Source organism: Teleopsis dalmanni, chromosome 2 (genome assembly GCF_002237135.1).
Source record: "Teleopsis dalmanni isolate 2A chromosome 2, ASM223713v2, whole genome shotgun sequence".
Lineage (NCBI taxonomy): Eukaryota > Metazoa > Arthropoda > Insecta > Diptera > Diopsidae > Teleopsis > Teleopsis dalmanni.
In genome coordinates this window covers 98,245,399-98,315,618 of record NC_051847.1, presented here as the reverse complement: position 1 = coordinate 98,315,618, position 70,220 = coordinate 98,245,399, and the positions used below count along the sequence as shown (strand labels likewise).

Genomic DNA, 70,220 nt, shown 5'->3' with positions numbered 1-70,220 from the left:
TTAGAGAACTTCTGTACTTGTCGACAAAACGCCTTCATCGTCTCCTCGAGGACCGTTATTTTGCTTTCTAAGAAAAATTAGATAACTTCTACTGTTGTTGCACAGTAAAAAATTGGTTTTTATCTATAAAGATTGGAGTATTTGCCCACATATTTTCCTACACTTTGATCACACGAACTCATAAAAGATTAAAGAGAATGCATGCACAGTTATCCAATGTTGGTATAGCAGACAAGCAGTTGAAAGACTTTAAACAGGTCTCAGTGAAAACAACGAGTGAACGGCTCAACCAAAATCCAAATTATCTAAAAGAATATCCAATAAATTTTTGACTTCCATTGCAATTTAACGCCATTTAACAATAATTACAATAGAATCATTATTCTTCAGTCCTCTGACTTATTTATTTAGGGGATATGTTTGACTATGTATGTAAAAATCAACTAAAAATATTTAAAAATTGATTTAAATTGTAGCAAAAAGATTTCTCATATATTTTTCTAAAATCATTTATGTGAATTACAAAATAGTGTTTTTGGGATTTCTTTATACCAAAAGTCATTCCTTCTTTATAGAGTCTTGTTTTAAAACTAAACAATTTTACATTTTGATAAAAAATAAATTTTTGTTTTTAATAAAATAATGTATTTTATGCATTGTCACTGTTCTCTTATTTGAAACTGGTTTTAATAAGCAATGAGAGAAAATAATGCGTCACAAAGTGCATACAATGTAATTTGCATATTTTCTTACATTTGCTCTTTCTGCATTTTAAGAAGTAATAGCTCTTGCACGCGTACAGTTGCAGACTCATCATCAATAATCCCGGTGGGAAAGCAATGCAGTATATTCAGGGTGTTAAGTTACATATGGTTAGAGTAAATTGTATATGTCAAGAAACTAAAAATGATATCATCTTAATTTTTTGTTTTTTGATGTATTCTCTACTTAAAAATAATAAGTACTAGCTTGTATAAACGAAGAAGTCGATGAAATGATCCTTAATCGGTAAGGTGTATTTTGCACTAACAAAATTTTTCTGAACACAACTGTTTCCATTTTTATTTATTTATAGTTTCCATTTTTGTAAGATGTTCTTTGCTCTAACTTTTGTGTTGATGTTATTGCTGCGATAAAAAACAAAACAGATGTGAAATGAAAGAATTTATTTAATTTTACTATCATAAACACCAAAGTAACATTAATTAGAACCCTTCCATTCTAATAAACTCTTTTTACTATTTTATAAAACGATGACTAAGTAAAACTATTTTTTTCTAACATTTTTGATATAATAAGCATCACACGATTTTTATAAAACATTTCTATATTTATGTATGGGGTAATATTTGGAAAGATTTATAATATATTAATTGTATTAAAAATGTACAATTAACACATTTGTATAAAATATTTATCAACATTATGTTTTCCATAGATTTAAGAACCTCCATTCATTATTTTGTGAACTGCTCGATCAAATTTTCTATATTCCGAAAAAAAAAAGATTTAATTAAGTTCACATTTTTAATTTAATGCACTGACTTTGACATCAACTGTTCTCCCGGAATATGAAAAGGATTACAAATGGCATCTGTATATAAAACATGTAGATTTCTAAACATCTGTAAATATTCATATAAGATTTACAAATAAATAGTAAATGATTTAATTTACCGAGCGCACTTCATTTTCTCGCAATGCTATATTTCCAGAATCAACCACAGCAATAAATTTTATTTTAGAATTCGTAACGAAACCGTAACTACAATACAATATATTTGCATATTTGTACTATTTTAACAACCCATAAATTCATGTCACCCACATTTTATTAGCTTCTGTAGAATATAAAAGTCCCAAGTACAACTCCTTCGAGTCAGATGTTCCCTTGTTGGACGGCTGACATTTTTCTTCCACTACATCAAGTGCTGCATGTACTCTATACTGCAACTCTAGCTCTTTTTCCATGTCCGATGTAGAAAAATATAGTGGAGCATTCTGTAATGTCATAAGTTACATATTTTAAAAATCGATATAAATATGATTAGGTATTTACATCCTTCCCAACTATTGATATACAAATAGCCATTATATATTAATATTACAACGCACAATAAACTTTAATACTTAATGATTGGATATTTTAATGTTAAATAGTATGCAAATAAACTTGTAATAAAATGTGCGATGCTGCCAGACTGTGAAATTTCTCTATACTAGTAGTGTGCCAAATTCATATTAAACTTCACTTTGAAGCACTGGACAACAACATAATTCAAGCAAACTACATTTTGCAGAAAAATAAATAAAATAAAATTGAAAATTAAAATGAATAATGAATTAAAAGCAATGGTAATAAGTATAAACTTATTAGTAACGAATCATCTGGTTTAGTCAATGGTGGAATGACCAGGTCTAAAGCCAGGCCGCTCTGAAAATCGTTCATACACAGTAACAAAAGGTCGTTTTACATGATAATTGACGCAAATAAGCTCATGGTCTCTATCAGCATATCGCGCCTGGCTTGAACAATTTTGCAGGTAAGCTGACTGCGCTTGCTGCTTTGTTGTTCTTAAGGCGCTGTACAGCAACACAAACTTTATTATGACTAGGTGGTGGAATTTCAACACCATTATTTCTTATTGGGAACACCGCAAATTTTCTTTTGGTGTAAAACTAATAAGACTATGTATTAACAGATGTATTTGCTTCTGCGGCCCCCAATCTATACAGTGATCTATACAGCATCTGGTTTGGATAGCCCTGGTATAGAGAATGCTACATGTATGTACGGATCAACTATCCGCTTTGCGTTACAGTGAAACGAGTTGTAATTATACCGCATACATAGTATAATGCATATTTGAATATATACAGTATGATTTGGTAGCACGTTATACTTGGTTTGCATACATGTAACATCTTCTATATCATGCTTTACTTTATTACAAATTATGTTGAAAAGAACGATAACAGTGAATGTTTTGTCATCATATAATTACTATGGTAAGTACAAATAGATAGAATCTTTAAACCAACTTTATTGATATCCAAATTCTGCTCCTATCATTTACATTACTACAAGTTTTTTAAGATGTAAACCACTCACTTATATTGTAGGTCTGTTCCACGAGCTATTCGTAGTGAAACTCATGTAAAACGCAAGTAAAGTACAAACTGAGAACGTAACACAAATAAAATGTCAAATTTCACTCTATACACAGATTTTCATGATACATCTTTGTGAAAAGTTTGGTGAGAATAAATAAACAATATAAAAATTTAAATTCAAACATGAAATAAAATGTACGAGTAAAGTCTGTTTCGCTCTCTCAGGTGATCTCATTTACTCGAAAATTTGCTGGTGGAACGCAGCAGTTTGCTGGTGGATCTTTTTTCTGAATATATAATAAATAATGAATAATATATATTCCACGTACTGAAAAATATGTATAAATGAAATAAATCCATTGCTGTGATTAAGATTAAAATTAATAAAAAATGCATTTGCAATTTAAGAACCATATTTCTTCATTTAAACAAAACACTTTTTAGTTTATTATGAGTTTTTATATATTATTACATATGTACTGTGTACTTTCCGTGTGAACAGTTTGTGTCAGAGAGAAAATATGTTTTATTCGCATGTTACATATGCTTGACTTTTGAGAATAGACCTAATAATTACTTATAGGTTTATAAGCTAATAAAACACTTTTTTATGGATTTTGTTTGAAGATAAAACTGCTGTGTATATGTTGAGTTAACTGTGATAGTGTAAAAGTATTGTCATAGATTTACAGCTGTAAGAATAATCACCGGAAATATTTGTGGTTGACTTTAAACATATGTGAAAACCTGGGTTAATACAATTACTAAAAAAAAACTTCGCAATATTGAGTTCTGAATGGATTAAAATTTTTTTTATTAGTCATACATGTCACACTAAGTTTAACATTAAGTTAAACTTATTATTTGAATGTAAAAAAATAACAGGTATCCTATTGAACTATAAATGTTCAATTTGAATATACACAAATGTTTAACAACCTGTGCGCCCTGTTAGCCAATAGTAGTAGCTTTATCTATTGTCGGCTTATTGGTATAGCAACCTTGCCCACTTTGATTGAGATAAATGAAGATGAAAATTGAGTGAAAATTACATTATACATTTTTTACAGTTTTCGATTAAAGGAACATGATTTTTCTGAACGATAGTAAATAAAAAGTGATAATATAAATGAAAATCGACAGAAATAACTTTGTAAATTGTGTTAACTCGAGAGGGGAAGAGAATTTTTAAAATTTTCTTACAGGAAAGAATGTTGACGACCAAAAATTGTCAAAGAAAAAAAATGCAGGTACATATCCAATTCGTAATTTTTTTTATTTTAAAATTAACGAACTTTGGATTTATGCAATAAATATTTTTATCAATTGTAAAAATTAGTGGATGCATGTTGCATTTATATATTCTCTAACTACTTGTTAAAGGTATCTTTTGTTATTCGAGACGCAGAGGAAAAACAGCATAGAAACGGTGTGAACGCTTTGCAGTTGGATTATAATAATGGGAAATTATACTCAGCTGGACGAGATGCTATTATCCGAGTATGGAATACTAAAACTGAATCTAATGAAAAATACATACAGTCCATGGAACACCATAATGACTGGGTGAACGATATTGTGCTCTGTTGCAATGGACGAAATTGTGAATAAAAATTTGGTTGATTTAAAATAAATTTTTTTAAATAAAATTTTATATTTCTGCCAGTGATCAGTGCAAGTTGCGATACTACCGTGAAGGTGTGGAATGCACAAAAAGGATTTTGTATGTCCACTTTACGCACGCATAGGGACTATGTGCAGGCACTAGCTTATGCAAAAGATCGAGAACAAGTTGCAAGTGCAGGTCTGGATAAAGCGATATTTTTATGGGATGTTAATACGCTTACCGCATTAACTGCTAGTAATAACACCGTAACAAGTATGAATTTAATATATCGTAATCTGGCATTTATATAATTTTTTATCATATTTTTAAGCTTCAAGTCTTACCGGTTCAAAAGATTCAATTTATAGTCTTGCGATGAATCCTTCAGGAACAATTATAGTAAGTGGTTCTACCGAAAATATCTTGCGTATTTGGGATCCTCGTACATGTACTCGAAGCATGAAACTACGTGGGCACACTGAAAATGTCCGCGCACTTGTTGTTTCACCGGATGGCACTCAAATAATTTCAGGAAGCTCAGATGGTACGATCAAAATATGGAATATAGGACAGCAGCGTTGTGTCCAAACAATACATGTTCATAAAGAAGGTGTTTGGTCACTTTTAATGAATGAAAGTTTTCAATATGTAATTTCGGGTAGCCGAGACAGACATATTATTGTTACAGAGCTTCGTAATCCAAGTAACTCGGTCGTAGTATGTGAAGAACAGGCACCAGTTCTAAGTCTATGCTACAATATTGATAAGACAGGTGTATGGGCAACAACATGGAACTCAGATATTCGTTGCTGGAAACTTCCATTCTTTGATAAAACATCTCTTACGTCCAGTGGAGGCATGGATGCAGTATGGTCGTTTTCTGGGAGCGGTACCGAGTTAGCAAACATTAAAGGTTCGTTTTTAAAAAACGGTTTTAGTTTTAAATTTTCTAACACTATTATTAATATGAGCATAGGTGGTGCAGCTATTAAGAAATGCAGCGTGTTAAATGACAAAAGACATATCGTTACTAAAGATACTGAAGATAATGTCGCTATATATGATATTTTACGTATTTTAAAAAAAGAAGATTTGGGTAAAGTAGAGTTCGAAGAAGAAACTAAAAAAAGAAATAAGCAGGTCTATATTCCAAATTGGTTTACTGTTGATCTTAAGACAGGGGTAAGATATTTCATATTCTGAAAAGTATTTCATAAATTAAATTTAAATGATTTATTTATGTATATATATAGATGCCAACTATAGTATTAGGGCAAGATGAGATTGATTGCTTTTCAGCATGGGTTTCAATTGAAGCTGGGCTACCAGAGTGTGCAGAACCAACATCTGAAATTAAGGTTTGTTTTGTTTCCATATTTTTGTAGTGCATTAAGTGAAGCATGGTGCAATTAGATTTGAACCCTATTTAACTGATTTATTATATTATTTCTTTAAGCATATTTTAAAAATATCTTTACAAATCTTGCATTAAATATAAAAATTTTTTACAGATTAATTACGGGAAATTACTTCTTGAGGCTTTATTAGAACATTGGACACCACCGCATAGTTTGCCTCAAAATGAGTTAGAGCCTGATGTGAGAGGAAATGGGTATTTCCAAGTTCCGAAACATACCCCAGTTATATTCAGGTATATATTAAAATAAATATATAAAATTTTCATAAAATAATTCAGTTTTTATAATCATAGTGAAGTAGGTGGACGTACAGTTTGTCGTTTATTAGTTCGTGATGCTGCTGGAGAAAGTGAGAGTACTCTTTTACATGAGACTGTTCCACAGTGGGTAACGGATGTTGTTATAGAGAAAACAATACCAAAATTCTTGAAGATTCCATTTTTCTTGCAACCACATCCACAAATGGTTAAACCAGAGCGTACTAAAAAGGTTATGTATTGCAAATCTGAAAGACTCACTCCACTTTCAATATAAATTTTTCAATATAGGATCGTCTTGTCGCAAATGAATTTATACAATGTCGAAAAGTCTGTGAGCATGTGTTAGAAAAAGTTATTGGATGTGAAAGTACTCCCAGTGGGGGAAATTCGTCACAAAATAGTCAAAGTGATGCAAATTCTGAAGGTTCTCAAGTACCCGCAGAAGATCGTATTGAGTTATGGTGCAATGATGTGGTAAATAATCAGAATTACTGATATTAATGAGTGAAGTTACATTAATTACAAATCTTAAAAATTTTAGGTCGTTGATCCTAATATGGATTTACGTACTGTACGTCATTTCATATGGAAACAGTCAACTGATTTAACGTTCCAGTATAAAACAAAACCAAATTTTAGTTATGACGGCAAATTATGAAAAAGTAATTTGTGAATTCCAAAATTTTTACTCATTCATCGCTACAATGAAATCTCTAGAAATAGTAGAAGATATCTGTGTTTCTTTTTATTTTATTTATTAATCTGTTATTCAAAACTTATTTTACAGTTAAATATGATCTTAAGTATGTGTAATTAGCTATATATAATATTAACAGCCATTATTACATTTGGTTTTAAATAGTGTTAGAAACAAAAAGTGTCTAATTTAAAATTTATGTAAAGTGTATCAGTAGCTTATATTTATTACATTAATGATTGCAATTAATATAAATATTTAAAAATAATTAAATTTTATTAAAATTACAAGAGAAAGATATTTGAGTTTTTCAAACTGAAATACTTGAAAACTTGGAACGAATTAATATTACATATTTATTTTGCGAAAAATGCAAGTTAATACTTCTATGTAATTTTAAAGTGCAACAAATTTTATTAGTAAATTAATCCAATCATGCCAAAAATTATGTATCTGTATTCAAAACTAATATAAATATGAAGTGTATGTGAAACTACAACATATTGATAAACTTATTGTGTAGTATTATGCAGATATGCGTGTTCACAAATAATTAAATATAAAAAAAAAAAACTCGAAGTTTGCTTATAACGAAATATTTTTATTTAACGTTTACTATCTGTGCTCTATCCTGACATATTATTTATACTATTAAAGTAAATAGATTTATTTTGAGTTTGTTTAACAAACATAGAAACTTAAGTCATAAAATAACCAGTAAAGCCGAGCAATGCTACTTATAAATTAAAAGATGTTCCACTAATAGTATCATATTTTTACCAAGAGCACTATTCTTTTTTAATTAAATTTCGTTCAAACTTCGTAAATAAATATAAACTATACTCTATATACATATATCTATTTATAAACTATACTTAATATAAAACATTTCATATTAAATGTGTTTATTATGTGTATGTGTTGTAACATTAAATTCATAAAATATTGATTCTAACATTAAATGTTTACAGTCTTTGTTTTAATAATTACAGTTTCTTATACAAACTAATAGATCGCGCTTTTGCTAGCAGCTCATTAGTAAGTGTTACTGGTAAGCCAAGAGCGCAAATGCTGTCGTTGTTTAATGTAAGTATGTCAGACGATATATTTTTTAATATATTCCATAAACATATTTCTCGCAAACTGCGGACTGGAGAATGAATGTTAACTGCCCTCCGACAATTTAAAGCACCTTGTGGAAAGTTTGGCAATAATTTAACACATGGCGTTGGCCAAAACACATCTTTATGATCCACTTGCATATACTCTCCTGTATCCTTATCTCTAAATACCCAAGGATGTGTTTGAAATGTATCCACTTTAACCTTTTTACCAGGGTTAATAGATGCAAACAATTTTTCAATTCCTCCCGGATCAATCCACAGAATATCTACATTTCTAGTAGTGACATTTACGAACAGAACATAACATTTAATATGAGAAGGACCGGAACGTAAACGGTAGCGACCTTCTTCCATTATTAATGTTACATTTAAAATTTGTTTAAATTGTTATCAAACAGTCAATGACAATAATTAACACCTAATTCAACAACACTTACTGCAGCGATTTCACTGACTTGTGATTTGATAAACAAAAACTCACTGTTGCACTTTTAATAATGTTGCCAGAAGTTTCAAACGTCAAACTTAATTATAAATTTTTGAATCGCAGTATTTTACACAATGGGTCTATGCACGTACATAGTTTAAGTAAAATGTAAATAAAAAGTATATTGTGTTGAATTTTTTCTTCTCTATCGCTCAAAAGATAGTAAGGAGAAAGAGTTTCTAAAAGTTATATCCTGATTTAATTATTTAACAGGGAAACACATATATTGAAGTGCTAAATTTATGTGATAACGGCCTATAAAGAAAAGAATTCATGTGAAAACATATAAATGAAATATAATAAAAAAAGAAGTAATTGCAATACATGTTAATTTAAATAATTACAATATTATGTTTTAAAATGTCAATTTTACAATGCGAATTATTAGTTTAATTATTAAAGAGCCTTAATGTCTCAATATACGATGACATCGTTCTATCATTCTATTGCTTTGAGGATAATAACTCATAGTTCGTAAGTATTTGCAACCGTTTAATTCAGTAAATTTATTGAATAAGAAAGATTTAAATTATCTGCCTTAATTTGCTGTAATATGTAACGATACGCCAAAACGTCACCAGTGGATCAGAAGCGATCCACTGAGTTAACAATGCGTTTGCGATAGTTTTAACGATTTGATCCAGAATTGGAATCGCTTATGGCCATTTGCTGAAACGGTCAATGACGATTGATATATACGTACAGTTGATTGATGGCGGTAGTGAACCGCCGACGTTTACATTTATATGACAAATAGATGAATGATTGTGACGTTGCATTTATGGACTTGATGTGAAGTACATTGCGGGGCCATATCCTAATATCGGCGCTTGTAGAAGACAGAATAATGAGACGAGACAACCCAGATATAGATTCGAAAATATGTATACGGCATTCGTGAGAAATTTTGTCTTATATTGTCGGTAATGACAAGATTTGATTTCGATGAAATTGTTGTTTTATCTGTTTCACCAAATGTAAAAGTAAAAGGCATATGTAAACGCATATGTAACATTAAATATATTTATATATTATAAATTTGTATATTTCTACAAATTTGATATTTCCGAGCATACACCTTGAGGCTGTGTGGGGGCTTAGTTTGCAATCATACAATGGGATATTTTGATGGATTTTAAAACACTTCACCCAGTGGAGTTATTATACCAATTTTTACAATTGCTTTGATGCAAGAACTTAAATAGACCAACACGTACAGCTTTTCATAATGTTTTTTTATTTCCGTTGACAGACTATGTTACTGTACGCGGCAACAATCACAATCAACAACAGAGATATCATTGTTGCATCAGCATTTTTCCCTAGAAAAGATGTAAGATGTCCTCTAGATCTGGAAGAACAGTTAATTGCTTATGCCAAAAGAAACAATAGAAAACTTCTTGATTGTAATTTTATTTTTTTTGGTTTAATTTTCATTTTAAATAAAAGTTTAAGGCAAGCCCATTATAACATAATTAAAATCTATTGCGGAATATATTCGTAAGTGTACATTATAAACTCTTAAAAACTTGAACTCCTGTATATTAGATTTCTCTAAAAGAAATTTTTTGAGGAAAATAAATATGTGTGTGTATAAACGAATACATCCTAAGCATTACTGACGCTGAAAATGCAATAAATTTGTAGTAAATGTTTTAAGTTTTCTGTGATGTATATATGTTATAATTACATATCTATGTATTTCAAAATATGTATCGTTCATATATGCTTGGCCATTCCATTGCATGTACATATTTCGGAAACTTTCCTATGAATGCTGTGACGTTTTCTTCGCGCTTGTGCTCGTAACTTATATAATGAGCAGCAACACCGAGTTCGAAAAGCGGTGTGTTTTCGTCAATTGTACCATTTTTTGCCTAAGAATATAAGTTTTTTTAGTTTTAAAATTATCATGTCTGTTCCACGAGCTACTCGTAGTAACTTTGAGTAACACTGTGTATACACAAGTGCGTTCAAGAGTGTAACATCCCTGTCGAAAATTGAAAATGCTACACAGCTATACTCGAACATTTTTTTAAAGTAAAATTTGTGTTGATATGTGAATCAGCTGTTTTGGTTTGAACTTAAATTTTTGTATTGTTTATTTGCGCGGCATTGGTGTTCTTACCAGACTTTACACAAAGCTGTTTCATGAAAATCTGTGTGTTACGCTCTCAGTTTATATTTTACTTGTGTTTTATTCGAGTTTTACTACGAGTAGGTCGTGAAACAGATTTAATATGTTATCAGTAAGTAAAATGACGCTAACCGTAAGATTTAAATAAAATTTCAAAGGTGATCTATCAATACCATATGAAAAATATATGTGATATGGTGGTTGCCATCGTAAAAGTTTTTCCTTTAAAAATGACCAGTTGGATATAGAAGCATAATCAAAGGGTTGAATAAAAATACTCATATGAGAAGGTCCTTCTAGCTCAAATTCATACCGTAAAGTTAGATCTGTTATATTATATTTTTCAATTAAGCGCAATGAAGGCAGAGGTAAAATTTGTGTTGAGTTATAAGTGGGAAACCACTTTCCATATTTTCGTGCAGCATACATCCGATGATTAAATAAAGGAAGTCCACACATCATGTATCGTTTACAGTCTTCATCAATGCTTTTCATAGAACTTAAATCAATAAAAGCTGAAAGAAATAGAATTACAACAAAATATAATTTTTAATAGAAATATTACTGAAATATTTAATAATAAGTAATTATGCATTTAATTATAATAATGAAAAGTAAATACACTTCATGGGCCGCTCTGCATTTCTATCCTGGAAATCGAAATAATAACCGCTATCATTAAGACTGATATTTCCAGCATAATCATAAAAAATTCGATAAACGTGCTAAAAGTTCATAATAAGAGACTTATTTTTAAAAACATCTTGAAATAAACTTACCAAGAAATTGACTCTGTCAACGTTAGTCTTAGATCTATATGGAAACCCAACTGGTGTTGTAGCAATTATCAGAAATACAAAGTAGACAATGAGTATAAAAGTAACAAGCAATTTAGTTCGTCGAAAAAAATGAAATAAATGTATCTGAAATATAAAACAGTAAGTAAATCAGTTTTCAAGAACTCAGACTGACTTACCAGAAACCCTCCTGCTAATAATGTTCCAAAACAGCAAAGACTACCTATAACAATATCTGGATTTAAAGCAGTGCCATAGCGTCCCATCATGGGTATAAGTGTGAATAAGAATATAACTGTGACATAACTAAAGTACAAAAAAGGCATTATCTGACCAATGAGAACAGTTATAGCCCAAAAATAAGCTATAATAATTAGAACATATACATCATGGAAGTTATAAAAATTATTCTTATTTACCGTGATCATGGAGAGTTGTAATTAAATTCACAACAAGAGAAAAACTATAAAATAATATTGGAATCATAAGGGTGTACGATGTACGAATTCCTAAGGATGTTGTTACCATGCAGCTAATGGAGAGCAGAAAGCTGTGAGAGTGTAGAATCATTTGCAGTTGATACTGCCTCAGCAATGAATGCTTTAAATACACAAAGTTATGTATCAATTATATTATTTTTGAAAGTACTTACGCTATACTTGTAGTGAATATGAAGTAATGTTGGTAATATTAATCCGAATAATGTCGGACATATATATAACCCAATAACCAACCATTTATTGCTAAACCAAGACATAGAATGATTTATGAGGTCTAATGTTGCTGCGGTCAATATTGTTAATATATTTGCAGAGATAAATGCAGTTATTTGGAGAAATACAACAAATGTAAAATAAGAAATAGCACTACTCATAGAAATCGAAACTACAGCTGCCATGCGCCAAATAGAAATTCCTACTAGAATGATGGTCAAGACTGATGTACAAAAATTAATTTTCAGCCCGTCAGTTGCTGAATAATTAATTAGAAAAAAGCCAAGGAAGTCATAAAATATGGTGTGCCCTTTAGCGTATAACTACGGATGTAAATAAAAATTTATAGAAAAAAATTATTTCGGAAATATTTACTCACCGATGGATTATCCAACTCATAAGCATTGCCTAAAGCCCGTATTAATGATATTAGGTTATTGCCCGTATTTTGAATGCTTCCCAACGATATAACATTTGTTCTGTCAAAAGCTGTGTGGTATACATATCCGTTATATGTATGCGCCAAATCCAAGCCTTTAGTTATTTTGAGTTAATATAAAAAATAATAAAAAAATATTGAGAACATAGTTTTACCTGGAATTTTTCCAAAATCCCTAAAAATGCGAAAATCTGTATCTGAGGGCAAAAGATTTGCTTGGAATATTTCCTCAGCCATAGTAGTCGCAAATGGGCGCTTCACATGCTGACTATAGTACTTCAATAACATAATAAATAATAAGTTATTGGTTATGATCAAGTTTTTTGATATTGGTTCACAGAATTGTAATTTATTAATTTGGTGGATAAGAGGCTTCAATAATATTATCTTGTGGTTAAATGATTTAGGGGGAAAAATTGTCTAGTCTACTATCTTAAGAATAAAGCTATACTGATATATGGCATAATGGAAAAAGTTAGTGGCGCCTATAGAACTATAATCATACAAACATTGCACTTGACATGAGTGGAGCAAGTTTACTACTCTTATTTTCTTTAATTGCAATTGATTAATGCACTTGCCTTCTGTATTTCGAAGCAAGTGCATAAACCTCAACTAAATCGTATAATTTACAGAACTACTTATACATTTTCAAGTATTTATTTGAATAGTAAGTAGCAGTTGTAAGAAATTAATTCAATATCATATTCATTATATTTTGCCAAATTGCAGAATGGGTTCGAATAGAAATGAATAACCAACAATATATGTATACGGCCTAATTAAAAAATCGAATATTTCCTAAGACCACTGAAGATGAGTACTTGGCAATACTCGAAAAAGCGTTGTATGGTCAGCCAAACTCCCACAAATTAACTAAATTTTTTGTTGTTGTGTTTTAATTTCTTTTCGAACCCTTCTAACGCTTAAATATTTTCTTTTCGTCATAAATAATTGTTATTTCTAAGCAATTTTAATACAAAAAAAATAATAGTAAAGTCATATTATATAGTAAGTAGCATATTAGTTTCATTCAGCGTTAGCAGTCAAAACGTTAATTCTGTGAAATTTTAGTGGTATTGTTTTCTTTTACCTTTATAAGCCATGGGTGATTTGGACCTGTTTGAAATAATATTTCACGATTCCCACTTCCAGCAGAGTCTAAATTTATAACTGCTCTGAAACGAAATAAATATATTAATTAGTTCTAACTAAAATAAATGATTGGAACTCACTTGCAATATTTGGCCCATTTATGTTGTGTTATAAAACCATGTGAAGCTTGTAAGGGATTTTCCTCTGCTCCGTTGAAAAGAAATATTATTGTATGTCTTAAAGTCTCGCGAGTTGTAGACAGTACTCTTAGCGCCTCTAGCATAGTAACAACCATGACTCCATCATCACCAGATCCTTAATTAGTTAAGTTTAGATATAAAAACTATATAGCAAATGCAAGTCACTAGACCTGGACTTCCTGGTTTGGAATCGAAGTGACTGTTAATTAATAAAGCTGATTCACTAGTGGAATTTTTTGAGGAAAACTTAACTACCACATTTTGTACTCCTTGGTACATGTTTACCATTTGCCAGTGTATATAAGCCCCTGATACAATTTGCTGATCGATCTCCATATTAAAAAGATCCTTATGTAGACTTTCTTTTATATTTATGAGTTTATTGAGGAGTAGTTGTACAGTCAAATTTTCATTCGCATAACTACCCACAACCTTTGGTCCTATTATTTCCAATTCCTTAAGTATATTCATAGCACGTTCTGCAACAAAATCAGTGTCATTTCCTTGGTGATTCATTATAGTTAAACCCTTAGGCACATAATGGAAATTTGGTAAAACTAGACCACAGAATAGAGCTATCCAGAATGAAACAAACACTAAACTGCAGAAACAAGGAAGTTGTTCATGGTGCTTAATATATGTAACATCATTAACTTGTTCTGGATTGCTACTGTCAATGAAAACCTGCAAATATTATCCATTATTAATTAGAATTGTGAATTCAAGCTTTAGCGATTAAAATATTATACTAGTTGATTGTAATTTCCATAAGTTGTGCTCAAATTAAAAAACACAATTGCTGTGGTTTTTTTTTCTCAGAAATCAAAAAAATGTAACAAAAAAATTTGAAACTTTAACAATAAAAGTTTCGTGCAGCTTTGGCTCGTTTGGTTAAGAAGCGAATATAGTAATATTTCCTAATTTGAGAGATTCAAGGTTGTGAGTATGGCAACTGCAGTCCAACAGTTATTATAACCACTTATAAGACAATACTTTGAAATATTTTGTTTTTTTAAATACCTAAGTACATTGTTTTACTATTCTGTAAATATCATCGTATATCTCAATTCTCAGAAGTTGGGTTGATTTTCCATACGCCTTTTTGAAGCAGAAGCAAAACGAATATAAACGGGAAGAATCCTGACAATTCTTAGAGGTGTGGAAAGCAATGTAAACATACATACACTTGCAGTGAAACAACTGTAAACGAAGTGCTGAATAATGGTAAAAAAATTTAATTGAACGTATAGAGCGTTATTGTAAACAGCTCTCGTGCTTTGCGATTATACGTAGTTTGTTGGGACAAATCATAACGGAAGTGGAGTTTTTATGAAGTATGGAAGGACATGTTGAAAAGAGCAAGCAACAGATCTTCAGTGCAACAGACATGTCTTCGCCTCTGAAAGTAGGTGAGATTACGAAAGTGTAACGATCGCCAATAAAAATAATAACGATAACGGACGATGAGATCAACTAACCGGACCTGAGGAGAAAAATATTCAATGAGTATCTAAGCTATAGTTAGAAAGTTTATGATATCAAAATGCAGATCAAAATGCTAATATAAGCACCATTGCGCATGAGAATTTGCCGTCGAAAAAAAAAATTTTGATTATATTAAATTCTCTAACCAAGTTACTGAAAAAGTGTAAGTTGAATTATTTCGTTTGTGGTGAATCTCAAGATCTTGCATTCAATCGAATGATTGGTATGCTTTTCTGTAGATGCTGGGATCAGATGCTTTATTTACTACAGTCGCTTATTAACTCTCACATAAATTTGCCTAAAGTTTTTAGTTGAAACAATTTAATTTTCGACTTTTGTTATAAAATGAAATAAATAAAATAAAAAAAAATATTACACACGTATAACTTTCTGCGTAAAATACTAAACTCATAAAATCGATAAACAACAACAAATTCTATAATCCCTGAAAAAAATTGTGTTTATTTGTGTGATGCCCGTCCATTTGCATTTTGTGCTCTCCCTTTACTTTTGCTCACGAAGTCTCCAAATAATTTCACTGCGAATAATAACCGCAGATCCGGATATTCGAAGACTGTGGATTTACAAATAATCCGATTTTTTTTTCAATTCCGGAGACTTCGTTTACTATTCGATTAATCGGATTCTCCGCATACTTCGTAAAACCGAATACGAATATCACTAGTATTAAGTAAAAGTGGGTAGATTGATTATGTGTGTGCTTTATTTATAAATAAAAATTTTTGTATAAATATTTTTTTTTCTGTTATGTACTATTTTTAATGTAAATAATATTAATTTTGTTTTCGTTTTTTATTATGTATAAATCTTTTTATTAGGCATAAATCACTAAATAACCGTCAATAACGATTTCATAATATAATTTTTTTTTCATAGAAATAAAATTATTTTTCGTTTAGTTTATTGTTGCAAAAATATACATTAATTTATTGATATTTATTATTTATATCTTTATTTCACCTTATTCGGGATAATGCACCGTGACGCTATTTTCCTTAAATTGTTACGAACCCAGTAAATCATAATTTGAAATCTCACATATTGCAAAGATATAAAGTCAACTACATTAAATAAATTTAATTTTTAATTAATTTTAATTTGATTTTTAAACTTTAAATAAATTCATACTCATTTTTCTAACAACTGCTGAATAACAACTTCTTATACTAATAAAAAAATAGCTGCGGGTATTAGGATTTCAGCACAGCAAATAAAGTTCTTAAAATAAGTATCATTGATGTTAACATATATACTCATGTCCAAGTCAACAATTATTGTATGCCATAACAATGTTTTATTATCTAGAAATCAGTAACTGGTATTTAATATTTGGATATGTATGCTACAGAAATCTGAATTTGTAGAGTACTGTAGGCATATGACAATAGAATAATAATAAAAGGATTATACCAGAGCATCAAATCGGAACCGAACCGAAGCCAAAGAAACCGATACTTTTGTCGGAACGAAAACCGAAACCGAACCGATATATTTTATTTTGTCTTGAACCGGAACGGAAAAATTGCGATTCCCTGGATTTTGCCTACAACTGCAAATAAAGTGTTTTTTCAGGCTAATTGGTCAAAATTTTTTATTATTAAAATTGTTTGGTTACAAAATAATTAATATAACTGCAAATGTTTGTTTGTTACATTTCATTTTATTTAATGTTTTATTGAATTCATCTTAACATAAGAAATTTAGAATAAATTTTCAAATCTTGAAGTAAATATAAAAATTTAAAGCCTTGTGACTTGTTTGTAATTTTTTTGAAGATGGAGAGGCAAATACTACATTTTCCTCTTCATCTATATTAGATATGCCTCTCTATTGAATTAACAAAATATATTTTAAATATTAATAATAATGTATTTAAATTGAACTCAGTGGTTTTTTTTCAGACGCAAAGATCTAAATGTAAAAAGTAATTGTCTGGCATGTGGGTTGGGATGCACATTTAGCTTCGTAAGATATTTGCCTACGTATGCTCAGGCAACATCCTTTACTAGCGGGATGTTTAGATCCTTATGGATATTAGAATATTTACATAACACGACGCTCTTGTTATTTTTCGTGTCCTGTTATTTTCTGAACGATTCAATATTTGAAAAGCAAGCTAAGCACCATAAATTAATTTCATAAGTCCATATAGGTTTAATGACACAGTTGTAAAGTAAGAGTTTGTTTTCGAGACAAAATTCACTATTTGGGTTCATAAGCCAATAGAACTAATTAAACTTCAATTTCATTGTGTTCATAGATTACTATTTATGTGTTTGCTGCAAGTCAGTCTTCTCTTAAGGTGGATGCCAAAAAACTACGTCATTTGCTTGCGGTATTGGAATGTTGTTGAGCGTAACTAGTGGACATGTCTGTTTTCTTAGTGCAAACGTTATTTACTTTTATCCTCCATTTGGCCAATCACTCCTCAACAAGACACAGATGAAGTGACAAATTCTGAGCGGCCATTTTGAAGTTTCTATGTACACTAAGCATTGCACTATCGTCTGCAAAAGTTGAGATTTTATGGTTTGAAAAGAGAGGAAGATCGGCTGTATATAGTAAGTATAAAAAGGGCCCAAAAACACTTCCCTGAAGAACACCTGCCATTATTTCAACCTATCTGGAAGTAAAAGAGTTATGTTTTAAACAAAATTTTCTTGAGTTAAGTAAGAAAGAAATAGAGGATGAGTGTTATCAGAGAGTTTTAATTCGATTTTTGTAAATAAGCCTCCATGCCATAACTTATCGAAAGCTTGAGCAACATACAGAAAAATGGTATGTTGCTTATCGAAAGATCCTCGATAAGTGGGGAAGAAGAATTATCGGTCTGTAAGAGGTAGTCTTACCTAGTTCAGGAATCACTTTTATCAGAGAAACTTTTCAATGCGTTGGATAATAGCGAGCAGCAAGAATGCTATTAAATATTATGGTTAAAAATAAAATTACCTTGTCAGGGAGTAATTTTATCATTTTGCCTGTAATATGATCGAGACCTGGTGCCTTCATAGGATTCGAATTTGCTTGAATTGCTTCACTTATTCACTTATTGCTTCACATAAAGACTTAGTTTAATTGAAGCTTTCACCTTTACTGGAATATGAACTCTAAGGTGAAGGTTGACGACTTCTGGATTTGGTTAAAATACTGTTTGAAAACGATCAGATCCCTTTTCTTCGTTAGTTTTAGCTCATGATTCGTCTAGTTTTCGGATGAGAGGATCATTTTGAATAGGTACTTTCAACTATTGAATACTTTCCACAAAGTATATTTGTTGTGTTTATTAGGTCCTATATTCTCTAAATAATACTTCACTGTAAAATTTCTATGATTGTTCAGTGTATCTTAAAGTAGTTTAGAGAATTCATTAAGTCTTTGTTAAACGTTAAGCGTAAAATTAACTTATCAATTTCATTGTGAGAAGCAACTTTCCAACGAGTGGTTTTTCTGTAAGTTGAGGCATCTTTTATCGCAATGGTTATTGTTTTATTCAGTAATTCCACTGCTTTATCAATATTTAAATGATATCTAAGATCTGTGATTTGAGAACTGCGATTCTGCATTATGCTACCATAGGTATACGATTAGCATAATGCGACAAGTTGAAAATTTTTTTGTTTGCTAATCTGATATTCTATATCGTTTCAATTTAATTTCAATGCACTTGATATAATCGGAGAGTGATCTGAGGACAGATCAAACGATGGTACTGCAGTAATATATTTTCTACTCAGTCTTCTAATAACACCAAAGTCAATCAAATCAGTAATTTTTTGTTGATCAGTTGGCCAATACATTGGTTGACCTGAGGAAATAATATCAAGATCATTCTTAAATGTCATGTAAAGTTGTCTGCCTCTTGGTGAGATTAAAGTCGAACACTAAAAAGTGTATTTTGCTTTAAAGTCGCCAACCGCTACTAATTTGGGACCTAGTATATTGAAAAAGTTACGAAATTGGACCGTCACTTTTATTATGAACAATTTTTACACAAATTGAGACAGCTTGCAGGTGTTTTTCACTATATTGCTCTAACTCAAAGTGGTGAATAGTTTTTTTGATTAATACCCTAGTGCCTTCGTGGGCACTGGTGTCATAAAATTTATAACTATTTATCCAGAAACATTTTTTTTGCTTCAAATGAGTTTCTGATAACACTATAATATCTATGTTATTTCTATATAGGAAATCTTGAATTTCTAGTGATTGTTGGCATAAACCGTAAGCATTATAGTGTAACACAGTTATTTTCAATTGCAAATGTGATATTTTAATATTGAAAGTTTGACAACCGGAAACAGTACGGACACAATATATATTCATAATGATATATCATATATACGTATTTTATACTGGATTCACACGAGAGTTTTGTTTATAATTTTAGTTGTCATTTTGCATTGAAAGCAACAATGCTTGACAGCTAAAATTACAATTAAAACTCTTATGTGAATCCAGCATTATCAGATATTTGGTCAAAACTCAGAATAATGAATAATGAATGTCATAAAAAAATGCTTTATTGTGTGATTTTGGGGACTGTGTGGTGAAATTTCGTAAAAGCCTAAACAGCTTTTATATCCTTAACTAAAAATTTTAAAAGCTTATTTATTCTTTAAAGCTTAGTGTAGGGCATTCAAACTTATATGTGTAAAACTGTGTAGTCTCCTGGGAAACTGTGTGACAGTGTGATATGTTTTCTTAATGGATATATAAGAACAATTGACTGACCATATTCAATGGTTAATAATGTTTGAAGGACTATACAGGTAATAGTTACATTAAAATTGATAATTAAATTATTTATTTAATTGCTTTTTCAGAACTGAAAAAAAAAACTCACATACATTTCCTACTTCCAAATATGTTAATAAACTATATGGGTTCGGGGGAAATGTTTGCATTTGACGAAAAATTAGAAAATATTGGAAATATTAACGCATATCAATTGCTTTATATAATGAATGTCATATCAATTAATGAGTATATAAAACGAATGTAATACAAAGAAACTTTTATGTATATCTCTCGTTTCATCTTAAAAGTTAGTAGAATGCCAATATGGTTACCGGTTTAGCCTGAAGTTACAGATATAGTTGTAGAAATATATGAAATGGCTATCAAACGTAAATTATTGAAATAAAAATTCCAATATATTCGCTATATTGGAGATGAATATCATAAAGTGTACGCTAAGTAAATCAAATAATCCAAACAGATAAATAAATGTATATAATTCAAAAAGGAACAAGAAGTATTCTATAAACTCCTTTATCTTGATGCAATAGTAATTAGACAAAATAATAAGTTAAAAATAAATAAATATTAGAATACTTTAAGCATAAGATGGTATATTTATTTTATTTCTATATATCCTTAGCATTTAACTTAGATCACACTTTTAAACTTGATCAGAAATTTGAAATTAAATTAGCGATTTAATTTTTTAGAATGAACATGAAAAAATTCTATTAGATATTCTGTTCAAAAACTACTTTCCAAAACAGATTATTTATTTTTACTAAAAGATGCGAAGAAAATAAAAATCCAACAATAAAATCTATAAAAACTTCAATAAAAATCAATGAAAACAAAAGTAAACACTGAGAAAGCAAGCTTATCTACTGATCATCTTAGCGATCAATCTTACAACAATTTTCATCCAATATTATTGCGGGACTTTTTAATCCCCCTTGTTGTACATTATAGATAATAAAAATAGAATCCTTACCAACAATTTGGATTTCGGAAAAGCCATTTAACAATTTATCAAGTACACCGACTGGTATTCATAATTGAATCTTTAACGAAGACGAAAAAGTGTGCTTAAACATATTTCGGGTTGTACTTCTAAAATCTGGAAGATCGTTTTGTGACGTCATGAAAATGTTTAATTTGATTTAAGAAAAATAAACACTGGTGTGTTACAAGGTAAGGTCTTCGAAATCATACACCACACTGCTTTTCTGGCATTGGAAAAATAATTGTACCGGCAACGAGTACTCGTAAGTTTCAGAAGCACTTGAGTCCGTAATAACGTGGACAAAAGAGTGTTTCCCGTAGTTACTCATCAGCAGGCACTCGACAATGTTAATACGAAACAAACTCCTAATATACAAACAAATTCTAAGGCCCATTTGGACATTTGATATACAGATGCAGACCTGTGCTAGTGAAATATTATTATAATAATTCAGCGCTTTTTAAAATAAAGTCTTATGATTGATAGTTAATTCTTAACATAACATTAGCAATTGTGACCTTCAATGTTAGTATAAAATTGCTTGCTAATATTTCTGGTGTTGTTTTTTACTAGCTGTAATTATATAAACAAATGTGTTTAATATTAAGATTCGAAAAGCAAAGCAGAACTACACATGATATTTGTATTAGTGTGATGTATATATAATAATATAGTGTTTGCAAAGTGTCACGTAAAAGCTGTAACACAGAAAAAGATGTCCAGTTTTGTAGTACTACTAGTAACACTTTTACAAATAAGACTAAGATTCTTGATGAAACAAGTTTCTAGGTACATTAAGTAATGTCGCTCTAATATTTAATATACTTAAATTAAGTTATATCAGACTGACACGATGAATTCATAAATGCCGTTTTGTTCTAATGAAAAAGGTGATACGAATTTATTTAATGCATATTATGTAGGTTTTTAACGGAGTATTGACTCTTTAATTCCTTTTAATTATAATTAAACTCGAGTTCTGTGGAGTAAATCTCTTTGAAATATGTTACATAGTTCTGATATAATCTAATGAAGTCTAATAACCATTGCTTAACCTTTAACAAATAATCGTTGAACAGTGAATCGCCGTAATTTTTTCGTCAATGTACTAAACATGAATAAGTTTAACAATTTATGACGTAAGTTGGTTTAAATTATACCTAAGAAAATACTCATTCTCCAATTATAAACTATTTAATACAATATTTACATTTTATTGGGAATTTATTTTACATTTATCTAAAAACTAAGGCAAAACTTAATATATTTACGAGTATTTTAAAAAAGGTTTTATATTAAGAACTTAAATAATACTTTAAAATAGCCAGCTTTCGTATGATGCCACCCAGTCAGTAATTGTCCAATAATCAGGTGCACTTTGTACAAACTTCTCCAAACTTTCACTTCGAGTTTTTTGGTGATGAATCCAGTGTCCTCCAATACCAATTTCCAGACTAGGAGAGTCAAAACTTAAATCCGATTTCTATTGTGTAAAGAAATTTAAAAAATTTATTGAGTAATTGAAAACTTAAATTTAATTTTGTTTAATTAGTTTTATATACACAGTAATATATTAATCGTACCTCTATATCGATTGAAAATTCAAGCGTTGCATTGCTTATACCGTATGAAAAATATATAAAGAATGGCGGTTCCCACTTCTCTTCCAGCATTGTTTGATTAAAAGTCCAGTTCACAATTTTTGTATTTTCTTGTGGTTCAATAAAAATTGCCATGTGATCTGGTCCATTTAGAGCAAACTGATATCGCCTTTGTGTAGGTTGTTCGAGCGTAACAGTATTTTGTAAAATAAGTTCAGGATACTCCTCAGGTAGAATGGGATATTCATCTGTTGGCACCCAAAAACTTCGATCTCTAAAGAATTAAAAATAAATTAAAAATCTCATGAAATTATACATCGTCTTGTTATGGTTTTATTCTATTTCAAAATCGATTAATGTAATTTTTATTCGTCAGTAAGATTTATCGCTAACTTGATTTTTTTGGTTCATTCTTATTATTATAAAATATTTCATTTAATGTATTTTAAGTTTTTTTTCTGACTTTAATTTTAATACACAATACAAACCTCGCTTTATGCCAACGATGATTGAATAATGGAATACCGCAAAACATTTCTTCAGAACACAATTCACTCAGTTGACGTTTATTCCCCAACTCCTTTATGTGATCTGAAAATAAAAAAATGTACTGTAAATTTGCAGAAATTTGTATATTTTCTGTAGCTTTATCGCTACGAATTACATTGTAAGAGTTATAAATAAACACTTACCTTCTGCGGTGTTTGTTCTCCGATCTTGGGGATATATATATATGCCCGCCTCATCTGTACGTATTGTGTTATCAGCATTATGCAAACGCCGATGAACGTGCTGGATATATTTTCAAACAGGTTATTATATAGACATTAAATTACAAGTGAGGACTTACAATTAAATTAAAGCGTTGCGCAGAGGTTATAGCCTTGTATGGAAATCCAGCTGGCGTAACGGCTATTATAATAAATAGTATGGTTATGCCTAGAAAGCACATTATAATCGTTTTCGTTTTACGGAAGAATAGGAAAAGTGGAATCTATTAAAAATATCCATTAGCATTTATATACATGCATAATTACTTATTTTAACTCACTATAAAACCAGCAAACATTATTGTAGTAAAAACAGCTATTAAAGCCATGGTTAAATCAGGATTTGAGCCAGATCCGGATCGTCCCATCATAGGTAACATTGTGTTAAAAACTTCTTGAGTTATAGATGTGAAATATATAAATGGTAATATTTGACATATAATCGCAGCAATAGCAAACCAATAAGCTAAAATTTTCATTTACATATGTTATTAAATGCGATGATAAAATATAAATAAAATACCTTTTCGATGCCATTTGGTTAGCAAATTTACTATCAATGCAATAATATCAAAAAATACTGCTATCATAAACATAAAACTGGATCGAATACCAACTGCAGTTAGAATTATCGTAAGCAGAATCATTACTAAACAATGACAATGCATAAAGAGTTGTATACGAAAGCCCAAGCTCAGAGGATCCTAAGAAGAAATATTTTTAAATATTTAAGGATAATTAATATGAGTTTCTTACAGTTTTTGTTCTATCCAAATATATAGCTGGCAAAATACCCATTCCGAAAAACATCGGACAAAAGTAGAGACCAGCCAAAATCCAGTTCTCTGTAAACCATGTCATCGAACAACCTACACCATCCATAAATACAGCAACTAATAGTGACAAACCCGTGCCCAATGCTAAAGAAATTATTTGAATGGAAAATGTGATTCCAAACCGAATCAAAACTGCTTTCCAAGTAAGTCCTGAACGCGCTGACATAAAAAATAATGATACCCCTATAGCGCATAATCCGGCAATACACACAATGATGTTTATTACTATTCCAACTGTTTTGTTGTAAAATACCATAAACCAACCCAAAAAGTCATAAAATATAACATGACCATCCTCATGCTCCTACCAAAATAAGCCAAAATAAAATAGATTTAAAATTAAAATCAAATAGAATTAAAATTGAAATATATTTTTCAAATTTAACCTATCATAATAGATGTGTTACAAATGTACTTACCAATGTATTTTCCATTTCAGGAGCATTAGCTATTGCTTTAGCTAAAACTAGAACATTATCACCTGTGTTTTGTAATGATCCTTTGGGAAACGTATTTACCCGATCATGTTCAGTATGATAAACGAAACCATTGAAAGTATATGCCATATCCAGTCCTTAAATACAGAAGACTAACACAATTGTATTTAAAAGTAGTAACCTATTTACATACCAGGTACTCCTCCATAGTCACGAAATATGCGAAAATCAGTATCCGAAGGTATTAAACCTGCCTGAAAAATTTCTTCTCCCATTGTTGTGGCAAAAGGATGTGGTACTTCACGATAATAACGCATTAGCCAAGGGTGTTTTGGTCCAGATTGGAAGAGAACTTCCCGACCTCCACTGCCAGCAGCATCCAAATTAATAAGTGCTCTAAATTAAGAATTCACAAATAAATGTTAACTTGATTTGATAATATTTAATTAAAGTTAGTGTATTTTTAAAACAGCAAAAGTGATGCTTGTGAGACATATTATCTATTTTACATCTTAAACACAATATGCATTTTTTAAAATTTTTATTAGGAATCAATTATCAAAATATTAAGATGAGAACAATTTTTTCGATTGAGAAATTCTTAAACATTGTTCTGCATTCTATTTTTTGAACAAAATAGAACCGAATAATTAATAAATAAATAATTATTAATGTACTAAATAATGTATATGCTCCAAACATTACGATCATAATTTAGTTTTTAGGACAATCAAAGCGTTGGAGTTATGACTGATCAGTCATAATAATAATAATCAACTGGAATGAATTCTTACTCAAAAATAAAGTGAATATATACTTCATACCTTTGTAAATAAGGGGTGTGTTTATTATGCTAAGAGTATATATCGATAACCATATAAACCATAAAAATTTCTTTTTCTCCATTCTTTGTTTTCCATATAGTTACACGCATCACTCTACTTTCTTTAAATCTATTTTTCAAAGATGATAGTTCAAGAAGAATGCTATATTTTGTATTTGATATTTCTCTATGAATTATACCATCCGGTTAATCTGACCCCAGTTTGAATTTTTTGAAGAAAATTTCGATATTTTAGAAAGTTTCTAAAATTCATCAGTAATGAAAATGAGCGTTTCTTCATTTATTCTAGATTACTCACTAACAGAGATTAAAAAGATTGTTATATGAATAATTGTCTGGTTATATGAGTACGAAGACAAGTTTATTCTACATAGTGCTTTTTTCAGCATATAAACAAGCTTTGTACTGTGCTTTAGCCACAAAACTGTTGGATAATTCTAGAGTTTATTAAATTTTTAACACATTGTACGTATATACTGACGTTGGTTTATATTGAAAGTTGCTTTTATGTAGGACATCTGATATAGATGTAGAGGCAGCGCTTTTCATAGCAGGTTTTAAGTTTCCGAAACGTCTTATCAAAATCGTAACTCTTCCGATACAAACCTAAAACTTATAACTCAAGCAAATTGGCTTAATATTTGAAATTAATTAATTTAGAAAAATGACCGGTAGATAATCAGAAAGAGAGTGTTTGCTTGAAGAATTTCCTATATAATTTTAAACAGTTAAGTAGCATTATTTTCTAAATACTATGTTTAGATCAGTTGGGATATCTTATAATATATGTAAAGTGAAGACGTTATAAGAAGTGGTTGAGTAATTTAATACTATATCATTAATACCTACATTATTTTATTTAGTCAGCGTTGGAATATTATTGCTTATTTAAATAACAATGAATTGTAGTTTTTTGATTATTTCCTCTATTTTTATACAATACATATATATAATTTATAATAAATGTTTCATAATCGTACTTGCAGTTTTTGGCCCACTTGTGTTGAGTGATAAATGCATGTGATGCCTGCAACGGATTTTCTTCAGCACCATTAAAAAGAAAAACTATGGGATGCTTTAAAGGACCTTGACCTTTGGAAATTACTCTCATAACTTCCAACATAACCGTAACCATAGATCCATCGTCGCCCGCACCATTACTTCCTGGTACGGAGTCGTAGTGACTATTCATTAGCAAATAGTTTTCATTTGTGGAGCCTTTCATGCTCAGTTTAACAATTACATTTTGAATTGACTGATACATGTTAATCATAGACCAATGCATATAGTTTCCACTTGCAATTTGAACATCGACCTCAAATTCAAAATAATCACTAGCTTGGGCTCGAACTTTCTCTATTTCCTGCTTTAAAAATTCAACCGTAGTTATTTCATTTGCTACACTGCCTACCACTCTTGGTCCGATTCGGCCTAGATTTATTAAAATACGTTCGGCTCGTTCCGCTATAAATGATTCTGTGTTGTCAGTCTCATCTTTAATGTTGAGTGGCGTAGGCAGATGGCTGACACTAGTCACCACAATGGACAAATATAATATTAACCAGAATACAGCATATAGAGGAGCATAATACCAATTCAACTTTTTTGGAACTTCAAAGTCAACATCAATGTGATATTTCGACTTAAACTGAAAGTATATATCCATAAAAAATTTATATTTATATAAATAATTAGATAATATATATATACATATGAGTATAACAATATTTAGCGATATTTTAATTTCATTTTAATTGCTCTTTTATTGGCCAATAAAACAATCATTCGACTTGTAAATATAAATATTTACTTATCTAATCTGGAATTGCTGTATTTTTTCTAGCCAGCGCACGCGTATCTATGCAACTGTGATTCAGCTTAAGTATCCAAGCAGAATTCGGCGGTGTCATTTATTGAACGCTAAAGTGAATTACTGTTTAATTATTAGTTTTATTATCAAAATAGCCAAACGGAAAATATTTAAAATACCATAAAATAAATAACGTTCAATTTCTGTATGATCGTTAATATCGAATTTTACAACTACCACGTTTAAGTAACATTTCAGCAAATCAATAAATTTATTTTTTTTTAAATTCGTTTCTATACAACAAAAAAATAGTTTTTTAATTGTGATAAAATTGCATTTTGATTATATCATCATCAGAAATGCAATATGCATATGCATATCGTAGATACATAGATATACATATTAGGCGCATAATAAAGTTAAAATAAAGTACTCTTTTAATAACAAAAAACCACAAGAAAGAAAATAAAATTATGACTAAAAATTTAAATTAAATATTTTAACTCATTCAAAACCATAAAAAGCATGGACCCTAAAATTATTTAAAAAGTAACAGGAATTATAGACTGTGCTGTAGAACGCAAAAATATGAAGTGCAAGATGAAAGATGCTGACTAGGTTAGTTTCTGAGGAACTTAACAAGCGCTACAAAATTTCATGATTTGTCATTCTGCACAGACTATCACTAGAAACATTTACAGAGCGAGAATTATATTATTAAATTGAAGTAAAGTAACGTTACAAACTAGAAATACAAGTACATAATGCCGAATGTTGGGGGTTAATGTCGATAAATGATGCTAGCAACATATATAAAATATATATAGTGAAGAAAAGATGGTCACAAAGAATATCTAATATATTGATCAGTGGAGAGTTCATTGTTCCATACAAGTAGATGCATTATTAATAATTATAGCAATATTAAACAAAATAAGTTAAATTATCTTTATACTGCATTAATAAAGTGGAGGGAATGAAGAAGAACTCATAAATTTCAGTTCAGGCCTACGTATATAGAAAGACCACCACATTATATACTTTTATATAGCGGAGAACAAATTCAATGATAAATTAATATTGTACTTATTAAAATTAAACAAAAGGAACAATACATACATCTCGTGAATCGGAAATATATATGATAACCTTCAATATTAGAATAATAAACTAAAAGTTACTACTAAAGCAAAAGAAATGAAAAGTCAATTGACAAAGCATAGCCATTAATACGAAAAACATAACTCATGGAGAATTGATATTGAAAAAAAATAAATCTTAAAATATATTATATTTAACATTAATAATTAAGTACCACATGTGACATATCAAACTAACAAGGTTAAAATTTTTTATATCGGCATTTTTCCAGTATTGCAATGAATCAAATTTCTCTTATTGCAGGGCAAATTATAATAAATTCTGTTGGTATTAACTAATTTCACAATCTGGGCACAGATATTCTGCTTGCATGATAAGCTCGAACCCTTATAAATTGCACTGAAGTTAAATTCTGAGGGTATTTGCACTAAAATGTTACGTGATCGATTTTTTATACAGATATATCTTTCTAATAGATAAATTCAAACAAGCGTATTAAATTAATTTAAATTCCTTATAATAAATTTGAAAACTTTTAAAGTTGTATGCAAAATACAATTTCTGCATAATATAATATTGATATAAATTATTTGGGTGAAGTACAAAACACATTAACATAATATCAAAATCGGACCCTGCCATATAAAGCAACATATGCAACAATTAGTATAGTCAATTAATATAGTTAGTACAGTTACATTGAAATTAATCTTAAATACTTAGTGCACTTTTAAGAATGCAAAAAATGCTTTTCTCAAATATGTGGATGCATTTCAATTCGATAGGCATTTTTTTAAGGCAACTGTGAGGTTCAGGAAAGTTATCTAGCCCAAATACCAATTGTGGATATATTGCAAAAGCCGAAATCATTTGAATATGGAAAACCATATTAATTAATACGAATAAGATTCCATAGTTTGAAGAGTGAAAATCCTTTCTCAACGAAAAGCAGTCTACTTGTTGAAACCTTGTAACACTATTTAATCATATACAGTCATATGCCAAGATTTTGATAAATAATTGAAGCTTTCTATAATGAATGGAAAATTGATTTTCACATATTATTCCACATCATAACTTCACAAAAGATTCTTAGTTTTATTGTATTATAGAGTAAATAATGATAAGTAATCATATTAACATATAAGAAAATTTCCAAGAAACATTTTAAAACGATTCTACCAACGATTATTTGAAAAAAAATGTATAAAACAATCTATTCGATATAATTGCTACAAAATCACCTATCGAGCACAAGTTGTAGTAAATAAAGTTTTTATGAGTCATAATCACTTAAGTATAGTAGATTAATTTAATAGCTTAAAGTAATCTTAAACGTATTTCAAATTTCGGACATTACATTAAAATCATTAGAAAAATTGAAAAAATCTATTCGAAAATTTTATACACACCGGAGAAGTTGAAAATATCAGCATTGAACTAATCTCAATAAGTAATTAAAATTGTCTGCTTTAGTTTTACAAGATATGGAAGAAGTTGATAAAAAGGCAAAATACTTCACATATATGCAGAGCTATATCAACTCCAAGTATATGAATTAGAATTAAATGAATGTAGACTTGCATTATTAAATGACGATACCAGAAGGCGGTTATAGCAAATAAACAATTTCTTAAATAAATCAAGATTCGAACAATACGACAACCCAATATGAAAACATTATTAGTCAAAGAAATTGGTGAGTAACACTAACAATTATTTAATAAATCTATTTTATTATAGAGTAGTCACTAATTTGCCACTAATACTAAGAATGATTTAATAAGTCTATATGACTTTAGAGTAGTTACTTATTGGTCACTAATACTACAAATGATTTAGTAAGTCTATTTTACTTTAGAGTAGTCACTTATTGGTAACTAATACTTAAAATTATTTAATAAGTCTATTTTACTTTAGAGTAGTCACTACTTGCTCACTAATACTAAAAATTATTTAATAAGTCTATTTTACTGTAGAGTAGTCACTAATTGGTCAATAATACTACAAATGATTTAGTAAGTCTATTTTACTTTAGAGTAGTCACTTATTGGTCAATAACACTAAAAATTATTTAGTAAGTCTATTTTATTTTAGAGTAGTCACTAATTGGTCACTAATACTAAAAATGATTTAGTAAGTCTATATGACTTTAGAGTAGTCACTTATTGGTCAATAACACGAAAAATGATTTAGTAAGTCTATTTTACTTTAGAGTAGTTACTAATTGGTCACTAATACTAAAAATGACTTAGTAAGTCTATATGACTTTAGAGTAACTAATTCCTTTGTTTGCGTTTAGTTATTAATGGAATACATGCACGTTTTCAGACTATTCTTCTTGTAAAGATCACATCAGTATTAATTGTTTGAAGTCCTTTTTATATCCTTTCAAAATATTCACTTTTTCATTTATTTAATGTATTTAAATGATTTTATTTTAAAAAATAAAAAGTTTTTTGATCTGAGCACTTAAATTAATTTGAATTTACAAAAAAAAATCTTTTTTTTATATTTCAATAGTTATATATGATATATATGATATTGTATATTTTTATCATATTTAATTATATAAATGTTTTTTATAAAGTTGTTATTCAAAATTGTTTTAACATTAATCGCTTTAGTATATTAGACTTTAAAATGTCGACATGTCCAACTATATCCTTTTATAAGTAGGTACCCGTATATATATAGTATAAAAACATTATAATATCAACCATATAAAAACGTATACGTACACCCATATTTAGATTCTAGTTTTTGCAAAACTTTAAGGTAGATCCTTTTAGTAATAATTAACTAAAATTATGAAAGAATTTTCAAATATAGACGAAAAAGGATGAAAGTCCTTTTAACGTCGATTATTGAAGGATATAATCACTTTTTGATTGTTCCGTATATTTTATGCGAATGTGTACCGTCAACTTTCCGTATCTAAATAAAATCTCAACCAATTTGAACTAAATGAAAACTTCTTACATAGTGGTATGTTTTGATATTTAAACTTAAAAATTATCTAAAAATTGTGATATCGGAAAGATAAAATAGGTTCGTAAAGTAATTACAGACCATAAGAAATCCATTACGTATGTTTATGTATCGAAAATTTGATTTCTAGTAAAAAATCGAACTGAGATATAAAAAATATTCACATAAAACATTTTTATCTTTATTGAAATATTTTGATTGTCGGAGAAAAATATTTTTTATTATGACAAAGTTCGTATTTTATTGCACATTAGACATGTTATCTGAGGGTTTTACCACTAAAAACATTTAATGAAGTTTGCAAATCACAAAAACAAATTTGAAAACTTAATTTTATTGTTAAATTTTTCTGAAATTTATCAATGAAATCGAGAGGAAATAACATTTTTCTTAAACTTATTCCGGTAATGAATATAGATCAATATTAATTACTAATAATTCGGGATCTATTTCATATAAAAACTTAATAGGTTGAAAAACGCTTATTGATAATATGCTTCATTAAAAAATATTTTAAACATGGAATTAGTCATATCAATATTTGAAGCAAATAGTCGAAGTGATACATTCTACGTAAAAAGTATCCGGAATTATTAAAACATTCACAAATGCAGTAAATCAATTAAAATTTTATTGCATCCAAAGTGAACCCATAGTACGCTACCAAGTATATTTCAAGACTTGACCTAATCCACAACCAATTTTTTTCGTAAACTATAGTATGGCCTTGCACTTTGTCAAGGCCATACTATCTTTTATAGTTATCTTTTATAGTCGAAAACAACTTAAAATGCTATTCTCGAAATGTGCAATTCTTACTTCGGAAATAGAAAAAAGAGATACGGGTGTGTCCCTCCAAAATATCCATCATATTCGCTGATTATTTTGTCAAAACTCTAGTATAACAACAGTTTCATGCAATGGCGGGTAGGTAAAATAAAAACAGATCGTCTTCGAATTCTAAATAATATTCCAATCTCATGTGACTACGTAAATTCTATATTAACTTTTCTAAAATTGTGTGCAAATTCCAAGTGATTATTGCGGGATTATTGAATCCCATTTGTGTGCGTTAATTTGGTATATGAAAACGAAGAATACTCTACCGATCATTAAATTTATATGATGACAAAGAAAGAAAATCAATCGGTCTTAGTTTCTTTAAAAAATTTTCCTGTAAATTCAACTTGTCTAGTATAAAAATTAGTGAACATTCGGTATAGGTATATGGCAGGCATAAAGGAAAGTACGAGTATTACACAAAAATTTATATCTCTTGATGACTTGAAAATGACACGTTCCACAAAAAGAAAAAATTTCATAAAATATATTGTTTCGATATTTTTACATTTCATTTAATCACAATGTTGAGTTCTTTGTTGAAAATTGAGTAAATTATAAATTAAATTTTTATCCAGCATATGTTAAACAATGAACTGTAGTTCATGCAAAAGTATTGGCAAGTAAATTAAAAATAAAAATATGTTGAAAATTATTTACGAGGGTTATTCGAAAAATTTTGTACATAACATTAACAGGAATGTTTTATTAATTTTTGTTGTTTATATTATGTCTTCTGATATTATGTGTTCTTTACTCAACATACAAACTTTTAACGATGGTCTAACCTCTCCAATTCCTCAAATTTGTAGGGTCCTCAAACTGATATTTTACGATAATATCATATTTTTACTTAACTAGAATTTTAGTCTGGTCCAACCTCTCCAATCCCTCAAATTTGTGGGGTCCTCAAACTGATATTTTACGATAATATCATATTTTTACTTAACTAGAATTTTAGACTTGTTAAACTTTTCAACTTAGAAAATAACTGAAAGTTTGAAAGTATAGTGTAGAAGGTGTATAGTGAATTTCAGACATAGTGACTAAAAAAGTATGGGCCGGTGTCTTGTCTTGGTAAAATAAATTTCAATCCTTTGCAAATCGTCAGATTTTGCGGTTATGACAACGTTTAATGTATAATATCGTGCGGAACTATCCTACAATTTCTATTTGTAACCCTTTGCGGTGAAGGGGTTGAAATATTTCCGAGGTAAGGCATGGCTGTCGTAAAAGGCGACTAAAATCTCGGTGCCACGCCGACACTGAACAGAACTGTAAACGGTTGTATGTGTTGTCCCAGCCTGCGACATTTCAGCAGAGATGGCAATATTTGGTACTGCGGGGGTCAGTGGCCTGCATCTTTTGCTGTGCTGACCAGTTGAGGTTGGACTCGTAGTGGCTGTGATTAATACCCAAAATTACGCGGGAAGTATGATTCAGGTTTGTTTGTCATTCGGCGTGGAGTTGCGTATTCACCACCAGGTCCTACGATCCTGGAGGTAGACCTCGCACTAAACCAATTTGGAAGTTACGTCTGTACACATTTCTTCATTGGTACCGGCGGATATTTATTATGAAATTCCAATGGAGCGTTGATTGACGTATGTATTAATGCACGTGTTTTTTAACACCGTAATATTAGGCCGTCAAGGCATAGAATGTTACGTTAAAAAACATTAAGACATTGACAAGCTCCACTTGTTGTGTGATTATTTTCGAGGATTTTAATTAGCAACTCGCTGATCGCTTTCCCCTCCCCGATTTAAAGTACAGTCTTCGCTCTTTTTAAGCACTTTCACATTTTAATGCTGGTTTTGAATTGTTTTTCAGTCTCTGAAATATAGAGTTGCATCCAAATCTTCTCAGTAGTTTCAAATCTTCTCAAAAAATCAACCGTATTTTTCTTAACTTGCGCTAGTAAAGTCTTAAAATATGTTTAAATGTCTGCGGTTATAAAACTTTTTAACAACCCTCGTATATATAAAAATTAAATTGCAAATGCATGAACACAAATCGTGAGTCATTTCCACATTTTAAGAGGAAATTTATAAATTAATTGCAGTAACGTTATCATTGTGTAAAATATTGGAATGTGTGAAATATTGTCGTATCGCTGATATGCCTGAGCCTTTCGCTATATATGGTAAAATATATTTTTTGATAAATTAAAGTCAATGTGGTGAAATCAAAAAAGGCAGAATTTAGCGAATCACATTGTTGGTATATTAGGAGAGTAGATAGTTGAAGTTGAAAATTTACTACCCCATTCAATAATATTATTTGTCTTTTTAATCATATATGTTAGTAATCTGAAATTTATTTGTGTAATGATAATATAATATATTATATAAATATAAAATAATGATAAGGGTTTGACATTATATTTCTCTATTGCAGCTCTATTGTATTCTATTTAAATCTAAGGCATGAAAATAATTGTACCATTTTTATCATTTCTTCCATGTCTAAATTGTTAGATTATAAAATGTTGAGGCCCTCGCTCCACTTGGAGATGAGAATGACAAAAATAATTTTAGCTAATAACCGAATGATTTATATTTAAAATTATCTTAAAGAAATAATTATCATATACAATAGTATTATCTAGTACAGTATTATATATAGTATAGTATATATATAGTATAGTACAGTATTATATTAATAGTATTAATTATTTTTAAATTCTGTAGCTGGTTTTATTAAAATAACTACATGACATAGTGCTTTGAAATGAACAGGATTTCGAGAACAATTAGGAATAATGTTAAAAAACATGTTCAGTTGAGTTCGAAAGATCACAGAACGTGCAACTTTTTAATGAATTCAAATAAATCACGAACGCCTCTATACTGGATTCACTCGAGAATTTTGTGAGATATATTTAAAATATTTTTTTTCTTTTAAGATGGTTTCGACTTTAAAAGACAAAATATTAAACTGTAATTCATATAGTTTATTGGATTTCAGTTTTCATGTTTTTGTCATTAATACAGAATATTACCTCATATTGGTGTTAAAGTGGCGTAAATTAACTTTATATTATGGTATCTATAATATCTGGATGGGTGTTTTTTTGTATTGTGGGACGTTGGGATAGTACAACGTCCAGCAAGTGGCTCCCCTGAAGTGAAGGATTAGCCGAAGTAGACCACGAAACCACATGGGGTGTCTGCAAGAGTAAAAATAATTGAATTTTTTTTAATTGAATAATACTGGGAAAATTTTATCATTAGATATACCAATTGTATACTTCCAATGTTCCAATGTTCTTCTATATAAGTATTGTTTATTTTAATATTGAAAATATTTATAAGTACAGAGTTTTTTTCAGATATGTTTAAGCATAACTGCACATTTATTCTCCAAATGTTCTTATTGTATTTTCTTCTCGTTTCTTTCGATTCATCACTTTCTTATTTTCATATTTTCTTCTTGTTTTTCGTGTAATTGGTCAACATTTTGACTTTTGTTTATTTCACACACATAAATGAATGAGTTAGTTGAGCATTGACTACGTGCTTAAATGCAGTGAAGCAGTTTATTTCATGATTGTTACAAAATCAATTTTGTAGGGTGATTCAAACGCAGTTTGACAATGTCAATGTATGTTATAACTTTATTACTTTAATAAATTATATTGGGTATTTTTTAGTATCATATATGGGTAAGTGATTAAATATACGTTAAATTCAGAACACAAATAGCTACGATATCTCCAGTACAACTTCTAATAATTTGAAGTAAATGTTAGACATCCAGCTTCATTGAAAATAAAAAACAATAGATTATGATCTATATAATATAAATATTGTAACATAATTTACTACACAAATTCATATAAAGTATCGGACGTAGTCTGTATACTACAGTTTTGTATTTAATAATAAAGAGCATTAAGAGCTACATAAGGGCTATGTTATGTAGAAGTGTCATGGGCTCGTCATAAGCAATTATTGTTATTGTTTTCAATGCAAATTAAAAAATTGAGAGTGAGAGTAAAAGCTAAATCTCGGTTATAATCTTGGTCATGAGAACAGAGTATATCTGTGCCTCGGCACTTAGCCAAAGCAGTGTTATTCAGTAATAAATGTCAACATTTTTGTCTTTTGGAAGCAAATTATTACAATTTCTGTAACATTCTGCAAAACATGTATTTTTGTTATAGCCCAAAATAGACAATTTTGACGAACCCATGACATTCTACACAACATAGCCCTAAGGCATATTTATTTATGAACACCGAATATATAAACAGATTTTTCACTCAATCAATTTACTGGATTCTTTAATTTAAATACGTCTTTCTTTAAAAGTTTAGATTTACAAGTGATTTTCAGATTTACGAGGTACTTTAAATAGGAATTAAATTATTTTCTGTAAAATTATTACTAAAATAAACTTTTAAAACAAGAAGGTATTAAAGTATTAAACACTGATTGATATAATCGCACTAATCTGTGAGCTTGATATATATTAATAGTTAGTTTGTAATAGTTATCATAAGAATTACGATAAGTTTTCCTATAAATTTTTCAAATGGCACTCGTCTATTTAATTCATAAAAGCACCTTAATTGATTAGCTTTTAACGATATTTTATGACCAATTGATTGTTAATTAGCGATTAATAATGAGATCATTAATAACACATTGCAGGTTATTCAATTAATGCTAAAAATATTGCGATAATGATGGCTATATAACTTTTGTTGTTTGTCCTTACATTTTCGCTTTTTATAGAGACTGAGAAACCATTCAAGTAGCCGAAACAGACAAAATTTTGGTTAATTAAATTTAATCGCTTAAAGTACAGTACATTTTTACGATCGAGTACTGCGTCCGATATAAACACCTAAAAACATATGTTTTAAAAGCCAGTAGCGCTTTTCATGAAATATTTATTTTGATTGCGATCGTTGGCGCGATAGTACGTCTGTTGTCATTTGCAGCCAACATTTTTTAAACTGTGGTATCTGCAGACGAGTGTTAATAGTATATATTGAGTGCTGCAACTATCTACAACAAGAACTTAAAATTGTATGTCTTAAGAGAATATATTTTCATATATTATAGGCACTAGTACTGAAACTGAAACTCAAGAGATACGAAGCCACAAATACATTTTCCTAGTGCAATCCATAAACGTTTCATAAACGACGACGCTACTCAGATGAGTACTGAACGTCGGAGTGATCAGTTCTGTTTGCAATTTGGAAATAATTGACTTTCAACATTTTCAACATTTTCAACATTTCAAATGAGAGTGAATTTAATAATAGGAAAAAAAATAAAAAATTCAGCGCATATGTCAATTTGACTGCTTCTGACTGTGAACAAGTGACAAAATAAATAATCTCTGAGGCTGTCCAAATTGTGTATACTTGTGAAGATTTCTAACTCATAAGTGCATGAGCTCAGTTACTGCATAGATATATTTTCTTGCATACGATGAAATAAGTCTGATTAGAAGCGAAAATATATATTTATAAACAAAAGTTGTGTGTAACTGTGAAAAGGTAATTTGGTTTAAAAAACAAAAAAAAAAAAACCATTTGGTGTATAATAGTGTTATAGTCGCGATCCGTCACAAAAATTTCTAAGGTTTCATGTGCCTTCAATGAATTTTTCACATTTTTATTTCGAAAAATAAACAAAGAAAATAGCTTAGAAAGATGCATTGATGCATTGATGCAGCCAGTTGGTTATGAGGTTATTGACTCTCACTTTGTTAACATTTTGTGTGCAGCAAATCAACACGCTGTGTGTTCTTGGCACTCTCGTACTTATCCTTTCAAACGTTCAAACAACTCCAAAGACGACGGAACGTCTTAAGTTCGTAAGCTATAGTATGAAAAAAAAATTGACTGAGTGCCAAACATAATTTCTGTCAACTCCTAAGTCAGAGAAAGTGCAACATTTAATATAACTATTCTATTTATAAAATTTGTGCATTACGTAGACATGAAGTCTGAGCAACAAGTCTTTATTAGATTGAATAAAACCATTTGCCAGTATGTTGAATAACCATCCGGGAACTCGTTTCGATGTTTATAGTCGGTTGTTGCTAAACGGTAGAAATTCGGAAGAAATGCACATTTTCAGTGGGATGGAGTTACTTCAACGGAATGTTCACTGCAAAGATGGCTCTTTAATATTGAAGTAAATTCGTCCCACGCGTAAAGTTGCAAAATAACATAATCATTTACAAAACTACCATACGATTGTGTACAATAGTAATTCTATATTATTAACAAAGTGCTATCGGTTGATATGACAGATTTTCCCAAAAGTGAAATTATGCCATAGTGACTTAATTTTTAGCTCAGATTCTATTTAAAGACATTTATTATTACATTAGGTGTGGTGTGTAGAAGCCAAAACTAATAAAAACAATCACATATGTCTTTTTAGTACTTTTGTGGCACAAAATAACCAAACGAAATATAAATAAAAAATGTGTATTTTCAAATGAATGGTTTTAACGACGTTACAACTTATTTTCAACATCACATCAATAATATATTTTATATTCTGGGTCCAACTGGGTCCAAAATTTGACATTATAGCAAAAATATTTCTACATTAAGTGGACATAGTATAATCCAATGTTATGTTCATTCTCTCCGAATGTTTTCTTTGGGTTTTCCTTCTTTTAAATAGACTTCCCGAATTTTTTATACAAATTTGAACTGAAGTCATTCTGTAGAGTTTTATTGTGCATTTTTCGTGTTGTGTATAAAATTCTTTTAAAACAATTGAAAAAACTTCAAGTGAATTATTTTTTTGTAGTAAACAAATGTATTAACATTGATTCAACGGTCCAAAAACACATATGGAGAGCGAACATCATTAATCAGCAGTGCCTGCAACTAGTTCTTTATGTGGGCTCAACTGATGAATTTTACATTGAGTTGTCATTGCCGGTGTAAGTTGTCCTCGTACGAAACACCTCGTAACTCGTCTTTCCACTAGATCATAAGGCTTAGAATGGCACCACCATCAAAAGCGGTGATGCCATTCCAATGTCTTAATTATCGTATATCTCCCCGTTAAATAAATTGCAACAATTTTTTGTTTATAAATAAAAGTTCAATTGGCAATGTTTTTCTTATCAAATAAAATGATTTTCGCAATTCGCTGCGTTCCTTCAATAATTTCTTCACTCTGTCGAGCTTAGGTTTTTTGAACATTAACCTATTTGGTCGTTATAGGTATCATTCTGAGGTGTCATTCTGAGATTATATCTTGAATGGTACTTTTTGATATGTTCAGTTGAGAACTGATTTCTTTTCAATCTTAGCACGAATCTCTTTACATTTGACCCTTAACTTTTAAGCATTTTCATAGCATTTTTTAGCAGCTTAAGTTTCATTATAATTGTTTATAATTCAAGACATGAGATTTGTTACCAATGAGTTGTTCGAGGTCTTCAAAAATAGCCCAAATTGTGATTTTCCAGTTAAATATAAATCTATCATAATATTTAAATTAAATTCCATTCATCAAATGCCAATAAAATTTTTAAGATATCCAACAACTGCCATCAGTTTTAAAGTTGGTTGTGACCTGTATGTGCACTTACTATAAATATATCATATTGTGTATAATAATTTTTCAGATCTTAGAATTTTTAAAGATTATTACTCATAGATTTTTAAAAGCTTTCAGATATAACTCTTTGTTATAGTGCTAGTGTTAACTATTAAATTTTTATCGTATTAACATATATGACCATCTCAATGTTATGTTTCTTATTTATATTTATTTGTATTTCTTAAAAGGAGTCAAGTTTTAAAAGCCTATGGCTGGTATCAAGTTTATGTTTAATTAAAAACTTGAACCCGCGTTAAAGTCCCCTTAAGCATAGAAATGAAAAAACACCTTATGGTAAATATATCAAAATTAGTAAATTTGACTCGATTAACAGTTCAGACGATAATAAGAAATTATAAAAATACTGGTTCTACTGAAAATAAGCCTCGCAGTGGCCGCCCAAGGATACTCACACGTAGGGATGTCAACTTGGTTTTAAAAGAAGTTAACAAAAATCCGAAAGTAAGTGCCTTGAAATTAGTCGAACACATTGCTAGTGCAACTAGGAAGCATGCCAATCTACGTCACAGCTATTTTTCCTACTTCAGTTGCAGTTACGGCTCCCAAAACCATAGCACTGCCACCACCATGCTTTACAGTTGGCATTGTATGCTTCGGGTTCAGTGCTGTTTTCGCTTTCCTCCAAACTTTAGCTCTCCCATCGCTTTTAAATATATTGAATTTGGATTCATCTGTAAATAAAACTTGCTTCCCGAAATCAAAATCCTTTTCTTTATATTGTTTGGCAAACTCCAAGCACAGCTTTCGGTTTTTTTCAGAAATTAAAGGTTCTTTGCGTGGTATTCTATCATGAAAACCGTGGCTGTTCAACGTTCTTTGTACTATACGTGGATTGACATGCTTTCCAGTTGCACTAGCAATGTGCTCGACTAATTTTAAGGCACTTACTATCGGATTTTTGTTAACTTCTTTTAAAACCAAGCTGACATCCCTAAGTGTGAGTATCCTTGGGCGGCCACTGCGAGGCTTATTTTCAGTAGAACCAGTATTTTTATAATTTCTTATTATCGTCTGAACTGTTGATCGAGTCAAATTTACTAATTTTGATATTTTTACCATAACCAGATTTCGCATATCACTTGAAATTTCTTTTCGTGGACCCATTGTGTCAATTAAATACCACTCACAAAGCACAACTAAGTATATTATATAAATGAATGACTCATGCCACAAGCATGAAATATGAAAAACGGTACTTTCCCGTTTAACATTTAAATTACTGTCGACTAAATGTAACAATCAATGAAGTGTATGTAGAATTTTGTCAATGATTTTTTTAGGTTTTTTTCGAATAACTTCGTTAATTTATATTGATGAATGAATTTTCTTTTGTTTATTATTATTAAAAAACAGTTCTAAACAAAACTGTATCATTACTTTTTTCTATTATGTCTTTGGATTTACGAGCTAGCAGAAATGGGGGGTGTATGTAGAGTTTTGTCGCTCACTGTATACATATTAATCGATACATACTACATATTAATTATTATAGAGTTTATTTAGATAATTAAAAAAAATATTTAATTTAATTATTGAGTTTAAAAACTCTGCACCGATTGTAAGGACGAATAGACTTAATTGTGTTTTCATATTAAAATTTTTTTCATGGTGTCTCAAATATGATTATCAATGATAAGTAGATATGTAGTTATTCTAAAATAATATTTGAAAAAAATTCTTGACATTATTTATAAACTTCTGAAAAATATATCTGCAGAAAATACAGGTATAAAAATTATTATATTTTTATGTGGTCATAAAAAAAAGTAATTAACTTTTGATAATAAATTTTATTTTAGATTAGAGAAATAACCTTTCACTGAATAAAAATTCTCAAAGTTTTGAACTACAGTTGTATTATTTATCTTCTAATTGCCTAATTGATAAGGTAGTTAAAAGTTAAAATTCTGCGTACAATAATAGACATGGCCATAAAGTTAATAAGCACTTTATTTTTATTGATAATCTATCAGTACGTATAACTGATCCATGTATATGCCTTCAAAATATCGCACTTTCACATTTCTGAGTACGAATATTATAATTGTGAACTAATTAGTAACTTTATCATTTTATGCAATTTACTATTATAAACATTTCTGATCTTTGACCAAAAATACCTTATAGAACACATAGAACTATGAAAAGTAGTTTTATTTTCTAATGTTCTTATTTTTCCATATATAAAATTTATTATTCACATTTTTGTACTTGCATCTGTTGGAATATTTATTAGCATCATCATTTATATATGAATGCGTCTGTGTTCAAGTATGAATGTTAGTATTAAAATCGAATAACGTAAATTCATTAGTGTTAAATTTAATTAAAATCATTTACTATAATCCTTGATAGTAATTTCTTCCATTGAAATAACGCTATTTATTATTTTTAAACTTTTACAAAGAGGTGTTTCGAACAGTAGTGATCTATAACAACAAAAATAATTTTTTTTATTAATTTAATTAATTGAATTTTTGGCCGACCATACATCTGTTTCGAATGTTGCCAAATACCCTTCATCTGTGGTCTTGGAAATAATTCTTGAATTTAATTATTCGAGGAATCAAACTTGTGCCCTGCCAAATTTGAAGCTCAGAGTCAGCGTATCTTAACCAACTGACCCAAAAACATATTTGACTTATATGTTCGCATATTTTTCTTGAGTTTTGTTAATTTACTGTGCAAGTTTTATTAACAAATAAAACTGTGTTTATATTAGAACGAAATCATAAACTAGCTGTAAAATAATTTAATTAATTAATTATATTTTTATTTTAAATTGTTAAATTTCATACTATTCTGTATGTAGAGGCATTATTTGTTTGTTTTGCTAAAGTTTTACTAAATTTGTTTTTCATTAAAGATAAAAAATATATATATATAAGCATATAAATACGTGCACCATGTAATGTCTCATTATACCATCAACAAAGTAATGTTTTATGTGTTAAAGCTCCTAACAGTTTTGATTTCTCCTATTTGAGCCTGAAAATATACGACTTTTCAATGTATTTATGATGTGTATGACTTCTTTATTAAAAACGTTGAAGATGTTTTTGTATATTGGACTTCAAACTAAACTAACAGATGGATATGATTAGATATATAGGTCAAATTGCTAAGAATAGTTAATGAGCTATACATATATACATAGTGTTCGAAAGGAATAGCATTAAAACTAGAGTTTCGGATCGGAATTTAACCGTAAACCGAAAATCGAACTGATCTGAAAACTGTAGTTCAAATATAAATTCTCTAAGTCAAAAATCGCAAAACTATGTAGATATATTTCTAAGAAGGGGACCTGATAATGAAATGATATTTTTTTTAAACTGGACTAGAACCCATCAATTTCCCGACAACAATATTTAATTGCATTCTATATAGTAAATTTACCGATTATTATTATATTTGTTTAAATATATAAATAATTACATATTATTTTTATTTATATTTTTAGAGCTTAGTAATACACAAAATGAATTCAAAGTATGAGAAAATGAAGATCACATATAGTCGCAGCAAAGTCGGTTGGTATTGGTCGCCATTATTTGTGGCATTTTGGTTCCTGTTGTTCTATCTTGTCGCTATACCAAGTTTTAACAGATTTCCTGAAAATTTGAAATTGGAAGATGAATCGAAATATCCGGGTCGATTTATAGGTGAACGTGCAGAAAGTACTTTGCTTAAACTTTCAAAAATTGGTCCCAAAATTGTTGGTAGTCCAGCAAATGAACAAGGCGCTATCCAATTTTTACTAAATGAAATAGATAAAATTATTTACGAATCTCGCTCTGATTTATACAACATTGAACAAGATGTACAAATCGCTACAGGAAATTATGTGCTATGGAAGATGGTAAATAGTTACCAGAGCATACAAAATGTTGTTGTGAAATTGACGCCAATAAATAATAATAGTACGGCCTGTTTGCTAATAAACAGTCATTATGATTCTGTACCAGGTAGCTCGGGTGCAGGTGATGCTGGTATGATGATTGTTATAATGCTTGAGGTTTTACGCGTACTTTCAAAATATGATACTCCTTTAAGTCATCCAATTGTGTTTCTCTTTAATGGTGCAGAAGAGAATCCTCTACAGGGCTCACATGCTTTTATAACACAACACAAATGGGCAGAAAATGTTAGGTAAATTTTTATAAAAACAACAACAATAAATTAATTTTTATAGACATGATCTTTAATATTACAGAGCTGTTATTAATTTGGATTCTGCTGGTTCTGGTGGTCGCGAAATATTATTTCAATCCGGTCCAGATCATCCATGGCTTATGAAGGTAAATTGATATCTTCGTTTAAAATTTTTTGTGTTTCATATGTAAAATGAAATAAATGCTTTTGCAGTATTATGGTGCCAATATAATGCATCCTTATGCTTCCACTATCGGAGAAGAACTTTTTCAGAATGGTTTTATTCCATCAGAGACTGATTTTAGAATTTTTAGAGATTTTGGTAACATACCTGGTAAGTACAACGTTGAAATTTTATATTATAATAATTAATATCACAAATTTAAGGCCTTGATATGGCACATACTTTTAATGGATACGTGTATCATACAAAATTTGATCGTTTTAATTTGATACCACGAAACACTTACCAATTGACTGGAGATAATGTACTAGCCTTAACAAAAGCTCTAGCGAATGCACCAGAATTGGAAGATCCAGCGGTTAGTATTGCACATTATAGTTAGCTGATTTTACTGTCCATTTAGAACACAACATTTGCAACTATAATATTGCTTAATAAGTTTTATCAAGTCTAACTATTGGATTTTAATTTTTTACTAGAAATATGCTGAGGGACACACAATTTTTTATGATATGTTGGGTTGGTTTATGATCTACTATTCTGAGACCACAGGTGTTATTATAAACATTGTCGTGTGCGTTATTGCAATAGCAACAATTTTGGTTTATATATGGAATATGGCGCATCAGACTGGCATGTTTCGACGTCGTATATTCATCAAGTTTGGCATCCTTTTTGGTATTTCATGTTAAATTCTGTTTTGCTATTCGTTACAATTCTATATTTTTAGGTATTCAATTGGCTGCTGTGGTGCTGGCATTTTTACTAACTATGACGATTACTGTCTTTTTGGATGCGGTGGGTTTATCAATGTCTTGGTTTTCACAATCTTGGATAATCTTTGGACTATACTTTTGCCCCATGTTTTTTGTAATGGGCATAATTCCTGCAATATACTTAAGTCGCATAAAAGAGGTATACATTTTTGTTAAATCATATTTAATATAATTTTAATTTTTTTTCGTTTAGCATGGACTTCCCATAGGCTATGCAATTCAACTGTTAATGCATGCACATTGCCTGATATTGACTGTATTAACTATTATTATGATCTCATTGGGAATACGGTCCACATTTATAATTATGTTCTGCATTGGTTTCTACACACTTTCAGTGATATTAAATATGCTTACGTGTTTTCATAATAAAAGTAAGCTAAACACTATTTATTTAAATTAATTTTTAATTATATATAAAAATATTTCTTAAATAATTTTTCCTTAATTAAAGCTTTTCTTTGGCTCATACCTCATACAATTTGCCAACTACTCCCATATATGTTTTACACATATATCTGTTATGCATTTTTTTTGACATTTATACCAATGCAAGGAAGAGATGGAGCAAATACTAATCCTGAACTTTTAATGGGTGGATTTACAGCAATAATGTGTTTATTATTCGCCCCTTTCATAGTAAGTTTTTTAATAGAATATATTCAATTTTATTATTGATTTGACAACTCTTCGAAACCTAGTATAAAACATATAAAAATTAGTAGTAAACATTTATTATCTCTTGAATTTTTGTGTTCCTTAAACGATTTCAGTGAGAATATATATATACTATTTTTGTTATGTTGGACTGAGTACATCAATTGTTCGATGTGTTAAATTCTTTTTTTTTAGATATTTTTGTCGGATGTTCCGTATTTACGTTACGTTACATATTTTTTATCTATGAAATTTGTAAATGTAAAATTTATTTCTAAAATATTTTTTTTTCTTCTCAGATTCCCTTATTTTGCCTCTTTCGAAAATCGAAAACAATTATTTCTATCTTTGGTGGAATATGCATTATATTCATAATATTGGCTGCCACACCGGTTGGTTTCCCTTATGTTGAAAAGGAAGCCCCACAACGCTTTTACGCAGTTGTGAGTATATTCAAAAACGAGTGCTACTAATTGGTATTAACATATTTATACGTTATTTATATGTATTTGTATAATTTTAAGCATACAACACGAACTTTCCACAATGGAGACTCGGAAATGTCGGTTCGACGCTCAGATTCGGGATTCTACGTAGTTCCAGTTGATCGTCGTCCACATTCGATCGATGAAATGTTTGATAATACCAATCTTACAAAATCGAATAAGGCTGATTGTGACAGGGAACTAATGTGTGGATATCCAATTTATAGTTCACGTTGGTTAGGATGGAAGTATGTCATTATATAATTGATATATAATTTTTTACTGATCTAAACAAATTATTTTACACAGAGAACAAAGCTTTTGGATACCCGGTCCAGAACCAAATAAGGAAGGATGGCCGACATTAAAAATATTATCAAAGGAACGTTCCTCATCAACGAATATTTTATATACACTAGAAATATCTGGACCAGACCACATGAGCTTATTTATTAATCCTGTAGAGGACGCAAAATTAGTAGATTGGTCTTTTGACAAAGAACCAATAGAAAAAGGATTTTCTAAACCATATTTTGTTTACTTCTCATATGCTTTGGATCCAACACCTTTAAGATTTATATTAGAATTTGAAGTAATAATTGAAACTATTGAGAAAAATTATATATATATTTATCCTAAATTATTTAATTTTCTTCTCTTTGTAGCGCGGTAGTCCCGATTGGAGTGGTTATTCATTTGATATTGCTATTATTGGACATAAAGTGCATCACGACATTTACAATACGGATGAATTTAGAGAATTTTTAGCACGTTTTCCCAAATGGGCACACGTGAGTGCTTGGACCAGTTCATATGAAAGTTGGACACTTTAATTTTACGTTCATTTGTTGGAACACAATTATTTCTGATGCCATACTATTGCGTTTTATATCGGTTGTGAAACGAATTTCACCGCAAAAATAAAAAATTTGTGATTTTTACGAGTCCTTTCGAACAAAATGTTGTTTTCTAATTCTCAACATGCTTTAAAGAATACGATTTAAGTAATTTTTAATTTAATTTATATTTTGTATTTAAATAAAATAAATTGTTTTTATACATTATTTTAAAACATCCAACTATTAAAAGACGCAATCCATTTAGTTGCATAGGACCATTCAGGAAACGATTTTAGGAATGTTTTATACTCTTCAGTGAAATCGTTTTCATGATATAGAAAGTGAGCTCCAACACCAATTCTGAAAGTGGGGCCTTCATATGTTGGCGAGTCACGCTAAACAGAAATAATGATAATGCAATTTTTTTAAAATATATAACATTATGTTATACCTCAAATTCTATCCAAAAATAAAGCGGTGTAGTATCCATTGAATAAACATGATAAACAAAGTACGGTGTTGCAAAATTTTCTTTCAAAGGAGTATCATCAAAAGACCAGTCAGTCACTTTAGTACCGGAATATGGGTCTATATAAATCACAATTCGATCGGCTGCTTTAACTGAGAATTCGAAACGAATTTTTGCATTTGGAAGGTATTCTTTTTTTAAAAGTTTCAATTCAGTTTCTATGGGGAATACTGGAGTTGTTGCAGGTATCCAACGTGACGAATTTCTAAACAAAAATATCAATAATTAGTACATATTCTACTTTTTTATTCTACGTTCATTTTACTTCCAATCCATCCATCTTGTGTTATACAGTGGTAAACCACAAAATACCTCAGACGCGCATTCTTCTTGTATCCAAGATTGTTCAAACGCATCTTTAAAAGTTGAATCATCAAGTGTTTTTGGACGGGTATCAACTGGTTGAATATAAAATCCAGAATTGTTTTTGGTAACGAAGCCGTCAAAATCATGAATTACACGATTTGTGTGCTAGGAAAAAAAGAATATAGAGTTAGTATTCCGTTTTTCATTTCATTGCATTTAAATATACCAAAACATAAAACCTTTGCGCAGCAACATCCTTTTTATAAGGGAAACCAGCTGGGGTAGCAGCAATTATTACGAAAATTATTGTCAATATACCGAAAACGGATATAAGTGTTATTGATTTTCTGAACTTATGTAAAATTGGTAACTAGTAAAATAGTAAGTAGTAAGTAAGTAACAAAGCATATAAGACTCCAAGCTTACTATAAAACCGGCGAAGTGAATTGACATAATTGCGGTGAATCCAGAAATAAATAGTTCCGGGTTACTCGTAGGACCATCACGCCCTTGCATTGGAATAAAAGTTTTCAAAAAAGCAAACGTCAGATATGTATAAAACCAAAATGGAAAAAGTTGACACAATAAGTGGATGCAAATGTAGTAATCTCTTCCTGAAACATTTTAGAGGATATGGTTACATAGTTCTAATATGCGAAATTATATGTCGAAGGATGTTTACCTTTGAATATAAATTTGGCCAAAATATTAAGAATTACTGATATCGCGTAAAAGAATATTGCAATCATTGGAAAGAACGCTGAACGTATACTAAGTCCAGTCATCAAAAGACATATGAAAACCAATATAATGCAATGGGCATGCATAAAGAAGGCTATGGTATCATTAAGTTTTAAACTCGTCTACAAAATTGTGATGGATTAGTAATAAAGGAAAATTTTGATTTGTGCTAATGTGGTTACTATTTTTTTTGTCCAGTGTATGTAGAGTGCAGGTATCATACTCAATGTGAAAAACATTGGACAAAAGTATAATCCAAATATAAGCCACTCTTCTGAGTACCATGCTTGTGTCAAACCCATAGCGTCAACAATAACTCCAATTAGAATTGTTACTCCCATAGCTACGGAGACTGCAAGAATTTGAACTGCTATGATTATGGAAAATTTCATATAAACATGCTTAGCCGATTCGATGTATTTTTCCTTTGTAGTCATATATATTGAAACGCATATTGCAATCAGAGCACATACGGACGATGTAATGTTAATAGCTATTCCAGTAGATTCTTTGTAGAATATCATAAACCAACCTAAATAATCATAAAATACTGTGTGCCCTTCCGAATATTCCTTTTATAAAATAAAAAATGTATAATTACAGTAGAAAGTATTATATGTAAAATTCAAGGTAATACCTTAGGATTTTCTAGCTCCTTTGCATTGGCTAAAGCCCAAGTAAGAGCAAGTACATTTTCACCTGTTGTTTGATATGTTCCACGTTCCAAGTTACCGAAATTATCATATTTTGTGTGGTAAACATATCCATTTAAAGTATGTGCCATATCTAGACCAGGCAATCCATGGTAATCACGAAAAACACGAAAATCGGTGTCAGATGGTATAAAATCATTTTGAAACAATTCTTCTCCAATCGTTGACGCATATGGATGTACAGCACTTTTTTTATAGTACTAAAAAGTGCAAGTTTTTGAAATGTTATATGTGACCAACGTTAATTATACCTTCATTAACCATGGATGATTAGGACCAGATTGAAATAAGATTTCACGACCACCAGATCCAGCTGAATCCAAATTTATTAAAGCTCTATAATAATTATAGTTAGTAGATTAGTAGAAATATATATATATAACTTTTACGCAAACTTCAATTTTTTACTTGCAATTTTGTGCCCATTCGTGTTGCGTTATAAAGCCATGCGCTGCAAGTAAATTACTTTCTTCTGCACCATTAAAAAGGAATACTATTGGATTATTTAGTGGCTTATCTGATATTGAAATTACACGTAATGTTTCTAGCATTACGACAATCATAACACCTGCATCTGCTGCGGCTGGAGAACCCACTTCTGAATCAAAATGAGAATTTACGAGCAAATATGATTCACTTTTTGAGTTTTTCGGTGATATCTTTACGATCACATTTGACACATTATGATAACTGGTAGCCATACCCCATAGCATAAATTTGCCAGAAGAATATTGCACATTAACATCAATATCATATAGGTCAGTACGTGCGGAAGCTTTAATTTTTTCTATTTCTTTTCGCAAAAAGTTAATTGCATGTACCTCATTTTCCACAGTACCCGTTAACTTAATACCAATTGATGCCAGTTCTAATAGTTGTATTTGTGCACGTTCTCCAATAAACTGATCAGGGTATTTATGTTCATCACGTATAAGCAGGGTCTCAGGATAAGAATAAAAACTTGGTATTACCGCCACATAAAAAAGCAGAAACCAAATTGCGCAATATACAGGTGCCCAGTACCACTGAAATTTAGTCGATTCCTTTTTATCGGTAGAATCCGAAAACAGTTCTGACATTGCTGAAGTCATCTGAAATAAAAAAAAATATTATCGCAACTGAACTGCAGAAAGACTATAAAAATGTTTTATAATGTAAACTAAATTTTACATCTTATCAACACCTCCGTAAGTACAAGGTTAATCACTATAGCCCAAGTCGATAATAAGTCATGGAAATAGGTAAATAAGTAAATATTATGAATAAAAAGATCAAAATAATCATTTACGTTTAATTTAACTTAACTATTAGATTATATTTGATATAAATATGTTAAGTGAAACGTGAATAAAATGTGAGGCGACGAGAAGTAAGTATTCCTCGCTTGGAGAAACTCATTGACTTGTAATGGATATTAATTCGGAGTTAGCATTATAATTTGCAATTTGGAAGAATTGAAATTATTACAATATGAAATATGTCTTGGCCTCAACATTCTCCCTCTCAACATTACTCATCCATTTGCCAAATCAAAATACATTCATATTTTTTGCTTAGTTCTGGGGTAACAGCTTCGACTGAGTTTCCCGAATGCGATGCATGTAATCGTATATAGTCGCAAACGCTGGTGCAAATATGTTTTGTTCATAACTCAACTTAGTATCTTACCTTATGTATTAAGTTATTTTCAAGTCTTTTGTAAACAATTCATAAATTTCACAATATTATTATCATTGCTTACTTCAGTGAACCACAGAAATGAAATCTAGCAATGAAATTTGACAGATGAAAGATGTTCGTTGAAAATAAATGTGACCAAACTGCGGCGGCCCTCCAACGATATAATAGCACCGCTTTGTAGAGATGGATTATCACAGTTACTTAAATAATTAGAGAAGATTAAGGTTGTTTAAAATTTTAAAATTTTATGATATAAAAATGTTAAGCCAGAAATTTTCTCATGACAACGAATTAACTTTACACTTCCTCCATCGATATATCTGAGGTATAATCTTGTGAACTTTTTGAAATCGATAAAACACTTCCGTTGGCTTTAATCGAATATTGAATATTGGATAATAACGCATATTTCACTGTAATAAAACATCGGATATTTTCGAAATTTCAACACAATTCTATATTTCATGAAGTAAAGTAAATTTATTAAAAAATTTATAATTCATATTTGCAATTTTTTTTTATTCGTAATACAAATTCCAAATCACTTTTTTATTAAATAAATTTGTTTATACATTTTACTTTCAATTAATTAAGGTATTCGATGGGATACCATATTTCTTTTTGCAACAGGAAATATTACCCTCAAAAACACATTAAGTTTCTTCTTACCTGGCCTGCCTATTTTTAAATATTAATGTTACTGTAGCCAGTAAGCAATTGCCCCAATAAATAAGCTCTATGCGATAACTTAACAGAAAACCTACTAAATTGAAAATTCTTTAATAAAACCGAATTATGTATTTTAATTACCTCGTAGATAAGATTAATATTTTGCGGCTGATTATCAATATTTGAATTGTATTGTTTTACTAATGATTAAGTAGCTAAGCAATACGCTAATTTGATAAACTTACTTATCACAACTGATATAACTATAAAAGCTAGTATTTTTTATGTACTACAATAATTTAATGTTCTTTCAAATTCATCTTAAAAGTACCAGCTTTCAAAAGTTGCAGTCCAAGTAGCGGGGTAGGCCCAATCTGGAAATGATTTGATAAAGTCTTTGAATTCATCCGTGTAATATTCGTTGTGATATAGAAAATGTGTGACAATGCCGATTCTCATTGCAGGACCTTCGAGTTGTACATCGTTGAGCTACGGATTAAGTTTAATTTATATTTCAAGATTTTTATTTAAAAATATATTTTTACGTGTTTACCTGCATCTGAATCCAAAATTGAACTGAATTATCGGTTTTTGCATTAAAGTAATATATATAGTAAGGAGGCTTATATGAATTGTTCAAAACTGTGGTGTCGAAAGACCAGTTTTTCACTTTGAAATCATGCATTGGTTCTACATATAAACTAAAACGATCAGATGACTTTACGTTAAAATTGTATTTTACATTTGTTGAGTCAATGATTTCCCTGGATAGGAGACGAATCTCAGTATCCATAATTGGTTTTATAGGTACTGCGGGAATCCAACGACCGTATAATCTAAAATATTTAAATCGTATAAAATTTATTAAAATAATGATTTAAAAATTATTAAAACCTTTCAGTTTGCCAGTTTGAATAGTACAGAGGTAGCCCACAAATAAGTTCCTGCTCACATTCTTCCTCCATCCATGACTGCGGTAGAGCATTTTTGTATACAGAATTTTCTAAAGAATCGTAACGTGTATCTTCAGGTTGTACGTAAAATCCAGAGTCATTTTTGACTATATTTCCATTAACATCATGTATAATACGGTTTGAATGCTTTTGTACATAATTCAATAACGATTATAAATAAATATCTTCTAGCAAACTTAATGAAAATTTTAATACATACCAAAGCAAAAAATCTTTGTGCAGCAACGTTCTTTTTATAAGGGAAACCAGCTGGGGTAGCAGCAATTATTACAAAAATTATTGTCAATATACCGAAAACGGATATAAGTGTCATTGATTTTTTGAACTTATGTAAAATTGGCAACTAGTAAAATAGTAAGTAGTAAGTAAGTAACAAAGCATATAAGACTTCAAGCTTACTATAAAACCGGCGAAGTGAATTGACATAATTGCGCTGAATCCAGATATAAGTAGTTCCGGGTTACTCGTAGCACCATCACGCCCTTGCATTGGAATAAAAGTTTTTAAAAAAGCAAAAGTCAGGTAAGTGTAATACCAAAAAGGTAAAAGTTGACACAATAAGTGGATGCAAATGAAGTAGTCTTTTCCTAAAACATTTTAGAGGATATGGTTACATAGTTCTAATATGCGAAATTATATGTCGAAGCATGTTTACCTTTGCATATAAACTTGGCCAAAATATTTAGAATTACTGATATCGCGTAAAAGAATATTGCAATCATTGGAAAGAACGCTGAACGTATACTAAGTCCAGTCATCAAAAGACATATGAAAACCAATATGATGCAATGGGTATGCATAAAGAAGGCTATGGTATCATTAAGTTTTAAACTCGTCTACAAAATTGTGATGGATTAGTAATAAAGGAAAATTTTGATTTGTGCTAATGTGATTACTATTTTTTTTGTCCAGTGTATGTAGAGAGCAGGTATCATACTCAATGTGAAAAACATTGGGCAAAAGTATAATCCAAATATAAGCCACTCTTCTGAGTACCATGCTTGTGTCAAACCCATAGCGTCAACAATAACTCCAATTAGAATTGTTACTCCCATAGCTACGGAGACCGTAAGAATTTGAACTGCTATGATTATGGAAAATTTCATATAAACATGCTTAGCCGATTCGATATATTTTTCCTTTGTAGTCATATATATTGAAACGCATATTGCGATCAGAGCACATACGGACGATGTAATGTTAATAGCTATTCCAGTAGATTCTTTGTAGAATATCATAAACCATCCAAGATAATCGTAGAATATTGTGTGTCCTTCAGAATAAATCTACAAAAGTAGATATAGAATAAGTTTATCAAATAGGACTATATATTGTTACCTCTGTATTTTGCATTTCATCCGCATTTGCTAATGCCCAAGCTAAAGCAAGTATATTCTCACCGGTGGTTTGATATGTTCCTCTTTCAAGGTTTGTAATTGTGTCATATTTCGTATGGTATACATATCCATTTAAAGTGTGAGCCATATCCAATCCGGGTATATTTCCATAATCTCGAAAAACACGAAAATCTGTATCCGATGGTATATAATTGTTTTGAAAGAGTTCTTCTGCTAAAGTGGTTGCATATGGATTAGGTGCGCTTTTACTATAATACTAAATATAATATTATCTAAAAACTGCTTAATTTTGCATTCTTAAATTGGTACAATATTCACCTTCATTAACCAAGGATGATTTGGGCCAGTTTGAAAAAGAACTTCTCTTCCACCAGACCCAGCTGAATCAAGATTTATGAGTGCCCTTTATATATTCATAATAATATTTTATAACATTTATAATAGTAACGTCACTTACTTGCAAAACGGAGCCCATTCATGTTGTGTAATAAATGCATGTGATCCAAGTAATCTAGTTTCTTCGGCACCATTTAATAGAAAGACAATTGCATTTTTCAGAGGTCTTTCTGATATCGAAATAACTCTCAAAGTTTCAAGCATAATTGCAATCATGACACCAGCATCACCTGCACCTGGAGAACCCATTTCGCTGTCAAAATGTGAATTTATTAAGAGAAAAGATTTACTCTCCGAATTTTTGGTAGCAATTTTTACTGCTATATTTGTGACGTTATTGTAGTTGATGGTTAAACGGTTTAAACGAAAATCTCCCGAAGCTTTTTGTACATTAACGTCTATATTGTATAGGTCACTACGAGAAGCATTTTTGATTTTACTTATTTCTTGAAGTAAATAATTTACAGCAGTTATTTCATTTGCAGGTGATCCAGCAACTTTTACGCCAATGGTGGCTAATCCAACCAGCTGGGCATGTGCTCTTTCTCCAATAAACTGGTCGGTGTATTTATCTTCATCTCTTATAAATTTAGTTTCAGGATAAGAATAGAAACTGGGAATCGTTGCTACATAGAATAGCAAATACCATACAACGCAAAATACTACTGCCAAGTAAAATGGATGTTTTTTATTTTTATGAGAGATTGATTTTTCTTCTTCTAATAATGTCATTTCAGTTAAAATTCTCTTTTTCTCTTTTTATATACAAATTTAATTCAAAAATTCAAACAAAAGCTAGCGTTAATGTAATCTTAATTTAATATTTTCCGCTTTTGGGACTAAAAACCGCTATAAACTAACGACACTTTCATACTGAGGTATAAAAGAATGTTTCGTTTCATTATTTATACTCATTTTAAATTCTTATCAATTTAAACCTAATAAACGTGAAGAACTGTGATACTTGATAGTACTACTATTCACACAAAAACGTACATCTAAGCAGAATACTTGTGCAGTCCTTAACAACAACAAATTAAAATAACGATAAGACAAGACCGAATGAGGTGGGCCTCTTTTATTTTTCGAGAACAATTATATTTTTTTGTCTTTTAAAATAAACTCAATTTTATAATACTCTATTTAGAAATAATAGGTCTCAATTAGCGATAGTTGCAACAATTGAATACATGTTTTCACTACAGATGTATAATTCAAATTAAGTGTTTATACTACAACAAATCAATTAGCGAATACCAAAATTAAAAAAAAACGCAAGGAAATAATCTATCACAAAAAGTTTTAAATTTTATTTAATTGAGAAATCATGATTTAGACTATAATGGTGCTATTTTGAAAAAATGCGACTAATTGCTACACTATTAACTAGTTAATTGCAAAAATAGTTTGTAAATTTTGGAGTAGATGTACTCTAGAACTATTTGTTAAACAAATATTACCTATATTACCTACATTTTTTTAAATATTATTCAATTTCTAAGATTATATTTCATAATTCCCTAAGGATGGTTGACAATGGCTTGTAATTGTCTTTTTCTCTTAAATAATAAAAACATTTCACAAAATTAAAATGTCATTATAAACTATATTTTTAATCACGGCAATCGGAATAAAATATTTTACTATTACCCTAATTAAAGTGTAGTGAGCATTCACATACTTGTGTAGCTGACTTTATATTAACATTCCATTCTCCATATTTTGTTGGAATGTTCATGCCATGGGAATCGGACACCGTATTGAAGACTACAGAGGTGTATATGATTGCACATAGGTGCAGCTAATCCATTATAACTATTAATGATGCACGTAAATTTATTTTTTTAAAAAAATTCATTCAAAATTTGAATATCAATATTAATAAACTTTTACTTTTGAAGCTTTCTACACACAGTGGCTCAAAGATATAAAGCAAGTGTTTGGAAAAAATTCAATGGTAAAACCAAGTAAATGTATAAAAATTATACTATTTATTTTTAAAAGTATATTTAATGTGCTTTTAGTATTAGTTAGTATTTTTTAACAATATAAATATATACTTTTTTTTTATTTACTCCATTGATATTACAACTATCATAGATATCTGGTAATACTTTTAACAAATGAAAATTTGGAAGTTTCAGTTATCTTAAATCATCATTTAAGATTACATGTTAATGATAATAATTCATTTTGTAACTATTTAAATATATACCTATTTGAAATGAATTAATTATAATAGAACACCTTATGAAAAATGCCACAGATCTATTGTTACGTTTTAAACCGAATTTGCTTTACATTCTTTACATTGTTAACTCCACTATCCATATTGTAACGGCTAAAATGTTATCAACTTAAAAATTTTGTGTTTCAAATCTGCGGGTACGGCTGAGTACAGAAATCAACAAGGAACACATTTCACAAATGGTACACAAACACACACTTGAATACATTAAATCGAAAGACGCCAGTTCAAAAACCAACTCACCGAAATCCACCCCGCAAAGCTTTCCCGAAGAAAGCTTTTCTGCCAAGGTGTGGAATTGGATTAAAGCTTAAGCAAGAACAAATCCCAGCTTCCACATGAGTGAGAAACGGATATTGGCCATAAAGCTGAACTTTCGCTCGGTGCAGTGCAGAAAAAGGAGCTTTGTCAACGGTTAATGAACTTCGATGCATTAACGGAGAGCACCGTCGATCGTTGTTGATATAAAAAGTGCGTGCACCTGGTAGAGGGTCTCAGACTTAGATAAATAGATAGATGGTTCTCGGCCTTAGATAAAGATTGAGTGCAAGTACTATGTTAAAGTGCAAGTACTATGTTTGAAAATGAATTTTATTAAATATAATTTTTTTGAACGAAAATTCCATGAGTGCAAATAGATTAATCTACATAAGGTTAATCTACATAAACGGTGTGAGAGGAATCGGGAAAAAGTGAGGTAGACAACTGAACTGAAGGTAAGAAGGATTCAGCGCTTAAACAGAAATTGAATCTAGATCGCAGGAAGTGTAACAGACGTGGCTTCAACAGGAACGTGTGTCCATACTATAATGTCGGAAACTGAAGGTTAGTAACCTAACGTCTCTGATCCTTGGACACTTTATGGTGAATAGTGAAGGGCTTGTTGTCTTCATCATATAATATAACACACGTAGCTTTAACAGTTGCGTGTGTCGGTGTTATATCGTCGGATTTACAGGATCGAGTTCTGATCAGTTCGGTTTTCGGAAGTGACAGACTCTTATTAAACAAATATTCTTGTGAAGATCTTAGTGACGGCTAAGTAAACCCCTCGCTATACGAACCACAGAAAAAGGTTCATTACAATATCACACAAGATACCAATTTTCAATATATATTTTTAAAAATAATAGAAAAAAATGAATTTAGTTTCAGTTTATATAACAGCTCCAATGTACAGTCATTTGGTTTCGTCAATTCAAAATCTAAATTGCATGAGACTATTTTACAAAATATAGAATCGTCTCATCAAACCTGTTATTGTATGTAGTTCAAAAGGTCTTTGATATGCATTATACTTATTTTTTCATATTATGTATGTAAAGAATATAGAAATACACAAATTAGTGCATTACTTTTTGAATCAGCAACTGTTGTGTACTGTATAGAAATATAAAATTTATATAATTACACAAAATACATATGTATATACATATATCAAGCTTCAAAATAGTGTAAATGTTGAAAAGTGAAGAAATGCTTGTACTTTCACAATAATTAATAGGATGCTTTTGGATATGTCCAGTTTGATGTCGTTTTGCATTTCTTACTAACATTGCGAAGGTTCAGTTGAGTTTCTATTATTACAATTAATTTTGTATACTGCATAAAACATATCATTCACCTTGGCACTATCCAACTACTCCACTATTTGCAGTCATTCTAAAAGACAGATGGACATCATTTACATTTTTTCAGTTCTTTTATCAGACTTTTTTTGAAGTAAGTTATCAAGAATATATTTATTAAATGGAGTTTTTGTTTTTTATTAAAGTTACATATACATATATATATATATATATATATATATATATGCAGTTAGTAAACTGTGGAGTAAAATAAAATTTTACATATTTGTGATGAAGTTGTAACCTTATAACAGTTTTAAAAGTTGAGTTTTTTTTTAGCTTATCTTGCATAAGCCAATATAGTTATAATATGAATTAGGTTTAAAGATACAAACCAAATGTGAAGCATAACTATTTCATATATATAAAAGTACTTTCTTGTTATTTTCTTTTGTAATGGTTTTTATGATGTACTCTTTCACCTTTAAAATATATCGTTGAAAACACATTATAACCAGAACCTAATTTCTTACAGAATTTTTCGAAGTTGTATGCATTTATAATTATTTCATTCTATGCATTATTGGCAGAATATACCGTTTTGATCGAAAAAGAGATTATCGACTTCAAACGAAGTTATATGACTATACTGTAAATACCTGACTTCTATACAAGAAATTATATATTCATATAACATTATCAGATCAAATTTATAAAGAATATGTATAAAATATATTATTCAAATTATATATAATTTAAAAAAATTACATATAATGTGTACAGATGTTTTTTCTGTATGTAGATTTAACAATTTGAGAGCAATTGATATGACAATATAAATTAAATCTACCTTATGGTCGTTTTTGATTAAAATGTAAGTTTTTAGAACCAAAATCTTATCAAATTATTTTCATGATATTTTTTTGGGAATTTTTTTTTTTTTTAATTACGGTCGACATTATAAATAACAAATAAATAATTCATAAAAGGTGTTTAATAAAATAAATTTAATGTAACGGATCGATATTAGAAACTACTACAAATAATATAAAAAATTTTGAAAGTTATCTTTTGTAAGGAATACATATACACAGAAGGATTTTAATAACGCAATAATGGGATATAAATAACGTAATTATAAAATTCGAAATAAAAAACAAAATCAAAGCATGTAGCAATCATAAAAAATAAATGCAAAAATTAAATAATTGAATTAAATACAAATTTATAGATTTTTTATACATATTGCTTTGCAATACAAAAGAATCATGAATCGATAACAGTTATTTTATAATTATGTATATAAACTGTATATTATTAAAGATAAAAGACTAAATACATTTGACCATTTAATTACAATAGCGATAACATTAAGTGTTTTTTTTTACAATTTTAATGTTACGTTAATTTAATACCAATAAATGTATTTATTTGCAGCCCATAACTACTTAACATCCAATCTTATTAAATTCTTAACAATCATATATTAAAAGAAATTATTTAAAAATTTGATCTTATTATTTAATCAGAATTGAATATTTAATACATACTTTTTAATTTAAAACATTATAAAAGAATATTTTAGAATTGCCAAGTCTCATAAGATGCAGGCCAAGCAGTGGCATCAACGTACTTAGGAAAACTACTAAGGAATTTCTTAAAATCTTTTGTTAACATGTATTCATGATGGTTCCAATGCCCACTAACACCGATTTCAAGGATTAGTTTACTCCAATCTGCCGACGGCCTCTGAAAAAATAATTAAATAGTATCTATATTAATTTATGTATAAATGTTTCAAATATTTCTAATAAATGGTAAATAAATTTCTAAATCAAATATTCATAAAAACAAAGCGTTAAAATTAGTATGCATGTTGTGTTATTATATAAAATATTAAATGAAAAAGTACTAATAGTTAGTATAACTTTTTGAAATATATATAACATATGTGATATCTGATAAGCTTACCTCAAATTCTATCCAGAAATTTAGTGGAGTACCATCTACGCCATAAGAAAAGTAAATAAAATATGGTGGTTTCCAGTTCATACGTAAAGGAGTATAGTGGAAAGACCAATTTACTATATCAGCATCGTTCAGGGGTTTTATAAATAAAGCCATGTGGTCGGGACCACTTAGTTCAAATTCGTAACGAATTTTCGTCTTCGAAATTTGATTTTTAGCCTTGATTTTTATATGTGGCATATTGTCAAAAGTAGGCTCGGGACCAGGTATCCACACACTTGATGCTCTATAAAAAATATTTATCGATAAATGCAAATACTGCATACAATAAAAACAAAAATTATAAAAAAACAAACCTGGCTTTGTGCCAACGATGATTATAAAGAGGTAATCCACAAAGCATCTCTCTCTGACAATCAGCTTCAATAGTTTCAGCAAGTGTCATATTTATAACCTTATCTGCAGTAAGCATTGGTAATGAATATTAATAGGAATGAAAATATATTATAGAATGTATACTTTTGACTGAATATGTACGTCTATCTTGCGGCATAATAAAGTAACCTGTTTCAACTCTACGAACTGCATTATTAGGATCACGAAAAACTCGTTTTGTATGCTAAAAATTTAATAATAAATTAAACAATTTATTGGAAAACGATAAGATAAACTTACTAATACTGAGAATCTCTGTACGTTTGTTTCAGAGCGATACGGAAATCCAATATGTGTTGCGGCTACAATTACAAATATAAGAGTGACTACAAGCAATGAAGATATAATAGTTTTTGATTTCTTAAATAGATTTAGAACTGGAATCTAAAAGAAAAAAAATTAAAATTTTTTTTTACATTTCAATCTAATAGTCAGATTTATTATATTACATATTGTAAGTTTTAATCTTTTTTAAATGAATGGTTAATTGTTCTAGCAAAGAGCTTAGTCACTTTGTTACCAAAACCAGTCTAAATAGAAAAGGTTATGTATTTTCATATAGAAAGCGTTTGGTTTAAACAAACTTAATTCTATGAAGTGTATAATTTGTTTAAAAAAGTTATGCCATTCTATAAGTCTATTTGTTTTCAACTAATTCGAGTAATTTATTACTATTACGAGTATAACAATAATTCTGGTCCCACGAGTATTTAATATCCGAAACATAATAAACACGAGATGATAAGGTTTTTTAAATAGATTATAAAAATCCATAAAATAACTACAATTTTATTGTCCTTAATTAACTAATGTAAAAAATCTGACTTTTAATTCAATCATATGGTAATTGTGTTTATGTGTTTACAAACTCTAATTTACAACTAATGCATATCATTAATAATTCTTAAAATATTCAAAATATTGAAAATATTAAAGTTACCATAAATCCACCGGTAAGAATTCCAACGCCTACTGTAAAAGCACAAATTATAAGATCAGGATTCACACTAGCTCCAAAACGTCCGGTCATAGGAATAAAAGTAACAAAGAATCCATGTGAAAGATATGAGTAAAATAGAAAAGGTGGTATGCCAAATATCATATGTGGAATTAACCACGAAGTTGCTAAAGAAATATATTATATATTAAAGATTATTTTAAATATAGATATTTCACAAAATAATTACGTCTGTTATGCAGTTTTGTCACCAAGTTAACAATTAGTCCTGTCGTGTAAAATAGTATGGCTAACATAAGCATAAAAGCTGAACGTATTTTGCATACTGTCATCAATAATGTTAAGAATACAAGCACTAAACAGTGGCAATGTAATAACAATTGTACACTAAATCCAATTGGGAACCGGTCCTACAAAGAACATAAAATCATAAAATGTAAAGCTTTTTTTATTGATTATTACTAATTATCTATATAATACTTACATCCTTTGACATGTTAAAATACAATGCAGGTATAATCGCGAAACCAAAGAACAATGGACAAAAGTATAAACCAAAGATCAACCACGAGTTTGTAAACCAGGACATGGGCATGTGCATTACATCCATCATTACTCCCATCAGAAAACATAATGCTGCAGCAAAAATAACTGCAACTGCCTGCACTCCAAGAGTGTAAATAGAGCGTTTAAGCACCTTATGAAATTTAAGTCCGGTAGTGTTTGCCATCATTTTAAACGAGTACAAACATGTTATAATAGCAGATATTGAAACAATTACATTAAGTATTGTTCCCTCAGTCTCAGAATAAAACACTAAAAACATACCCATCACATCGAAAAATATTGTGTGACCTTCTGAATATTTCTATAAATAAACGAATAAGTAATTCACAGTTATTGAGATATTATAATACTAAAATACCGAAGTATCATCAAGTTCTGGAGCATTAGCTATTTCACGTACTAAGGCTAATACATTGTCTCCAGTATTTTGGAATGTTCCACGTGGAATGATTTCAGGGCGATCATATCGTGTGTGATAAACATAACCGTTATACTGATGAGCCATATCAAGACCTTAAAAAATTGACATTTAAAGAACATATTAACACAATAATGTTTTTATATTAATAATAAAAAAAACAATAAGAATGTGTGCACATTCTTATCAGAGGAGATATTTATATTTATTTAAATTCGATTCTCATTTAAATTGGTTATTATTGCTATATATTTTACAAATTGTGACAATTTCGCTTTTGAATATTTTATTTGTTAATTTAATATTAATTTTCTTTTTTCTTGCAAATTATAGCACAATTCATTGGTTCAATATTAATAATTAAGAGATTGTTTACCTGGAACTCGACCATGATCGCGGAAAATACGAAAGTCTGTATCTGAAGGAATAAAATGACGCTGAAACATTTCTTCTGCTACAGTTGAAGCATAAGGATGGACGATAGCTCGTCGATAATGCTATTATACAAAAAACGTGTTCCTTACATAAATAAAATAATAAATACTATAATATTAACCTTCATTAACCAAGGATGATTTGGACCAGATTGAAAAAGAATTTCTCTGCCTCCACTTCCAGCTGAATCCAAATTAATTAATGCCCTTAAATAAAGCAAAATAAATTTATATTTTTAAGTTTATTTTAGAAACTCACTTGCAATTTTTCGCCCATTTGTGCTGAGTTATAAAAGCGTGTGATGCTTGTAAAGGATTTTCCTCGGCGCCATTAAACAGAAAAACAACTGGATGCCTAAGAGGTTGCTTTGATTTGATTAAAACACGTAATGTTTCTAGCATTATAGCTACCATTGTACCTAAAATTTAGCAAACAGCATAAGTTGTATTTCCTATTAATAATTTCACATATATTATTTACCATCATCACCCGCTCCTGTCAAAGTAAGAAAAAATAATTCAATAGTTTATTTAATTAAGCGAAAAGCTACTAATAACATACCTGGTCCTCCGGGTACTGAATCGTAGTGACTGTTAACTAATAAATACGATGTACTGTTTGTGCCCTTTGGGCTAACTTTTATTACGAAATTTTGAATACTTTGGTACATGTTTACCATTTCCCAATGTACATAGCTACCAGATGCGACTTGAACATCAGCTTCAATTTCATAAGTGCTAAGAACTTCACTTCTCAATTTCTGCATTTTGCTCATGAAATACTTAACCACCCCTTGCTCATTGGCAGCGCTACCTACAACGCGAGGTCCAAGCTCAATTAGATTTTGTAAATTAATTTCGGCGCGCTCTGCAATAAAACGATCTGGATATTTTGTCTCATCTTTAATACTAAGTGGTTCAGGTAATCGATGAAACGCTGGGACAGAAATGCTCCAGTACAAAAGCACCCAAAAGCCAAGAAATGCCGGAGCCCATTGCCATTTAATTTTGTTCTGAGTAACAAAAAATTTTTTACAACCGACCTGATAATTATAATATTTATTAATAAGTAAATATTTCTAAAATATTTTTCATATATATATATATATATATAAATTGATTGAATGAGGGTGACGAAAATTAATCTAATCTCGGTATTTAACTTATGCGTAATCTATAAAATCATATAGTCTAATGTGCGTATATATGTATGAAGTAAATATATCAATGAACACTCTTTGTACCTTTTAATTTTTACAAAGAATAAATAAAAATCATTAATTTAAAATCTATGACAAAATGAATAAAAATAAAATTTATGGCAACTTGTGGTAGTCGGACCTAAACAGTAGCTGAAAATATTTGGAAATTTATCTATCGTTAAATTATTATGGGTATATTAATATTAGATATGAAAAATTATATTAGATAATTATAATAATGATTTTTAAAAAAATGTATAGATTAAAAAATTTCTGATTTGAAAACCATTTATTAGTTAATAAGTACTAAGAATTTATTTTTTAGTTCAATTCCTGACTGATATTTGAATTTCATCAAAATAATATATATAACTTTAAAGAATATATAAGGATGACTAAATATGTTAACATTTAAGAGTTTTTATTTCTATTTTCGACTATTTTAAAATAATGACCACATATTGATTATATATCTACAAACTCAGACACATTTTGATGACTTAATCTGCAGACATAAGCTGGTAATTTTCGTTACAACAACAAGTATAATTTACAGTAATTTAGAATTGAAAAATGAATAATTTAATTAATTCGATTAAATATTAATTAACACTATATATTTTGAACTTTAATGCTGTCTTTAGATACTGAAACATTTATTTGTTGTTAGAGAGAAAATAGAGAATATAATTTTTGGGTTATTACCTCATCGCCAGTTGAGCGCGTCTGTCTCAGAAGTGGATCTGTTGTGTGTGGATCGGCTGTAGGTGTATTAACCCGCCGTCGAATGCTTTTGTTTGTATCCATTTGAGCAAAATAAAAATTAAAAAATTAATTGAGCATTAATTTTATACAAAGAAAACTGTTAGCTAAGACCATCAATCGATGGCAAACAAACTATTCAACTGATATAAATTTTTCTAATGTTAACACCTTAACCCAATGGACATATTAAATAAAATGGATTTGTGTGCCATATCTTATCTTATTTTCGGTTAAACGTTGCTGACACCCGCTTGCGGCGTATGTTCTATTTGTATTATGCAGGTGTGTTACTGAGCGAAGGTTTTATTTGTATACATATTTTTGAATTTAATTAATTTTTTTTTTACCAGATATATGATTAAATTTTGATAAGTACGGCGGATTAGTTCCAAAACAGAACAAAACATATACAAGACGAAATAGGTATAGTTAACTAACATTGAGCAATTTGAACACACCTGAACATGTAAACTATAAATAGCCTTTTATTTACTTCTAAGTAGATTTAATTTCAATGTCTTCTTAAAAATTGTTTGTCACTTACGGATCTTATGAATATGCAAATCAAAATAAAACAGAAATGTCTTCACCATTAACTCTGCTGTTTACTTTTGCCGGGCATTAAAAATCACCGCTTTCACTTCTGCTGTATGAAAAGTAAACAACTTTAATACCTACCGTCTTTGTACAAGGTACATATCGTACTTTTGTATAAATTTGAATTAATTCTTTTTTATTTTAACTCAAATAAGACTTCAATCATAACACATCAAAAGGTAAGCCGCAAAGATGCGCAATTTTCTTAAAGAATCCAATCACAGCTGATATTCTGATAGTCAGCCATATGTTTTCATTTTAGTGTTGCAAAATGTTGAAAATGTTGAAAATTTTGAGCAACAAACAATAGTGCTGTAAATATACAAAAATAAAAATTTTACACCGATATTAAACGGTCCTTGTTTTGAAAATATGTATACAAATCACAGACTACAATGGGCACAATTAAAAATATTTAAAACAAAAAACTATCACTACGTTTACGCGAGTCTTAAAATCAGTTTTAAAACTGATTTTAAAATTTGTTCTTAGAGCGTTTACGCACAAAAATTAAAAGCACTTTTAAGGTAGCTGTCAATCAATCAGCTGTTTAACAGTAAACAGAAATGTTGATTTTAAACATTTTTAAAATGAATAGAGTAAAACTACAAATTGTTTTACTTTTATTGCAAAAAAGAAATATTATAACCAAAATTGTAGAAAATAATAATGAAGCAACAATGCAGATTTTTAAAACATCTCGTAAAAAATTTACAAAATTACGAGAAATGCGATTGCAGCTCTTTAATAAAATGGCAATAAGTTCCGCTAATGAGGCTTTAAGGAATGTAAGTGTTTTTATAAAGTTTTTCATAAAATATTTAGAATGCATTTTTGTTTTTAGCTTCCACCACGTATAAGAACTTTTAGCAAAAGGAAGAGAAGTTCGGAATGGTGGGATGTTGAAGTTCTGTAGTTCTATGACGATGAACAATGGATTGTTGATTTTAGAGTGAATCGACAAATATTTTTCAGGCTTGTAGATTTACTTAAGGATAAAATGGCACCAGCAGAAAATACTTTCGTTAAAGGGTTGAATATTCCCAACCTGAACATATGTACAATCGACAAAATTTGTCGTCCGGACATCTTATGCGAGATCATATATGCACTTACTTGGCGAGAAAATTTTCACTTCTACGTAGAAGCAATTAAAAAAATAATGTAGAAAAAACCAATTTTAAATTAATTAATTTATACTTTTTTTATTTATAACAATTTGAGCTTAATGACAAATTTAAATAATTGAAAATAATAAACTTAACTTAAACTAAACTAAAATGTTTTAAATATAAAGTCATCATTACGGTAAAGTTAAGATTTTCAAATAGAAAATAAAAAATAAACAAGTTTAATTAATTTAGATTCTGGGGTGCAATTAGGCTTTTTCTATATTTTTTCCCGTCTAACAATTTAATTATTTGTTTTTCTGCAAATATTTTAATTAAACGTTCTTTCTCCTCTCTCATCCAATTTTTTCTTTTCATTTCCCTTTTCTCCATATTTTTAGTTATTTGATTAGTGTTATTTGTAATAAAATTCAAATTATTTGTACCTATTTACTGTTAACAGCTGATAATTCAAATCTTAAACTGCTTTTAAGGTGTTTACGCAAAGCTTAAAAGTGACATTTCTTACTAAAAGTGATGTTAAACTACATTTAGTAAGCTAAAAGTGCTTTTAAGCAAAATTCAATTTAGGGTGTTTACGCGATCTTAAAATCAATTTTAAGAGCCTTAAAACAACTTTTAAGGCTCGCGTAAACGTAGTGTATGATGTATTGTTAGTTGAAAACATTTAAAAGTTGTATATGCAAAACATTGCTGTGTTTGTAGCAATGCAATAATAGGCGATACAATTTGTTTGACAATTCACGAACGACAAAGTAAAAAACAAATTGATTGGTGATTTATCATAATTGATTCATGTTGTGCTGATTCACTACTGATTAATGAATTAAAAACCTGATCGGCTAGATTGTATATTTACTGATAGGTGGACACAACCTATAATTATATGTTTATATAGGTCCCAACTATACGTTAAAATAGCGGTTTAACAATTTTCACAAATATATTATTTATATATAATAATATTTTTATGGCAGAGCTGTTCTAACGAGTTTCAACGAGTTAACAAAACAAATAATTAGTATAGCAACCTTTTAAATGTGTAGATGCTGAATAGTGATCACAGTACATGAAGCATAAGTTAAAAATGAGGTATACAAATTTGTGCTTCACTTTATTAAATAGTTCATAAATTAAGCAAAATAACTTAATTAATAAAAAATGTTTATAAAAAGTTATTTATTATGAAATTTTAAAATGAAAAGTTGTTTGAAACTGAATGCTGCGCAATAAATATTACTATGTGTGTTTACTTTTAAAAGATTTGTTAAAAATATTGAGTCATTAAAACTTCAACTAGAAAATTCATTCGAAACTATATAATTATACTTCGTTTCTACCGCTTACTTAGTAAGTTACTTAGTAACATTGAGCTTTTTGTCGTTAACATTAGCAAAAGTTACTTAAGGAATGGGAAAGAGCTTTTATGTGTCAAAAAATTAATAAAAAGAAAATGTTGCATATAGAAAAGAACATGCAATAATTTATAAAAAAATACAAATTATTTAATTTATAGTAAGTTTTATTTCAACTAATATTAACACTAATAAGTTATAAATTAAAAATAAAATGCACTATACTTACATTTATAATAAATAAAGATTTATAAAAAATTAAAAATAAAATACATTATAACTATATTGATAGTAAACAAAGAATTAAAAAATTAAAAAGAAATTAATATATTGACTAGTCACTACGTCTGTTACGATACTTTCGTGCGGATATCCTCTTTTCATTTTCAAAATTGATTAGTCTATCAACTATCTCTAGCATCTTTTTATCAACCGTGTTTCTTCCATAATGTGGCTACTATAAATAACTGTTCACTGCATTTACTCCACATATTCCCACTCATTTTGCCTGATTTTTTGTTTTTGTTTACTTTTTGTTTCTTGTGTCAAATATGTCAAATTGCGATCATTTCCATTTCCAATGTTGCTTTCGTCATTTTTGATATTATTTTGGTCGTATTTTGTTTACTTTAATTTAAAGTAAGTAAAAAAGCACGGAAGCTTTTTGTATGGTTAATGAAAGCTTAACTTACTAAGTAAGCAGTGTAAACGAACTGTTACTTACTGTATTTAAGGGAGGAATCTAGGTGATGGAAACCAGCCTTTACAATATAGTCTAAAAATAATAAAATAACTATACAATATTAGTTTTTGTTCAGTAAATGTTGTATTTAAATAAACCTCTTAAAAATAATACCAATAATACCAATTCTAAATATAAAAATTTATGTAGATCTGAAATATAATTTTTAGTATTGCATTTAATTGTACTATCTATTTAATTTTTAACATTTTTTCTGCAAGTTTAACTGATGTAGTGTAAACGATAATAATTATAATGTAGTGTAATAAGAATTAACGTCGGTTAATTATAAGTTGTGGACATAGTTTAACTTGATTTTTACACGTCACAATTTACTGTAACGCATTTTACGCAATGTTTAACAAAATAATCGAGTTATGCGGAAGTTTACTCTTACCTTTAAAAGAGATGTAAACTATTAGACTCTTAAATGATAAAAGTTGTTTATACATTTATTGAGATTGCGCGTATTTTATTTATATATTTTTCACTTTCGGTTTGTGCGAAATTAATGCAAAATCAGATTTGGTATACTCTCTCATTTAGTGTTTTAGCTTTCGTAGTACTTTAGTACTTAAGTGAGCACGTGGATACATTGTAGTAAATATTGTAAACAAAGGACTATTTAGCAGTCAGTGAATACCTTGGTCCGATAACCAATTGTAGGAGAAGGAAAACAAATAGTAAATAATAAATAATAATGTTATGTGTGTTGAGAGAAAAGAAAAAAAATTAAATTTTAATTATATTTATTATGTTTGAATATTATCGAATAATAAATGATAATAAATAATTAATGAAATGAAATAGTAAAAGTATTGCTTAATTAACAAATAGAGAAAGACAAGAAATGTTTTGAAAGGCCATTAATTAATACATAAAAGTTTTTAGTTTGCAAACTCTTACATTTTTATAAAAGTAAGTAAAATTATAAAGGTTATTATTATTTAATTATATGTAAATGTAAATATTTTAAAAAAACTGTTTGTTGTGAAAATTAGAAATAATGCCTTAAATAATAATTTCAGTGCGCATGCTACAAATGTTTTTACGCATATTTATAAATAATATATAAAACTTTAAAAATAATGAATATTATTCGGTGAAATAAATGAAAAAAATTATAAATGCACTATTTCAAAATTTTGTATTTAATTTTAATATATTGTGTAATGCACATACGCAATAG

General features: G+C 29.3%; 9 protein-coding genes across 12 annotated transcripts; 2 read left to right on the top strand and 7 right to left on the bottom strand.

Annotated features, from left to right (window-relative positions):
* Positions 1 to 1,331: 1,331 nt before the first annotated feature.
* On the bottom strand, positions 1,332 to 2,198 carry LOC119683164 (trafficking protein particle complex subunit 2-like protein). The gene is made up of 5 exons (XM_038096777.1): positions 2,060 to 2,198; positions 1,829 to 2,001; positions 1,678 to 1,765; positions 1,546 to 1,625; positions 1,332 to 1,486 (listed from the first exon to the last, which is right to left on the bottom strand). Exons 1-5 carry the CDS (start codon positions 2,090 to 2,092, stop codon positions 1,441 to 1,443), a joined length of 420 nt encoding a protein of 139 aa, XP_037952705.1. The 5' UTR covers positions 2,093 to 2,198; the 3' UTR covers positions 1,332 to 1,440.
* A 1,914-nt stretch (positions 2,199 to 4,112) lies between these two features.
* LOC119679082 (WD repeat-containing protein 48 homolog) lies at positions 4,113 to 7,312 on the top strand. Of its 2 annotated transcripts, XM_038091242.1 has the most exons (10): positions 4,121 to 4,364; positions 4,498 to 4,717; positions 4,781 to 4,993; positions 5,052 to 5,633; positions 5,697 to 5,902; positions 5,974 to 6,078; positions 6,232 to 6,371; positions 6,432 to 6,627; positions 6,687 to 6,872; positions 6,940 to 7,309. In XM_038091242.1, exons 1-10 carry the CDS (start codon positions 4,326 to 4,328, stop codon positions 7,054 to 7,056), a joined length of 2,004 nt encoding a protein of 667 aa, XP_037947170.1. In that variant the 5' UTR covers positions 4,121 to 4,325; the 3' UTR covers positions 7,057 to 7,309. The 2 variants fall into 2 exon arrangements, with proteins under 2 accessions (XP_037947169.1, XP_037947170.1); XM_038091241.1 differs by having other exon boundaries at positions 4,113 to 4,364; positions 5,052 to 5,902; positions 6,940 to 7,312.
* A 706-nt stretch (positions 7,313 to 8,018) lies between these two features.
* Positions 8,019 to 8,684, bottom strand: LOC119679081 (protein Vhl-like). Its single transcript, XM_038091240.1, has one exon. The coding sequence runs from the start codon at positions 8,571 to 8,573 to the stop codon at positions 8,082 to 8,084; it is 492 nt and encodes a 163-aa protein (XP_037947168.1). The 5' UTR covers positions 8,574 to 8,684; the 3' UTR covers positions 8,019 to 8,081.
* A 1,725-nt stretch (positions 8,685 to 10,409) lies between these two features.
* Positions 10,410 to 18,602, bottom strand: LOC119675146 (endoplasmic reticulum metallopeptidase 1-like). Its single transcript, XM_038086335.1, has 12 exons — positions 18,543 to 18,602; positions 14,258 to 14,771; positions 14,028 to 14,202; positions 13,886 to 13,970; positions 12,948 to 13,068; positions 12,733 to 12,887; positions 12,511 to 12,676; positions 11,820 to 12,004; positions 11,623 to 11,766; positions 11,466 to 11,568; positions 10,976 to 11,358; positions 10,410 to 10,583 (listed from the first exon to the last, which is right to left on the bottom strand). The coding sequence occupies exons 1-12, from the start codon at positions 18,600 to 18,602 to the stop codon at positions 10,410 to 10,412; spliced, it is 2,265 nt and encodes a 754-aa protein (XP_037942263.1).
* Positions 18,603 to 22,592: 3,990 nt separating this feature from the next.
* Positions 22,593 to 31,677, bottom strand: LOC119685618 (endoplasmic reticulum metallopeptidase 1). Its single transcript, XM_038099957.1, has 12 exons — positions 31,477 to 31,677; positions 26,805 to 27,472; positions 25,174 to 25,376; positions 24,963 to 25,117; positions 24,464 to 24,847; positions 24,231 to 24,411; positions 23,989 to 24,173; positions 23,788 to 23,931; positions 23,630 to 23,729; positions 23,426 to 23,528; positions 22,920 to 23,211; positions 22,593 to 22,819 (listed from the first exon to the last, which is right to left on the bottom strand). Exons 1-12 carry the CDS (start codon positions 31,480 to 31,482, stop codon positions 22,652 to 22,654), a joined length of 2,589 nt encoding a protein of 862 aa, XP_037955885.1. The 5' UTR covers positions 31,483 to 31,677; the 3' UTR covers positions 22,593 to 22,651.
* Positions 31,678 to 37,471: 5,794 nt separating this feature from the next.
* On the top strand, positions 37,472 to 47,459 carry LOC119684921 (endoplasmic reticulum metallopeptidase 1). 3 transcript variants are annotated; one of them, XM_038099060.1, is made up of 13 exons: positions 37,472 to 37,605; positions 43,646 to 44,334; positions 44,399 to 44,483; positions 44,551 to 44,671; positions 44,725 to 44,879; positions 45,001 to 45,199; positions 45,252 to 45,436; positions 45,491 to 45,671; positions 45,752 to 45,936; positions 46,254 to 46,397; positions 46,479 to 46,687; positions 46,749 to 47,031; positions 47,105 to 47,459. In XM_038099060.1, exons 2-13 carry the CDS (start codon positions 43,664 to 43,666, stop codon positions 47,270 to 47,272), a joined length of 2,586 nt encoding a protein of 861 aa, XP_037954988.1. In that variant the 5' UTR covers positions 37,472 to 37,605; positions 43,646 to 43,663; the 3' UTR covers positions 47,273 to 47,459. The 3 variants fall into 3 exon arrangements, with proteins under 3 accessions (XP_037954988.1, XP_037954986.1, XP_037954987.1); XM_038099058.1 differs by lacking the exon at positions 37,472 to 37,605 and adding an exon at positions 37,624 to 38,084; XM_038099059.1 differs by lacking the exon at positions 37,472 to 37,605 and adding an exon at positions 39,475 to 39,493.
* A 29-nt stretch (positions 47,460 to 47,488) lies between these two features.
* Positions 47,489 to 52,000, bottom strand: LOC119684919 (endoplasmic reticulum metallopeptidase 1). The gene is made up of 11 exons (XM_038099056.1): positions 51,917 to 52,000; positions 49,976 to 50,658; positions 49,819 to 49,903; positions 49,492 to 49,767; positions 49,037 to 49,426; positions 48,796 to 48,976; positions 48,540 to 48,727; positions 48,340 to 48,483; positions 48,073 to 48,278; positions 47,730 to 48,012; positions 47,489 to 47,673 (listed from the first exon to the last, which is right to left on the bottom strand). The coding sequence occupies exons 2-11, from the start codon at positions 50,656 to 50,658 to the stop codon at positions 47,506 to 47,508; spliced, it is 2,604 nt and encodes an 867-aa protein (XP_037954984.1). The 5' UTR covers positions 51,917 to 52,000; the 3' UTR covers positions 47,489 to 47,505.
* A 211-nt stretch (positions 52,001 to 52,211) lies between these two features.
* On the bottom strand, positions 52,212 to 55,390 carry LOC119684920 (endoplasmic reticulum metallopeptidase 1-like). Its single transcript, XM_038099057.1, has 10 exons — positions 54,706 to 55,390; positions 54,567 to 54,651; positions 54,229 to 54,504; positions 53,787 to 54,176; positions 53,546 to 53,726; positions 53,290 to 53,477; positions 53,090 to 53,233; positions 52,811 to 53,016; positions 52,470 to 52,752; positions 52,212 to 52,405 (listed from the first exon to the last, which is right to left on the bottom strand). Exons 1-10 carry the CDS (start codon positions 55,374 to 55,376, stop codon positions 52,238 to 52,240), a joined length of 2,592 nt encoding a protein of 863 aa, XP_037954985.1. The 5' UTR covers positions 55,377 to 55,390; the 3' UTR covers positions 52,212 to 52,237.
* Positions 55,391 to 59,785: 4,395 nt separating this feature from the next.
* LOC119684918 (endoplasmic reticulum metallopeptidase 1-like) lies at positions 59,786 to 66,021 on the bottom strand. The gene is made up of 16 exons (XM_038099055.1): positions 65,886 to 66,021; positions 65,148 to 65,232; positions 63,803 to 64,283; positions 63,722 to 63,736; positions 63,500 to 63,659; positions 63,363 to 63,447; positions 63,183 to 63,303; positions 62,747 to 62,901; positions 62,306 to 62,689; positions 62,051 to 62,231; positions 61,804 to 61,988; positions 61,104 to 61,247; positions 60,948 to 61,047; positions 60,785 to 60,887; positions 60,432 to 60,714; positions 59,786 to 60,209 (listed from the first exon to the last, which is right to left on the bottom strand). Exons 1-16 carry the CDS (start codon positions 65,903 to 65,905, stop codon positions 60,042 to 60,044), a joined length of 2,670 nt encoding a protein of 889 aa, XP_037954983.1. The 5' UTR covers positions 65,906 to 66,021; the 3' UTR covers positions 59,786 to 60,041.
* Between the last annotated feature and the right edge of the window lie 4,199 nt (positions 66,022 to 70,220).

What these genes read in the sequence shown, in the direction of transcription:
- LOC119683164 (XM_038096777.1), bottom strand. Translation starts at nt 2,092, where the DNA reads ATGGCTATTTGTATATCAATAGTTGGGAAGGAT. An exon ending in TATCAATAGTTGGGAAGGAT is followed by an intron (nt 2,002 to 2,059) that starts GTAAATACCTAA and finishes ATGACATTACAG; the next exon opens with AATGCTCCACTATATTTTTC. An exon ending in TCTACAGAAGCTAATAAAAT is followed by an intron (nt 1,766 to 1,828) that starts GTGGGTGACATG and finishes ATTGTATTGTAG; the next exon opens with TTACGGTTTCGTTACGAATT.
- LOC119679082 (XM_038091241.1), top strand. Translation starts at nt 4,326, where the DNA reads ATGTTGACGACCAAAAATTGTCAAAGAAAAAAAATGCAG. An exon ending in GTCAAAGAAAAAAAATGCAG is followed by an intron (nt 4,365 to 4,497) that starts GTACATATCCAA and finishes TACTTGTTAAAG; the next exon opens with GTATCTTTTGTTATTCGAGA. An exon ending in AACCAACATCTGAAATTAAG is followed by an intron (nt 6,079 to 6,231) that starts GTTTGTTTTGTT and finishes AATTTTTTACAG; the next exon opens with ATTAATTACGGGAAATTACT.
- LOC119679081 (XM_038091240.1), bottom strand. Translation starts at nt 8,573, where the DNA reads ATGGAAGAAGGTCGCTACCGTTTACGTTCCGGTCCTTCTCATATTAAA.
- LOC119675146 (XM_038086335.1), bottom strand. Translation starts at nt 18,602, where the DNA reads ATGAAGGCACCAGGTCTCGATCATATTACAGGCAAAATGATAAAATTA. An exon ending in GGATTTTGGAAAAATTCCAG is followed by an intron (nt 12,888 to 12,947) that starts GTAAAACTATGT and finishes AAATAACTAAAG; the next exon opens with GCTTGGATTTGGCGCATACA. An exon ending in AATTTTATTTAAATCTTACG is followed by an intron (nt 10,584 to 10,975) that starts GTTAGCGTCATT and finishes TTATATTCTTAG; the next exon opens with GCAAAAAATGGTACAATTGA.
- LOC119685618 (XM_038099957.1), bottom strand. An exon ending in CTGAAATGGAAAATACATTG is followed by an intron (nt 24,848 to 24,962) that starts GTAAGTACATTT and finishes TTATTTTGGTAG; the next exon opens with GAGCATGAGGATGGTCATGT. An exon ending in CGCAACGCTTTAATTTAATT is followed by an intron (nt 23,730 to 23,787) that starts GTAAGTCCTCAC and finishes AAATATATCCAG; the next exon opens with CACGTTCATCGGCGTTTGCA.
- LOC119684921 (XM_038099060.1), top strand. Translation starts at nt 43,664, where the DNA reads ATGAATTCAAAGTATGAGAAAATGAAGATCACATATAGTCGCAGCAAA. An exon ending in TCACGTTGGTTAGGATGGAA is followed by an intron (nt 46,688 to 46,748) that starts GTATGTCATTAT and finishes TATTTTACACAG; the next exon opens with AGAACAAAGCTTTTGGATAC. An exon ending in GATTTATATTAGAATTTGAA is followed by an intron (nt 47,032 to 47,104) that starts GTAATAATTGAA and finishes TTCTCTTTGTAG; the next exon opens with CGCGGTAGTCCCGATTGGAG.
- LOC119684919 (XM_038099056.1), bottom strand. Translation starts at nt 50,658, where the DNA reads ATGACTTCAGCAATGTCAGAACTGTTTTCGGATTCTACCGATAAAAAG. An exon ending in TACACTGGACAAAAAAAATA is followed by an intron (nt 48,977 to 49,036) that starts GTAACCACATTA and finishes ACAATTTTGTAG; the next exon opens with ACGAGTTTAAAACTTAATGA. An exon ending in ACAAGATGGATGGATTGGAA is followed by an intron (nt 48,013 to 48,072) that starts GTAAAATGAACG and finishes ATTTTTGTTTAG; the next exon opens with AAATTCGTCACGTTGGATAC.
- LOC119684920 (XM_038099057.1), bottom strand. Translation starts at nt 55,376, where the DNA reads ATGACATTATTAGAAGAAGAAAAATCAATCTCTCATAAAAATAAAAAA. An exon ending in GGCCAAGTTTATATGCAAAG is followed by an intron (nt 53,478 to 53,545) that starts GTAAACATGCTT and finishes AAAATGTTTTAG; the next exon opens with GAAAAGACTACTTCATTTGC. An exon ending in AATTTTGGATTCAGATGCAG is followed by an intron (nt 52,406 to 52,469) that starts GTAAACACGTAA and finishes CTTAATCCGTAG; the next exon opens with CTCAACGATGTACAACTCGA.
- LOC119684918 (XM_038099055.1), bottom strand. Translation starts at nt 65,905, where the DNA reads ATGTACCTTGTACAAAGACG. An exon ending in ATCATCCTTGGTTAATGAAG is followed by an intron (nt 63,304 to 63,362) that starts GTTAATATTATA and finishes TTTGTATAATAG; the next exon opens with CATTATCGACGAGCTATCGT. An exon ending in CGATCATGGTCGAGTTCCAG is followed by an intron (nt 62,902 to 63,182) that starts GTAAACAATCTC and finishes CAATTTTTTAAG; the next exon opens with GTCTTGATATGGCTCATCAG.